The sequence below is a fragment of the Bactrocera tryoni genome, chromosome 1 (genome assembly GCF_016617805.1).
Source record: "Bactrocera tryoni isolate S06 chromosome 1, CSIRO_BtryS06_freeze2, whole genome shotgun sequence".
NCBI classification, from domain to species: domain Eukaryota; kingdom Metazoa; phylum Arthropoda; class Insecta; order Diptera; family Tephritidae; genus Bactrocera; species Bactrocera tryoni.
Genome location: NC_052499.1, coordinates 32,650,281 through 32,717,628, shown reverse-complemented (window position 1 = coordinate 32,717,628; position 67,348 = coordinate 32,650,281). Strand labels below are relative to the sequence as shown.

Here is a 67,348-nt window from a genome sequence, read left to right as displayed (position 1 = left end):
TATTAATATGTATGATTTACAATTCGTGTGTATCTGCTGCTACTAAGCAGCTAGCTATTAGGATATTCTCACAAATTTCAAAATAACGAAAAAGTAAAAAAAGGAAAACTAGGAAGCAAGAAAATACCAAAATGTTGATTTTAATAATCACATTATAATTTATCAATGGATTTACAATTCAAAACTATTAAAATAAGCAAAATACGCCATATATCGCATGTATACACATGTGTTGGAACAGCTGTTTCTTCATACGGCACGATAAATTTCACCATCAAACTATCCTTATATTAGGGACGGTATGTTATTCATTTTAGTCACAAAGACTATTAAGATATCTTAAATATTAACCGATTATGCGGTATAAAGCCAACCCGAAGTTCGAAATTCTTGATATTAGGAATATGGGTTTATGGAAAGTATTGACCTGATTTCATCCATTTTTAGCACAAGGTATGCCTATATCATAAATTTATTTTTTCCCTATATCAATACTAGACCTCAAATATTCACCGCTATTGTCGATAAAAAGCTAGGGCGTAAAAGACTTATTGTGGCAAGGAACAGCCATACAACTTTAATTTGGCACGAGTGGACGGACAGGCAGTCACTCGTCTCGCATTCCTGATAATTTATAATATATATGTATGATTTCATATCTATATCGATTAGTTTTAGGTGATACAAACAACCGTAGGTGAACACAACTATAATACTCTGTATCAACATGTTGCGAGAGTATAAAAATCAATAAACAGAATATCATAACTACAACGGTCATAATGACAGTGTCGGAGAAATTTAAGTAACTTGTTATTGAGAAAAATCTACGATGCTTCAAGGGCATAAAATCTCTGCATGTAGATATAAGTTCATCCAAATGGCATCGATGGCATTAATATTTCCATTTACAGTAAAAAAAATAAAAATTCTGACAGATGAGAATAACATTTTTCCATTTTCGTCGAGAATTCAAGTGATAGAATAAGCATAGAATAAAATTTTGACAACGCACGAATATATACATAAGTATGTACATATAGTCACCTGAAATGCAAAATAACGTAACAACATTTTCGGAAATTTACAGAGGAAGGAATGAAACACGTAATAAAATGAAACATAAGTGAAACAAAATTTAAATATTGGTTAAAACTGAGCGATTGTCAAATTGTGCGGGATCCTACGAGAACAAACCTTTTTTACGGGCAGGTGTTCATGCAATATCGAATGTATGCTGGTGGGAGAAATGCATAGGCATTCCTCTATCTGAAGGTATGTTACATGACGGTCTTGCATTATCAGTTCACGTACGGCATCGATGTTTTCTGGCACAACGGCTGTTTTTGGACGACCTTCACGGAATTCGTCTTTGAGCGAGCGTCGGCCACGATTGAATTCGTTGTACCAGTTTTTCACAGATTCTGCAATGCTGTGCTTTCATGGCCTTGCATATTTCGTTGCAGGGTTTTTGCAATTTGTTTCAATGTGCAATCTTGCAAGAGCAAGAGAATCCCTCTATAAATTCACCCAGAACTTTTGCCGTGCATCAGACATTTGTTTTGACATACGTTCGTACGTTCACATCAAAACAAAACAAAACGAAGTATAACGAAGCAAAATGTTGAACAATTATTATTTTTCTGCTTTGCCATCCAATAATCGTCATTTTCGTTAACGATTATTAATTAGCTTATCAATTTAGCTTATCCAGACAAATTGTGTCTATTTGCTTTTGCAGGTTGTATTATGTCTATAATAAAGCCAGAAAAAGTTTCCGTTAAATAGGAGTATTTTAATATTCCTGTAATAAAGCAAATTCTCATAAAAATTAAAATGCAAATTGCGAAATTTCAAGCATAATAAAGAAAGACGTATGTGAACAGACCTTTATGTATTTTCATTTAAACAGCTGATACATTGCTGTGCCCTCAATATTACAAGTAAAAAGCAATTAAGAAAAGGTTCTGTGCGAACCAAAGTGAAGAAGATGAGTGAAATTGTAAACAAAATACTGTCTAAGCATTATCATTACTCATGGTTTACATGTGCAAACTTTTATCATTCATCTATAAAGAAAAGAAATAGAATACATGTAAGTATGTATTACCCTGGAAGATGCAGTGAATTGCGTTCTATGATATAAAATTATAAAGAATAAAGAAAGTATTGATATTGCAAACAAAGCAAGCTTTTGCACCTTCGCAGTACAAGCAAAAATCCGGTTATTAAGAACGGGTTGCGTTGCAAAAGTGCAAAATTAATCATCAGCGCTGCCATACCTGCAAAACACTGAGTTAAATAAATTGCAACATTCACAACGGTGAGCTTGCACTAATTAACTGAATGTAGGCGGCAATATTGTAGCACTTTTAATTACTACTGAATTCGTGCAAAAATTTGCGTTATTACTGTCAGAAATTATTTAATAAAATATATGAAGAGGAAATTACAACAAAAAAAGAATTAAAAGATGGACACAAAGCTTGAAATAAGTAAAATTATTATTACCATATGGCAGAGCATGGAAATTTGGAGTGCATTTACATTTAAACTTTTATCACGTAATTAATTAAACCAATCTAGAAAGTTGAGTTTAGAAACCAACAACGGAGCATACTCGCGATACATTCCAGAAATTACGCCGATCGATGCAACTTGGGATTTTAATAAAATGGAAGGGAAGCGTTGAAACACATGAAATGCAAAGAGGCGAATCAATGGTTAAGTCTCCTGAAGCTGGAATCACTAAGTGAGGAACTGGTTGTTGGTAAATAAAGAGTCTTAGACTTACTTAAGAAGTTGAAAAGAAAACTTATAATGAAATTAATGATACTTTCAGAGCGTATACAGAGAAAATAATATGTCCCAACTATGAGCGTTTGCAAAGATATTTGGTGTGGAAACAAGCGCAAGTTGTGGAGATTCTCGACTCGAACGACTCATTTGCCGATTGTTGAGCATTGATGAATTTGAGGAAAATAATGACATGGCGCAGTGGATGTAAAGGTATACGCTGATTACAATGTGCATTTGAAAACCTTCGTCCAGATGGAAACTGAAAGCATGAATTTTTGGAAAACAGAATACTTAGCAGAAGCGGATATTACTCAAATGCGCGTCAACCACTTCTACACCAGCACCTCTTACGATGTATTATATGAACAAGTTAATTGCCAGACGAAACGGCAGCTGCGGAGGAAACTTCGCCCAACGCCAGCATTGATGCTGCGAGCAACGAACAAAACGATTGCAAAGCGGGTAAAAAGAATCGCTGCGACATTTCCTCCACTCTCCGCCTTAAGTCAAGCAAGTCAGGAAAGCCGCAATGAAATGCCAACGGCTACGATTGAAATTTGAAGAATATAAATCGTGCAGGAATTTCAATTTGTCAAACAGAAAATTGAAGCCAGAAAATGGAGTTGAAAAAGCAAGAACTCGAATTAAGAAAAATGGAAATAGAGAGGCAATGAAAAGCTAAAAACCTCATGGAGATATGAGAAAAACGAACGAATCGCTAAATATGAATTGAATTTGCAAAATATAATGGACTGTAATGTGTAGTCTGCGCTCAGATTAGTGGTCGCGAACATTTTCTGGGTTGAAAATTTTTATATTCCGTCTAATTTATGTTGCTTTTGAAAGTTTGTTGTATAACCTAATTTTTTGGTGTTTTGTTCTTAGAGTTACAATAAAGAAGGACACGCCAAAATTATAAATGTAAAATATGTACATATATATATTTTTTATTCTTAATTATATGCTTGTGATAACATTTTTTTCAGACCGGTGTTATTTAGACTTAAAACTTATTTTAATTGGAATTTTCGGAATTCATAAACAAAAATTTAATTAAATGCGTTAGCCAATAAACAACATAAATATTTTCTATTGCAAAAAGTCTCAAATATCTTTGAGAATTATTTAAATCTAGTGTTATTAAAAGAATGTGTTGTGTAGAGGAGAATATTCGAACGAAATGCATTTCAGCAATACATGTATTCAGTTATACGGAGTAATGAAGTAGAATATGGAAACCAAAGCAATTGCTACTAAGCGCCAGGGCAATCATCAGATTTTGCATAATTTAATACATAATATAATATATTAAACGATTATTGAATAATTTAGAAACCATAAGTCTCTATTCCCATTCGTGGCATTGTTTACAACACTGGAGATTTTGTAAAAAAATCTAGCATTAAATTTATTTTCAGCTTATCAGAAAAACTTTTTACGGAGGATTTTAAATTTTCTTCTGAGGTCAAGCGATTGCTTTATTACAATATACATATTTGCATTATTATTATTAGTTTATGAATATACATACATACATATATTTGTAACATTTTCTGCATGTACATTTTTACCACAGTACGTAAAACTCTACAAACTCTACAACTAAGCAAATTGTAAATAAAACGCAAAATATTTAATTTTTTATTATTATTTATCAATATTTTTATTATTATTTATCAATATTTTTATTATTATTTATCAATATTTTATTATTATTTATCAATATTTTTATTATTATTTATCAATATTTTTATTATTATTTATCAATATTTTTATTATTATTTATCAATATTTTTATTATTATTTATCAATATTTATTTTGTCGCCTTCAAACTAGTCCCCTCCAGACGTAAACACTTTTCACAAAAACTTTTTGGGATGGCCTTCAGCGAATATTGTTTTATTTTTTCGATCGACTGTAAACATTCCTATGATTGTTGACTTGTTTGCATATCAAGCTAATAAACCCATTTCTCATCGGCAGTTATAATGCTCTCCATGAGTATGGGATCGGAATTCGCAAGGTCAAGCATTTCCAAAGGGACCTGTTTACGGTACTCTTAAAAAAAAATCCAGCTTTATCGGCACCAGTCGAGTAAGAACGCATGCACAAAATAACCACCAAAATTATTCGATTGGACTCGCAAAAGATGTCGAGCTCTCTTGCCATCTGCATCAGTTGAAGAGGTCGAAGGTCGTCCAGAAGGCTTTGTACCACTCGTAGAATTGGGTTTTTGACACAACTGAATAGCCGTAAGCCTTTTCCAACATTCTCAACGATTAATTTAGTAAGAAATATAAAATTTGAGGCAAATTCTTTTTACGATATTTTTATGCATTGTAAAAATCGCAACACATAACTGAAGTTTACCGATTTAAACAAATAAACTGGTTGACAGATCTCATTTTTGGCTTAGTGGTTAAGGTCATCGCACTAAGCTCCCACGCCACTGTTGACAGTCATAAATTCGAACATGGACGATGACAACAACTGATGAGTTGACGTTGCGAGTTTTCGAAAGAAAAGTTCTGCGAAAGATTTATGGTCCTTTACGCGTTGGCCACGCGGAATATCGCATTCGATGGAACGATGAGGTGTATGAGTTTGACGACAACATTGACATAGTTCAGCAAATTAAAAGACAGCGGCTGCGGTGGCTAGGTCATGTCGTACAAGGGGACGAAAATACTCAAGCTCTGAAAGTATTAGACGTAATAACCGCCGGGAGAAGCAGAGGAAGAGGAAGACCTCCACTCCTTTGGAAAAAACAGGTGGAGAAAGACCTGGCGCCATATTGCGAAAAGAAGAAACGACTGACGCGTTATTGTTAACTCGGCTATGATCGCAAACTTTCTGGGGACGAATACTTTCCGTACTTCTTGGAATAGTGTAAAACGAAAACATCGATCAATGTTGGAAACTAAACAAATTGTGGTTACTTCTTTAATAAGCCATTAGAAGCATTAAATTCGACATAAAATATGGTACGGTAGAGCTTTACTAGGAAGTTTTGTCAAATTTTACGATAGGCGTGGCACCTAAAATCTCGCAAACCTGCCAACCTATCGGACCTTATAGCCTGATTAATTTTCCTTTCTCCAGTAGTGAGGACGAGGCTTTGCTACTACGAACCTTCACACACCATCCGAGTCTATCAGATCGCCAGCATTGTTTCCGTGAAGTACACAGCATTTAACTAGTATCATAAATTCCCACATAGCTCGTGGTCTCAATCCAACACAATCCTAGGAGAAGCCTTGTCAAAAGTTTTTGACTCAGTTAATCACAAGCTACTCTAAGGCATTGAACAATATACACTTCCTCGAGGCTTGAAGAAATGGATCATGAATAATCTATTTTGAATTCAAAATTCTAAGCTGAGATAGTATACTCTACACGCTACTGTTTAACTTTTACATCTCGAAATTACCTCCTCTAGAGATAAAGAGCAGGAATAACACACGTAAGTCGCTAGCAGGCACTACCTTGGTGAAGTACTAGGAAACATTGCTGGCAACTCGACCAACCATTCATAACTAATGCAACACCAATATAGTCGCCTGGATGCAGTAAGACGCAGTTGAAGAAGACATAGACCTGCCAGAACACTATTCTTCGGAGCATCTGAACGGTGAGGCCTTTATGCTCCTGGTTAAGTTGTACAACACATTTGCACGTCTCACAGAACCAACTATGACCGCTTTCCTTATTCGTCGCCGTCCGTTCGTTTCCACCTCTTGAAAACAATTCGTTTTCTGGACCTTACGTTTAGTGACTTGAGTTTAATTTAGCGCTGTCCCCCAATCAGGCTCTAGATTTTCACTGCAACAACAATAGCTTCTCAACATACTGTTTCTGTAATAATGGTTTTCTGTCACCTAGAAAAGGGGTGCTACGGAGAGTCTACCAATACAGTTTTAATAGAGAGACATATTTTTTGCGAAACGATTAACTATCATAACTTTTTATTATATTATTCTGTTGTCAATATGTTTGTGAAGTGCACTAGATTGGATACATTCCTCTAGCATAGAGAGGTTTGGGTTTCGTTCATCCTGAAATCCGGCAAGAGATCGCATATATCGGCCGAGGATTATAGACCCATTAGTCTCTCCTATTTCCTATGGAAAAGTTAAAAGAGAGTCTGATTGATCTGTCCTTATGTAAGAGGAAGAATTTGAAAAAAATCGACTTTGAAGTGCATAGCATGAATATTACAAAGACATGTCAGTGACCTCTTGCATACGCTTGTCACTTGGTACGATAGGACCATAATGAACAAAGAGTTTGCAGTGGGGACCTTCCTCGATGTCGAGGGGACATTCAAAAACGTATTAAGCATTCATGAGAGCTTTGAATAAATTTGGTCTTGAATAGAACTTTAAGCATCTCATCTTCAAATTTATATGCGATAGAACGATCGCGGCGCAATGGGGTAGTACGCGAACCACGTAAAATGTAGGGTGTCCATGAGAAGTTCTCTTGCAACTTTTCTGGATCATGGTTCGTCAAAGATTTTCTGGAAAGACTTGAGGAAGTCGGTCGCTGGGTGATTGCCTACCTGGACGGCGTAAATCTTATTTTTGAAGAAAAATTTCTCAATACCGTGTACTAGCTAACAAAGGGCTGCCTTATCATCGTGAGAAACTGGGCTGCTGAAAATGGCCTCTCCATTAACCTTAGCAAGAACGAACTGGTTTTATTCTCTAGGAAGTACAAAAACCAAGGTTCTCATTTACGATGGGAGATGGGTGAAACGTGTGTACGGCCTACTGGCAGTGTTCAGCACCTAGAACTAATCCTAGATAGGAAGGTCTAGTGGAAATCCAACATCGAGAAAATAACCATAATATACTCATAAAGGGCTATACATAATAGTCTTAAGTGTGAACCCTGCTTTGTTGAGGGGTCATCAACCTAACCTAGTCGGTATGTTGTAAGATTGAGAGTAAGGACGAATTTCCTTTACTGCTGAGGACAAGGTCTTCTATGTTTTCAACTGTTGGGAGAGTTTTTTGTTTAAAACTTTATACATACTTAGACACAGCTGTTGGTCTCAATGTTTTTTTAACACATTCACAGTACAAGTTTCAAATTGATAAACAATTACATAATTATTTTCCACAAATATTTATTGATTATACAAATATTAGAAAACTACTGTTACAGTTACGCTTGCTCTTAACATTATAGGAAATCTAAAGAGTACATACTAAAATATATAAATACCGAAGCCTTTATGATAGCCGTGACTGTAATCAGCTGACAGCACATACATATAAGTCGACTGCACGTGTAAAGCGAGTGTGTGTGTTTGCTTATGCCGAAATGGCGAACCACCGAACTGTTTTGATGCGCTTTCGTTTTTGTTTACATTTCCAGATTCGGTGAGCGGGCAGAATGCGAGTAGAAACTGCTTTTACGTTTTTGTTTTGAGTATTCCTTCTAAACACGAGCACACACACTTATATGTATAAATAAACGAACTTGTATGTATGCGCTCGCATATGCACACGAGTATGTAAGCATGGGGATGTGTTCAACTATTTTTCATTCATTTGGCCTCGACCGTGGCCACTTTCGTTATGTCGGCACTGTTGTTTACAGTCTGTGAGTTATCGCTGTTAATTGCTGACTTTTTTGGTGGTATGTAAAACCACAGTGCGCCAAAGAAAAATATAACAGACAGCGTTTTGCCAACCAGTGCTAGCAGCCACATATACCTAGAATGTATGAATATAATTATATTATTTTGTTTGTTTTTGGTTAAAATATAATTTTTACTCACTTGCTCATGTTGTAGTTGTCGTAGACCAAGCAAGCCCCCACACCGCTGCCATCTTCATCGCAAGTCTCCTGCCAAAGAATGCATGAATCATCAATGAGCTTGCCGAAAATCATTGGCGCTGGTATAGTGCCGAAAAGCCGCACTTTTATCCACTGTATACCGAGTGCAAACGAACGCTGATCGTCGCGCACACACCTGAAGTTGTGATTAGAATATCATACATATGTGTATAGTAAAGGTGCAGTGAGAATTAAAAAAGATAAATATTAAACAAAAATAATAATAAAAAAATTGAACGCATTTTTGAAAATAAAACAAATTAGCAAGCAACTAAGGAAGCGCTAGGTGCGTGTGTAACCGTACATTTTATACTCTCGCAAGGAAATATGTATGTACATATGTGTTCAAAATTGAACATGTTCGTTGCTGCCAAGGGACGGACAACAACATTATATTTAAAAACGTTTATATATTATTAAATCTTACTATTGATACAGTCCACTATTATTAGATATCTATGTTCAAATATATTGAACATACATGCACATAAACATAAACACATACTAAAAATGCATTGTCATGCAAACCAATAGCAATCAACAGACAATAACACAAACATTACAAAGGATAAGATGTTTACATATGATAACCCATGGGTTCTTAGAATACATTGTAGCAACTGTCGGTAAATGTACTCACATTAAAACAAATCCAAGGTCACACAACATGTGCACTTGAAAACAATACCATACCATGTAGCATGAACAATATGCTACATATAGTACATATGAACATACACACATACACATATATTAAGATAGTTCTTAAAATTGTATAAGTTACGCAATCACTTTCGTGAGAGCGAAAAAAAAAATACAATTTTAGTTTTAGGCGGACAGCGATTCCGCGTTTATTGAGTTTAAATTAACAACTGCCCAACTCATCTAGTTTACAAGTACTTATATTTATATTAAAGCTAGGGCTATGCACTTAATTATTTGCATCACCAGTTTATTGTACTGAGCAGCAGACTGCTGCAATAGCAATATTGTTTCAGTTTGCGCTTTGCGCAAGCTATTCTTTGGAAAGTTAATATTTCTGCAATAATGCAATATTATTGATTTCCGTTGCATAAAAATTGGCACAACCAATATTGCAATTAATTCCGGGAATTTGAATGTTAACTATTCTTAAGACACGTGCCGGAAGTTGGCTGTGGGGTTACTAACATCTTTGGTGTTAACTCTTCCTCTTAAATCGATTGTCCCCAATCGGTGTTTTTGTAAAATATTCTAAGATATTGCGACTTGTAAAAATGGACCGTTTTTAAATTTGAAACGTCTTCAGTTTTTCCTTGCGATACTGGTGATACATATAGCTTGTGCTTGTGCTTAATTATGAATACCAAAATGAATACCACTAGTACTATAATAAATACTAGTGCGACATCAGTGCTTAGACTAATTATATGCGTTTTATAGTTTTCATTCACTAAGAGTTTAATGTGATCATCTTGATTTAATTGTTTTAAGTACAAAGATTTCAACTTTAGATTTGGAAAAGATGTATTTTGGTATTTAATTTTTGTTATCATATTTGGCAAAATAAATTGATCGAATGCTTTCATTTTACATTAGAAAAGGTTTTATTCATTACTCTAATTTCACAGTTCTCAAATTTAATAAGAAAATTTCCTTTAATTTTTATTTTCATTTTATTACAATTGTGTACAATTTCAGAATAGAAATTCTTAAATATTAGTATACCAGGTAAAATTTCGTTTACAACGGTTTCTTCAAAGGTTTGCATATCGCAGTATGCTTCTTCGAAGTTTAGTATATTCTTTAAATAATCATCTACAATTTTTTTCAAATTTTGTTTCAGATTTTCCTTTACATTTACATTAAAAATATTGTTCATATTATCCACTAGTATTTCATAATTTTTCAATATGATTGTTTTATTTTTGGCATTAGGGATAGGCTCGAACAGGATTTTGGATAGGATATCTCGTGAATAGTTAGGAATTTGTCCAACGACCTTAGTCGTATAAGTAAGTTTCTCGTCGGGCTCGGAGAAGAGCTTGGGATGTGTATTCACGATTTTTCTCATAACATCTCTCTGTTTAGGAGACAAATTTTCTTCTTTTATGTTAATAACGTTGACACTTTGCGAAGGAAGCTGTTTAAGGCTAACAGTAAAACCGTTTCTTAATACCATATAATTTTTGTCGGTGTGTATTATTGCTTTTAGTGCTCTAAGCGTATCGTTCCCTAAAATACCATCAAATGTTTTCAATGAAGGCATTAGATAAAATCTTATTTTATCCTCGATTTTGAAAAGTTTCATGTATGTATGTATGCTCGCTGATTTTTATATCACCAATAATAGATCTAGCATAGAAGGGACTCTCGTTTTCTATGCGTTTTTTTACTAATTCGGGCTTAACATAATTTTTAGAAGATCCTGTATCGACTAAAAACTTCAGAATGTTACCGCTCTCCGTCTTCACTTCGAAATAAGGGAGCGAAGAGCTACTCATGCTAAAAATGGATGTCACTTGGTTCCCCGTATTGAACACTTCCATCTTCGCTTTGCTCGACCGCCGTTGTATCTATGTGGAAAGTCCTCTGATTTTTGTTTGGCTGATAATTAGTGACCGATGGCGGTCTCTTGCCTTGGAGTTGGTTCCGATGTGACCTATTCATATAATTAATTCTACGCGAGTGTATACTCTGGTCAACTTCCATAGGCTCTAGCCTTGGTTGAGGCTTAGGTGGCCTGGGGGAGCGTTTATATTTGGGATTTGTACAGGCGGTTGTTGCCTGTCCAATTGGTATATTTGTGGCATATGTGCCAATTGAGGGTAAAACTCTTGCCTTTGAGCTTGTATTGGGTACCTTCTTGAAAAGGTTTGATTATTTTGGTACGTTCTTTTTAAGGTATGCGCATGAGTCGTGCGGAAATTTTGGTTGTCCAACTTAAGACATAGGTGAAGGGCCTGGGGCAGGTCAACAGGTTCCCTTATTCCTAGCAGCCTTGGGAGGTCGCCATTCAGCCCTCTTATGAAGGTATCTAATGCTCTGTCCCTGTAGGGATTGTGTCATCATCCGCAAGGATTCATTACTCATTTCGAGACAACCTACTTTATCTAAAATTAAGGACAGATGTTTGTAAACTAGCTGGTAAAATTCTGCGACTGTATTTCGTCCCTGTATAAGAGTGGTCATTTGGTATTCTAGTGTGTACAGGTCGCGTTTGTCGGCGTAATGCATGGAAAGACATTTTGTTATAGCAGACCAGTCGAGAGGCGTGTTATAAGATTCTAGCGCCATGTCTGCGTTGCCCACTATTTTATTCCTAACCACGCTAAGAATACCGTAATACTTTGGGGTTCCTCTTAGGGGTTCGTATATTTTTAGGATCCGATCTACGCTTTTCCTCCATGAATTAAATTCGCCTGCGTGACCGGAAAATTCTTTCAAACATTTAACGACGTCGGGTATCCTATCTAAGTCTATTAAATTTGTCCTGTGGGTTTCTTCTATAGTTTGGTCAGTTGCTAAAGACAAACTAGCATTTGGGTTAAGAGCTGACTGTACTATTTGTGGTCCTTGTTGCCTAAAAATGTCTGTTGCTATGTTTCCTATGAGAGTCGTTAAGTCGTCAATGCTCAATTGAGCGTTTCGCGCCGCCTGAGGAGTAGGTGTTGCATTATTTTGGAGAATTGAGGGGCGAACAAGATTGTCTGGATTTGCCATCTTATAATTGTTAATATAATATTGTTACTTTTAAAATTTTTCTTACTTTAATATTGATCCTGCTTCCTGGATGCTGATGTTCTTCTCAGGGCTGGTGTCCTCTTGAGATGTTGATTGATGCAATTCTTGGTATAGATATAACGGTTGTAGTCGCTGGGGATAGTACAATTGTTGGCTATAGGTGATTTTAGTACTTTTTATTGTACTAATTTTTTCTCACTGTTTCCCTTAGGAGTCCGAAGCTACTAAGGGGCCTTCACAACTGCGGTTTTTTGCTTCTTCAGTTTTGGGTAATTTGCTGCAGGGTGGCACTAGCACACTGTCACTAGTTTATCACTTAAAGGTCACAGCACAAAGTTAACGTTTTTACTGTATTTCACTTGATTTTACCACAGATTTTGCCACTCGCGCACTACCGGTACTTTTAGGTATACGACGTTCTATGCTTTACGCGTTACAAAAAATTTTTTTTTTTTTTTGATTTCACGCTTTACGCGGTATATTATACAAAACTTTGCGTTTTGTATTTAGCTCGGGCGCCAGTTACGCAATCACTTTCGTGAGAGCGAAAAAAAATACAATTTTAGTTTTTAGGCGGACAGCGATTCCGCGTTTATTGAGTTTAAATTAACAACTGCCCAACTCATCTAGTTTACAAGTACTTATATTTATATTAAAGCTAGGGCTATGCACTTAATTATTTGCATCACCAGTTTATTGTACTGAGCAGACTGCTGCAATAGCAATATTGTTTCAGATTGCGCTTTGCGCAAGCTATTCTTTGGAAAGTTAATATTTCTGCAATAATGCAATATTATTGATTTCCGTTGCATAAAAATTGGCACAACCAATATTGCAATTAATTCCGGGAATTTGAATGTTAACTATTCTTAAGACACGTGCCGGAAGTTGGCTGTGGGGTTACTAACATCTTTGGTGTTAACTCATATATACTATGTATGTATGCATTTTCAAAGTGTTTAATTTAGTGTTTTGTATAATTTATTAAATACCCAAGTTAATATTTTTCAGCAGTGGCATCATTGGCAAATGTTATGAAAAATGCGAGTTTTGACAGCTCTCTCTCGAACCAAAGAGTCTCGTATCAAGTTATCTATGCTTATTGTCATTTTGCTACCGAACAGACAACATTGTTGTTGTTAGATTTCGCACTTTCGCCTTCACGTATGTGGGTATGAGTGTAACGAAAGCAAATGACAGAAACATTTGTAATTATTCATTGTCTTACATATATGCTCTTTTCTGTAGAAGCGCTGCTTATATTAGCTTAATGTAAAAATTGAAGAACTTTAAACGCAAATATATCAAAAGTGGTTCAATGAATTTAAAATCTGTAAAATTTGTGCAAAGTTTCAGATCGCACACTTTAATTTGATGTATTATTTGTCTCTGTACGTTTTGTAAATCTCTGGAAATAAGCGCCTTGTCTTAGAATAATAGATATATAGATAATATTGTATTTAGTTTTTCTTTCAGGAACCTAACAATAAAAGATAAGATTACAGAAAAGAATTTCTAGATGAAAGCAGTTAACTTTTTGGATAAATCCGAAAGCAATCCAAAAGAGGATGAAGCGAGCATTTATGGAGAAGCATGGGCTGTAACATATCGGAAATTAAATAAGGAGCAGCAAGTGTTGCTAAAAAATTGATTGATGAAACTTTATTTCATGGCCAAATGGGAAACCTCAGCATAACATCTGTTATAAATATTGAAAATCATCGGCCACATTTTTCGCATCGGAACAACTGATCATCGTCTATGTACTTCGCAATATTCATCACATTCAGCTGTACCAGTACAAATAATTTCGAATGAAGTTATTTCTGCTTCATCAAGTCGGTAATTCCAACATCTATTCGATAGCCCAGAGTTCCAAGATTTTAACGAATAATATACTTTCACAACTATAGTATTAAATTCAAAACATAGTACAACAAGGCTTCTGTAAATACAAATGTGTACCTGAACTAACACCACATTTTGACCTCAGTTTTGAATTTTTGCTTGTTTATTTCATATTAATGTATTTTATCTTTTATGTTATGTTATATTTTTTACAAAGTGTCCTTAGAGAATTGACTCCAAGTTTATGTATGTGTATATGTATTACTTACTTGAATAAATGACTTTAATTGAGCAACTATAGATTCACAGGCTGAAATGTTTGTTAAAAATTTCAAATCTTCGTAGGTTTGTCCAGAAGCAAGGAACAATGTTGCAGATAACCTCTCATTTGGCGTAATTGCATCGCGCATTATAGCATTTTTCTTCTGTATTTCAGGGGTTATTCTGCTCAGAAGCATTCCATAAGTAGTTGCATCCATGCAAAAAAAGGCCACAATTCCGATTTCTTTACCGCGATTTGAAGGTACCGTTGGAAAGAGGAAGTCCCCCTGATTAAAAAATACATATATAGAGTTATAGGTACCGCAAACGCTTAGATTACGACACATTCGACCTTAAAGTTCAAAAATTCCCAAAATTCGAACATTTCAACAAGCTATTTTACCACATTAAACACACTTTACTCACAATTTTCACTTCAAATTAATTAAATTAAACTATAAGCTTTTAAATAAATCCACATTTTACTCTTTTAACAGTTTTTTTACCGAAGAAATCTTTATTTTAAAAATTACATTTTACGCTCGTAGTGAACATCATGTGTGTGCTAAAAATTACAACGAAATGGAGCGCTGCCATGTGATAATAAGGAAATTTGCTGAAATTCCTTTTTTCCCACAAATTCCTCTATCCATTCATATGGAAATGTTCTTTATTTAATTTAATAAACAAATAAGTAATATTATACATATATCATAGTAATATTTTATAATAATATTATATAATAATATTATATAATAATATTATATATATTGTCACCTAATATACAAAGCAACGTATTATCAAAAACAAGAAAAAACGTTAACTTCGGTTGCACCGAAGCTAAATACCCTTCACAGGTGCATTTCCGTTTGTAACTATGTGTTCCGTTTGTATGGAAGCTATATGCTATAGTTAACCGATCTGAACAATTTCTGCGGAGATTACATTGTTGCCTTAGAAAATAATATATACAAAATTTCGTAAATATATCTTGTCAAATGTGAAAGTTGTCCATTCAAGAACTTGATTCCGATCGTTCAGTTTGTATGGCAGCTATATGCTATAGTTAACCGATCTCAACAATTTCTTCGGAGATTACATTGTTGTTTTAGAAAATAATATATACCAAATTTCGTGAATATATCTTGTCAAAAATGAAAGTTTTCCATACATGCATTTGATTCCGATCGTTCAGTTTGTATGGCAGCTATATGTTATAGTGGTCCGATATCGGCCGTTCCGACAAATGAGCAGCTTCTTGAAGAGAAAATGACGTTTGCAAAATTTCAAAACGATATCTTAAAAATTGAGGGACTAGTTCGTATATATACAGACAAACAGACGGACAGACAGACGGACATGGCTAAATCGACTCAGCTCGACATACTGATCATTTATATATATACTTTATAGGGTCTCCGGCGATTCCTTCTGGGTGTTACAAACTTCGTGACAAACTTAATCTACCCTGTTCAGGGTATAATAAATGGAAAGCGCTGACAGATATAATAACCGAAATTTAACCATTTTATAACGAAAACTCAAATTTTGTCTCAATATCAGTGCAAGATAACCAAAAACTGTAACCACTTTATGACGAAACTCAATATATTTTTTATTTTAACGCAGAAAGGAGTACCATACGAAAGTACTTCAGTCACCCCGGGTATTCGCACGACCAGGGTTATTTTTTTAAAGCGCAGCCGAAGGCCGCAAACGAGAGTACTTCAGTCACATAAATCACATATTACACATATACATACATATGTAGAAAGTTTTAGTTAATATAGAAAAAAGAATCAGGGGAAAAACAAACAAAGAGAAATTGTTAAAAATCCTACATATTTACTGTTTAAGATGTGGCAAGGCTCGTTTTCCTCATAATTGTAAACAATCTAACCTTTTCAACGATGAGTGTGCTAAGTGATTTTTAAATTAATAAATTTAGGTAAAACATAGCAAAATAAAAGTGAAATGTGAACTTATTTCAATGTTTAGAGTGTATATTTAAATATACAGAGTGAAACTCGTGAAAAAATTTAGTGAAACATAGAGAAATACCATGTGTTATTAGTGCAAATTTTTGAACTTTTAATAGTGAATATTTTAAAAAATAAAAGTTACTTTTATATTAGTTTTGGATATTTCTTCTCTGGAGAAGCTCCCCTATCCGCACATACCCAATTTATACGGAAATTCGGTTTTTTTACCCCTCCGCGAAAGTAATCGGAATCGTGCCGAAAAAGGTTTGTCAAATCTTTTGCACTACTAATTTCCATATCTTTTAACAAATGTATATGAGAGCGATTATTCCTTTTAATCAACCAATCCGCTACCCAAATCCTTTTTTTTATACTTTTCTTTTTTTTATTTTTTTTATACACATATAAATTCTAATGGAAGGCATACACGAACCAATTACTGTACCAATTTCATCGAATTGAACGACTGATTGTTGTATGAGTTGTACCAACTGATTGGATGAAAATCAAAATTTTTTGATATTTTGTTAAGTTGGTTGTGTTAGTTGGATCGTGTTTGGGTTGGTCGTGCGATTTCAAACGATTTCGCCATTTTACTTCGGCTGTAGAAGAGAGCGCTTCATATATAATAAGTAAAGCAACAACTTCCGAACTCATGTTTAAGCAACGAAGTGAATATTCAAAATGAAGTTGGCCTCAAAATTGTATTAAAAGTTGTGTCGTATGTAGCGACAAGGGCAATTTCTAGACCAACTCAATCAACCAACTAATTGTTGTGTGTATGCCTTCCATAACAACTGTTTCGTTGGCGTTCAAACCTACATATATTCGTACTACTTACACATGTGCTAATGTACCGCAGCACATCTAAAATGTGCAGAAAGAGCAAAATATATGTACTTGCGGCGGGTCCGTTAATATTAACATACAAGAATCCTTGGATGTTTGGAGACTCTCTGAGAGACACTTCTTATTTGTGCTTTTCGCTGTTTTGAGAACACAGCGTTCCAGCATCCCAGCTTTGCAATTCATCCACGTTTGTTACAGCGTGTCTGAAATCGTACGCTTCAGTCACTAATCGTAGTTGGTAGTTATTACATTTATGATGAGGGTTCCTTACAATATTTGAAATAAAATTTCCATTTACGTCACACGATTGTTTGTTACGGTATCCCCTTTGCGTTAACTCCAGAGTCATTAACCAAAGTGTTTTATAAAAGAAAACTTAGTGGCGATTGGTGTGAAGACTGTCCACCGGTTATTTTGTGTAATTTGACAACTAAAATGAAATTTAAAAACATGAGTATGTGTATTATACGTGCGAATGTATGTTATCGTGCTAAGTGCCGAAAATATTTTAGTGCAAATACGAATAAAATGCAAACCAACTAAAAAATACCCAAAAATGTGTATTAATTAACCAATTCATGCATTACGTTTAATACAGGCAGTGTGGATAGTTGAATTGGATTAATGAGCAATCTGGTCCTAATTGTGATAAAAATTAAATAAAAGTACATAAAATAATATTAACAAAATGTTATGTATAATCTGGAATTATTATCCAAAATGTAAACAGTAAAGTGTTTGGGGAATTATGAAACCTAAGTTCTGAATCTCTTTGAGTGTTTGTAAGCAACATCTATTTAACTTAGTAATAAGTCTTTTAAATACGACATACACCCAGACATACAAACATAAGCTTATGTTGTACATATGTAAAAAAAGGTCATATGTTATATGTGCCATATGAAGACGGATGAGTTATTTATGATTACTATTAAGGAATTTGGTCTATGTGAATTCGATAAAAAAAATCAATATAATACAACCCCTTTTAGACATCATACTTCCAAATGAATACGTTTTCGTCTTAACTAAATAAATTTACAAATTTAATATTACATGAAGTGAAGTGAAGTGATTTATATGAACATACATGGCTACATACATAAGTATTATGGTTCCATTCTCAGGATAATTTTTGTGCACTCAATAATATTTATTGTATTAGGAAGGTTTTCCAAATTTTTTTAACTTTGTTTTAGTTTTGAAGTATGAGTCAGATATTGGAATGCTGAAACACTAAAATTGTATATTTTCTTGAATGGGAATGAAGAGCTACCCAATCTAATTGAATCTTCGATTACAAAATGACGGAAAGAATTAATTAATTGAGAATGGATAAAATAAAATATCCCATGATTGGATATGAACATATGTACATACATATGTAATTATGATATGTGTAGTGTTGGCATACATATTTATATATGTATGTATGTACTTTGTACTTCGATTCCGTTAAGTATGCATACGAGCGTCATTGAAGATGAAATCGTAAAACATTTATTGATAACTGAATTTAAAATAAAAGCGTCAGTACAATTTCCTAATTTTTTTAATTTTATATGTAATTTATGCATTTTCGTAAAATTAGTTATAGTGTGGATTTCTCAATAAATAATATAGCTACGTAAAGAGTGCTTTACTTTTCGTTGATTTATGGTGGAAACAAATAAGAACAAGTAAGGAAGGGCAAAGTTCGGGTGTCACCGAACATTTTATACTCTCGCATGATAAAGTGATAATCGAGATTTCATTATTCGTCATTTACATATTTTTCAAATACCGTATTTGTGTAAAGTTTTATTCCGCTATCATCATTGGTTCCTAATGTACATACATATATGTATGTTATACAGAGAAGGCATCAGATGGAATTCAAAATAGCGTTATATTGGAAGAAGGCGTGGTTGTGAACCGATTTTACCCATATTTCTTACATGTCATCAGAGTGTTAAGAAAATATTATATACCGAATTTCATTGAAATCGGTATAGTAGTTCCTGAGATATGGTTTTTGGTCCATAAGTGGGCGACACCATGCCCATTTTCAATTAAAAAAACAAAGCCTGGGTGCAGCTTCCTTCTGCCATTTCTTCCGTAAAATTTAGTGTTTCTGATGTTTTTTGTTAGTCGGTTAACGCGCGTGGTTATTACTCGATTTCTTCCATTTTTGAGCTGTATATGGAAATGCCTGAAAGAGACGACTCTATAGAGTTTGGTTGAGATAGCTATAGTAGTTTCCGAGATATGTACAAAAAACTTAGTAGGAGGCGGGGCCACGCCCACTTTTCCAAAAAAATTACGTCCAAATATGCCTCTCCCTAATGCGATCCTTTGTGCCAAATTTCAATTTAATATCGTCATTTATGGCTTAGTTATGACACTTTATAGGTGGGCGTGGCAGTGGGCCGATTTTGCCCATCTTCGAACTTAACCTTCTTATGGAGCCAAGAAACACGTGTACCAAGTTTCATCATGATATCTCAATTTTTACTCAAGTTACAGCTTGCACGGACGGACCGACGGACAGACAGACATTCGGATTTCAACTCTACTCGTCACCCTGATCACTTTGGTATATATAACCCTATATCTGACACTTTTAGTTTTAGGACTTACAAACAACCGTTATGTGAACAAAACTATAATACTCTCCTTAGCAACTTTGTTGCGAGAGTATAAAAATAGATTGTATGTGGTATTAAATGCACCAAAGAGTTCGATATACGTGGTAAAAGTCAACCAGGCAATCGAGAATCATTTTACGAGTTTGGGATATGAGGTTTATACCAAGATCTAGATCAATTGCTTCATATTCAGCGCTAAGTCACATTATATTTAAGAAAACTTTTCCACTTTATTTATACATTTTGTTCAACATAATCAGTTTAAAGCCAGGTGAAAAATCTGAATTCACTATATCGGTAATATTGGGGGTAGGGGAAGGTATGTATGGATTGTGTTATTCAAGTAGACTCAAGAACATATTTTCGCACAAATTTATGAAGATGAAATGTACATATTCCGACCGACATATTCGAAATAAAGTTTGATAAAATAACGAAATATCCACACATTTTCGTAATTAAACTATGGTATATCCAATATTTTAATCTCACTTGATTGTTTTACATATTGATCGATTTGAAGAGAGATGACACACTTTAATGACACTATTTCTGCAATGTTTTATTTCGATAACATGATTAGCACTTGAGTTATATTATGTAAAGTGAAAGATTCAGATGAAATTTAAAATTTTAATAAATGGAAAGTAGGTTTAGTTTTAGTCAGGTTCCGCCCATTTTCACATCTTTTTGGTTGATATAGCTGTAGTGGTTTGAGAGTTAAGTTTGTATAGTAATAGTATAGCTTTTTAAAATTTTTCAAACTTCAAATGCCCTTCCTACTGTTCGAAACGTGGCAATGATCCCATCCCACTCATCTACAACACCAATCTTCTAAAAATACCAGGGAATACGTATAACGAGTTTTATCAAGATATCTTCATTTTAGTCTCTTTCACAGGTGGACCGACAGAAATTCATACGGAATTCAACTTGTCTCGTCATTCTTATCATTTATATACATATTTATGTAACTATATAGCTGTGTATCGATAAGATAGGTGTTACAAACAATCGTTAGGTATATGAAACTATGTTACTCTGGAGAAACATGTTGCTAGAAAATAAGAAACCGAAAACGCTTAGTGATCAATGTGAAGTTAACCCGAAATTATGAAATTAAATGATATCCGACTGATAGTTAAGGAACTGTACATATGTAGGTGTGTGTGTAATAACTATATAAATAGTGACAGAATAAATAGAGAGGAAAAAAGCAATATTTTAGTGCTGTTACCGCTAATTTCTTGTGTCGAGAAACCCTACTAGAATAAACGAAGCAGCCAAGTTCATAGTGTGCAACAAAATGGTGTTGCTGAGTAATCCACATTTGTTACCGATTTCCCACTTAAAATGGATGGTTATTTACCCTATGGTACTACTACTGTTACAGCCTATTCGTGACGTTGTTGGTGGAGAAAAATTAGGTAAGTTCACGCTTATGAATAAATTGATATTTTAATTCGCAATATATCTCTCTTACGCTTCGCTTGGTGATCTGTCCATACGTACACACAATAAAGAAGTGAAATATTAACGCCCCTTTTCTATTACTATTTTCAACTCAGCTGCATTTTAGTTTACGTTTTGAAATTCGGTATTATCGACATCAAATCAAATTAGGTTGATATCAAAAAAATACAAATACATAATGAAAGCTTATTCTCCTGTGTGCCTATGCAATAATTTTTGTGAAAATGGTTTGTAAACATACATTTGGTTTGTATAAGTATATAGTATATAATATAGGAAAATTTCGAAGGCTGACTTAATTCAAGCACTTTGTCCTTCAAAAACTCGTTTTTACTTAGGATTCTGTGCATAGAAAACTAAAATGTGCGAAATTATCATTAATTATTTATTTGTATTTATTTATTTTGAAACTTTCGAATTAATCAATGATATCGTAAATAATTTAAAAATAAGATTAAAATGTTTAATTACACTCTGTTTTGAAGCATCTCAATACAGACTAACTTGAGCTAGAATTGATGTAATCCTGAGTTGGTTTATTCTTGACTTTTATTAGTGTTTCTGTAGTTTTTAAATGGATAAAAAATGTAAATAATAATATAATGTATCAAATTTTGCTGAGTAAATAGGGAATAATAACCCTGTGTAAGAATTTAATTGTAAAATTTTCTTCATTTTTATTTTTAAGAAAAACATATGAAAATATTTATCTACCTTAAATTATTTAATATCTACTTTAATCTGTTTTGATTTAACTTCTTAAATTGATAAAAATACAACACAGAAAAGTAATGTAAATATACAAAAGTTTTTGAAATAAATTACAATTTTGAAACAAATCCTTTGAGAAATTATCTACAATGTTTAAATGCGAAGTGCTGCTTTTTTTACCCAAGCCTTTGTTGGTCTAATCAGAATCCTCTCTTTGTGTGAACATCGAAAGTGTTGGAATAAGCTTGTGAAATGAAAATCCATGAATTGGGAAGAGGATTTAATAGTTATAGATAATTGCTATATTTGACGGAAACCCTAAGTAAGAGTATTGGCAGCCAAATATGGTATACATATTTCACATTAGTACATATTTTATTAATATTACATTATAGTATTTAGTTTTTTTTCTCGAAGGGCACCCTTCTCATGTCTGGTTTAAGAATGTAACTAAATTCAATAACTAATTTTATTCATTTAATAATGCTTTATTTGCACCCAAGTGCATTATTTACACCGGTCTTTTATTGTAAACGCCGGTTCATTGGTGTATTTAAGTGATACATTATTCGTAAACTTTAAATTTTCCAATTTCACATTGGTTTCAAAGGAAAAGTTCCGAATGAAACCTGCCAATAGTACTTTAATCGCCATAAGAGCATATTTCCATCCTGTGAGAAAAATAATATAATAATTATAAATAAACGTTTATATTTGTAGGTACAGGCATTTAATTTATAATGTGGTTAAAATGCTTACCTATACAATCTCGTACCCCTTTCGAAAAAGGTATGTATGCATGCGAATGCTTTTCTTGCAAATTCTCTCGCAAAAAATTCTCTGGGTTGAACTTATCAGCATTTGCACCCCAGATATCAGTTCTCCGATGTAAATCGAAAATAGAAACTAAAATTTCGATTCCTTTTGGAATCACCAAACCGTTACTCAGTGTAGTATCTTGTATGACTTGACGACCAATCATGGGTATGGAAGGCATTAAGCGTAAAGTCTCATTTACGACCATATCCAAATATGGTAGATTTGTAATATTTTCACAGTCCACGAAAAAATGTTTGTCGGGGAACATATTTTCGATTTCCTCGAATAATCTTTCTTGTACAGCAGGATGCATAGCTAACATCAAAAGTGCTGACAATAGTCCATTGGCGGTCGTTTCGAAAGCCTATAAGATGGTTAATAAAGAGTATAAATGACGGAAATACAAAGGCCAGTTACTTATAGATTACCTAAAAGAAACATAGAAATCATAAATCAATACTCTAGTTATTTATTACTATAAACATTTTATTTGAACATTAAAACTACGAATTTTATTGGTAAAACTTTTATCTAATAACATTCTAATTTTATTGGAATAGAGTTTTCAAGTTTATGACATTTTTTTCTGCAGCCTCTACAATTTACTACATTTCAGCAACAGGATAAATTGAAAAGTTTTTATTTTAAATAGTTTAGCAAAAAGATAGTTTACTAAAAGGAGTGTAAAACATTACTAAACAGAATTTAGCGGCATAGAGTCCGTGTTTTAAAGTACATATGTACATATAAGTATATTCAATTATTAGGCAATCCAATATAATTGTTTGCTTAATTTCGTTATAACTACATATATCAGCGCCCCTGCGGTGTGGATTTGTGAAATGAATGAAAGGTGGATATATCATTATACACTTGAGTCCAATCGAGAGTCCGCTGAAAGTGTTGCTGAAAACCGTTCAATACAACAGTTGACCGGCAAGGTTATATCAGTTTTTTTGGGATTTAAATAATATTATTTTCATCGACTATCTCAAACATATTAAAACAATCAGTAAGCAATACTACGATATTAAAATAAGGCAACGACTTTTCTTCCTATGTGATTGTAGATTCTATAATTTATATTATAAATAATTGAAAAAATTAAAAGCATTTTTTTACATACCGCAGATACAATTGTGTTCGTTTCACCAATGAGATCTTGATGCGAAAATTTTCCTTCTCGATATAAATTTATAGCGCGGTCAATGAAAATGTTTGGTTTCTTCTCATTAAATGTCTTATTTCCATGTGAATAACTGTTAACAGTATTATTTGAGGATATATTGACATCAAGTCGAATATTTTCCGTACTTGGCGTTTGTGAGAGTTTTCCATATAAAAGCTTAATATTCAGAATAATTGTTGATGTTCATTGTTTTATATCTAATACTAATTACCCCTTTAATAAACTTGTACACAAATTCCTTCGATGCTTTCGTAAACCAGGCGTACAAACGATCCAGTTTCACATATGCTAAGAAGCATTCAATTGGCAGTTTTTCCATGCTTCTAAAACTTTTTATAACAGTATTAAACTACTTTATTTATTATTTTGTACTAACATGATATATGACTTCACTAATTCCTCTGATACCTGATCGCCTTTTTGCATCTCATTCCCCATAGTGGTTTCTGCATTAAAGTCGATTAATACAAGCTAAAGATACTTATGTAAGTACATATATTAAATGTTCTCACCAACAGTTATACTTAGAGTGATCCTTTGCAACACTTCACTAATAAAGACATGCTCATTCCTTGTAAAGTTTCTGAATTTTAGAACAGCCCCATCTTTAGCTTTATTAAATACGGGCAAAAATGAGGTCAGTACTTTCTGATGGAAGCTTGGATTTATCATACGGCGATTTTTATGCCATTGATCCGCTATGCCATTTAATTGAAATCAAATAATTACAATTTTTAAATTTCGGTTAATTAGTTATTATGAAATAGATGTTTGCAATAAAGCCGACATTATGCAACAAATAATAATCGACTTAAAAAATATTATTTCTAAAGAAGTGCTTCATGCAGTTCAAGGTTTCAGTCAAATGCATGGGTTTAAAGATAATAAATTAAGCAGAGTATTTTGGAAAATTTTAAAACTTAGCTAACCGCCTTAAAAAATATTATTTCTAAAGCAGTGCTTCAATTCAGTCAAATGTATGAGTTTAAACATAACATGCAAGGAAGGGCTAAGTTCGGGTGTAACCGAACATTTCATACTCTTGTAACTTGCCGGGATCAAAACCTAAGAAAATGGTACCTTCAGATATATGAGGTCTATGCTAGAATATACATAAGTAGCCTACTTTAAGCGCACAATTCGGGCAAAGTCTTATCTCAATACATTCTTTGATGATTGGTTTGCATACTGGAAAGTAAAAAGAATCAAATGGAATTATAATTGTGTTAAATAGGATGTAGGCGCGGTTGTACTCCGATTTCGCTCGTTTTCGTACTGGAATATACTAATGTAAAAATGATATTATATACCCAATTTCGTCGATCGGTCTGGTAGGTCCTGGAATTGGGTTCCTTTAAAACCCTCTCATACCATCACACGGGTAAAAATTTACTCTGTAGTATTTAGTTATTGATTTATCGCGCTTTTAGTAGTTTTTAACAGTACCCTTATATGGGGAGTGGGATGATAATTATCCGATTTCATCCATTTTTACATTGTCGGTAGAAGGTTTTATAAAATTTGCTCTAGCCGAATTTGGATATTGCAGCTTTAGTGGTTAAAGGTACTTTAAACATATTTGAGGGCGCCCAATTTTTCAAAATTTTTATTGCACAGATGCCCCTTGCTAGTCTGCTCCCCTGTGCCAAATTTCAGTATCATATCGTAATTTAGTACTCAGTTGTAGCACTTTAAGCGTTTTGTTTTTGAGCATCTACGAACTGCCACAGACGGATGGACGAACCGACAACCCTATATAAAAATCGATTATGTTTTGTATCACCTAAACCTTTAGGTGAACAAAACTATTATGTTCCGGAGTCTTTCAACTATGCTTCCTAGTAATTGTGAAATACATGTAATTACTAAAAACACGTAATACTAGTAGAACGAAACACATTTTTAAATACTCACCAACCTTACAAGTGTTCAAATATAATAAATTAAATTTGTACCTGGACTTGCAATAAGACCTCCTTTGAATGCGTCATAGAGTGGCTGGTATAGTGGCTGGGCTTTATTAACCAAATCCTTTGCAGATAGCACATCTTTTATGAAAGGTGGATCAGCTGTTATAATAACTGGATACATGCCTATCCATGTACAAACAGTGTATGCCTTACAATCTTTGAATATTTTGCCAAACTCTTGAATAAGATCTGTAATTAAAATACGAATTAATAGAAATTAATAATTAATTTTGCTTATAATTTTTTATACACACAGCCGTACACTCAATCAATATACTCATATGTATGTACTGTTTTTATACTCTCGCAACAAAGTTGCTAAGGAGAGTATTATAGTTTTGTTCACATAACGGTTGTTTGTAAGTCCTAAAACTAAAAGAGTCAGATATAGGGTTATATATACCAATGTGATCAGGGTGACGAGTAGAGTAGAAATCCGGAAGTCTGTCTGTCCGTCTGTGGCACAAAGGATCGCATTAGGGAGGGGCATATTTGGACGTAATTTTTTTGGAAAAGGGGGTGTGGCCCCGCCCCCTACTAAGTTTTTTGTACATATCTCGGAAACTACTATAGCTATGTCAACCAAATTATATTGAGTCGTTTCCTTCAGGCATTTCCATATACAGTTCAAAAATGGTAGAAATCGGATAATAACCTCGCCCACTTCCCATACAAAGGTTATGTTGAAAATCACTAAAAGTGCGTTAACCGACTAACAAAAAACGTCAGAAACACTAAATTTTACGAAAAAAATGGCAGAAGGAAGCTGCACTCAGTCTTTTTTTAAAAATTGAAAAAGGGCGTGGTGTCGCCCACTTATGGACCAAAAACCATATCTCGGGAACTACTATACCGATTTCAATGAAATTCGGTATGTAATATTTTCTTAACACCCTGATGACATGTACAATATATGGGTGAAATCGGTTCACAACCACGCCTTCTTCCAATATAACGCTATTTTGAATTCCATCTGATGCCCTCTCTGTATAATATATACTACATTAGGAACCAATGATGATAGCGGAATAAAAATTTACACAAATACGGTATTTGAAAAATATGTAAATGACTGTTAATGAAATCTCGATTATCATTTTATCGTGCGAGAGTATAAAATAAGTTTACTAATAATAAACTTAGCCCTTCCTTACTTGTTTACGTTGCTTTTAGCCGCATATTTCTAGGTTTTTTTAGCACACTCTCCCATGTGCACTAAAATGAACAGAAAATTAAAGAAAACTTAAAAATATCGAGAAGGAATTGAACTATAGGTATACAGCAATATTTATTAGATAACGTTCAAGGAAAACAAATGAATGATTAGAAAAAAGACATAAAAGAAGCATAAGGCATTGCCTGATTTTAGAGCCACTGAATCGCAGATCTTGACTTTTGGCAGGGATCATTGTCCTGTTGAAAAACTGCGGAGGTGTATACAGATAACGGTAAGCCCTCCAAAAAAGATACGAGATTTTCAAGAAAGTTCTGGTATGCTACAGAATATATTTTGCCTGTGTTGGATCAACACCATGCTTCGTAAAGAACCCCCACTACAGCTTCTCGCCGGTACTGAAATTATTGTTTTATTGTATTTAATTTTTTACCTATCGGTCAATTGTGATATAACTTAATAAAGATAGTTCACCATATTTCGCTTAAAGCAAAATATATACAATAATATCATTGAATAAAAATGGAGATTAAAAAGAAGTCTAAAATCTTTAAAACAAATGAATTGTCTCATTAACAGTAATTATCTTTCATGTATTATTTTGAGCAAATTCCAGAATTTAGTGAGTTTTATAAAAAAGAGTACTTTTAAAATTTGCTTTTTACTTTTTAAAAGGGTTTGGCTTTTGTTACACCTCCTTTTATCTTATTTTACCTTGTGGTTAAAAATGTTACGACCTACTGGTGTGTTCAAAAAATAACATTTTCGTTTTCCAAAGTTTGAGTAGCTTTTGTTTGGAAAAGTTGTTGTAATAATAGAAAATGTATTGTTTTGTATTGAATGAAATTTTTTGTTGCCGTTAAATGTTTTCTTGATATGTTCGCTTTTATTGATGTTTGAACATTCTTTATCGGATTGGCGTATGGGGACAGTTTTCGGTGATTTAATCGCGGGAAAGAAAAACGTTATTTTTTTAATGAACTGTATATGTGTAATGTGTACATATGATATATGCATATCACTAGAATTGAATGCATGAGTTTAGTAATTAGATATGTATATTCGTCAAAAGACTCTTATATAAATAATTGGTTCTTGAAATAACCACAGATTTAAACACTAAATTATTATTCATTCAAGCGATCGAAGTCACATTCGAATTTGGAAGAATCCCGACAATTGTTGTTTTGATATTATTTAACTAAAACATATTCAAAACGAGAATTTCGGCGTTCTCGTTAAATATAAGTGTCAACTATTCAATTCACTATTTATTTATGCGTACTATGTTGGCTTTTAATGCGAAGTAATATTCCAAAAATGGGCCATCCAAATAATCCTGGGAAGCGTAATGCGAATAGGTACAGATTTTTTCTCATCCACAACCAGTAAAACCATAATGCTAACATTAAACTTAGAATTATTAGTTTAATAAAATCTCGTTTATCGGCGAGTTCCATGGTCTTTTACTTGGTAATATTGTGTATTTACTGATAGTAGAAGTATTGTCTAGTTTATTAAATACCACTTTTTGGAGATGCAATTTTGAGATTTTTGCATTTACAGCGCTTTAATGTTTTAATTAACCTCTATGTATACTCATATAGCCTGTAGGAAATTCAACTACGTTTCAAATTGAGTTGTGAATATAAAGATAGGTGAAACAATTTGTAAATTATTATATTGTTGTATATAAACTGGAATATATGCATATACATACATAAATTATATAATAATTTGTTTAATGGGTTTTAAATAAACACAAGCAATTTTTTAATTAAGCTGACATTTAGTTTTTCGGCAGAGGATTTAACCATTATTTAGATATAATCCACACAATAAGGCGACCTCAGTACCTCACTCCCAGTGGCGTAGCTACCTAGGGTCTAGGCTAGGGTCCCTCAAATCGTTGTATACATTATGATAATTCATTTGAGAGAAATTCAAAATGTATGCCCAGTGAATTCCTCTAATTCTTTCTGTTGACAGTGTTGTCAATTTAATGGATAGTGATATGTGCGTTTTATTATTCGCCGATGTGCGTTTTTTGTGAATTCGGGTTAAGATATTTTTCGAGAACGGTTAATGCTGTATCAGGAGTAAGTAAACTGATGTCAATAATAATGGTCAATATAGTAGTTCAATTTTATTTGATTTTAACACTCATATTGATGACCGTTTAGTCAATAAATTGTGTCAAATCTATAAATATCGTGAAAAAATGCAAGTCACCTGCAATAGGTACAAAAATTCAGGTCTACAATAAAACTTCGTTGTTTTGATATTTTCAAAGCATTATTAGAAATAGTTCTAAAGAGTCCCAATAAAGGTGAGCGTTGTGAAGCAGAGAGTTTTAAAACAAAAATTCTAAATCGAGTTCGTGTTGCTTCGCGCTTTCATGCACAGTGTATTGAACAGCATTAATTATGCAGCCAAAACTCTACAAAACTGCGACCTTAAATTTGGGCGAGGTCTTACTCGACCCCGACTTTTATCGCTAATAGCACTTAAAAACAAAACCGCATCAAGCCTAGGTTTAAACGAAGTCATTGATACTTTTGCGAAAACTAACCTGCTATTCTGTACTGCGTTACAGTCTCAAGTCTCTAAATTTGAGATTTTAAGTTAGAGACAATTTTTGTGACTTAAGACGATTTCGCTATTCTGCAAGTGACAGTCACAAAATCTATTACATTTCATTATTCACAGATGTTTTTACACTTGAATAAAAATAAATATGTCGATAACAAATATTAAATTTTCAATAACATAGTGAAAAAACATAATTACCGATAAAATTTAAAATATATGTACATATGTTGACTTTGTTTCATAATATTTACGAAATTTATGTAAAATTGATTTATTTGTAACCATTTCGTGTTTGTGTTGCTTACAAAATATAAAAAAAGACAATCGATTAATATCTATCATGATCTCTATGATGGCAAACAAGAGTCCTTTTTTTTAGTTTTGTGACCTGCTAACTATCAGGTCTCAAATTTGAGTAAATATTTTGAAACTAACGCTAGAGACTGTTTAGTGAATAGTAACTCGTCACAAATTGAGACTTTACCTCAAAATGTCTCAAATAGTGACTAGAGACTGCTTACAGAATTCCACTATAAAGCTAGGAAATAATTGTAAATATAATGGTTATTTAGCCAGTTGGTAGGCCCGACCTTTATATAATAAACCATTGAATCTTCTCTATTTCGTTTTATTAGCCAAACTTACACCAAATATTTAATTACAAATTTATGTTGTTACTTTTTCTTACCTGCCACGCAGTGCACTAAAAAAGTTTAAGTAGCTTAGCATTTTTAAAATATTTGTATAGTTCATACTTTTATTTGATAAAACCTAATCAATTTACATAGCAGTGGGGTCCCATTTTTTAATTTGCCCCAGGGCCCTTGGTTACGTACTACTCCACTGCTCATTCCACATATTTTTCATATGCACCTATGTATATGAAATCCGCTTATAATATCTCATAAACATTTCCTGCAGGGTAGATATGTAAATAACAGGCACATATGGGGTCTAAAACTAAGAGTAATGACCTTTCCGAGACAATTAAATTAGTTACATCTAAATAAAAATTATTTGCATTTAATGCGTGCAAGTATTTGTATATGTCTTTGAGTTGTGTTAGCATGAACCTTTGTCCACTTTTTACAATTGCTCTGAAATTAAATAATGCATAAGCACACCCAAAGATTAACATATTTAACTTTATTATTTGATTATATATGAAACATAGATGAATCTAATTTTACACTAACATAAATTTATTTTTTCTACAGAAAAAATTTCCTTCGAAAATATTTTTAATATTGATGTTACTTCGTAAAGTCTTCTAAATTCGAGTAAAAATTTTTTTCTGCACTCTGATTCTATGACAGTAGCGGACTATATGAATCGATCCATTAACTGCTTCTCACAAGCAATTTCTCCTAGCAATTTCCAGAAGCAAGTGACCGAAAACTAAGCTCAAAAATCCATGGTATATTATTTTATTTAATACGTGAATGTGTTGTCAAATAAACAATTTTTGACGATTTTTTGTTGATACCTCCACTGATGTATATTTTACGTAAATTTTTTATTATTACCATAGTACCCTTCTCCGATTTTGGGGACATGAAAGTATATTTTTATAATTTCGCTGTTAACACTATTTCCTATTATCAATAGTTAGCTGATAAACATGAAAGAACAGATATTTAACCAAAGTTTAAGTCTTTTTACAGGAGCGAAATTCAACCGAAACATAATGAAAACTGAACACGTATTCAATCATTCTACTGAGAGAAAAGGCCTTTTGCTATTTTACTAAAACAAACTAAACAATTTATTACAGCAAATTGCCTACAATAATTTTTGGAAGTGTATTGAATTGCAACCAATACTCATTGTCATGTGTACTTATAATGGTTAAACGCTAAATAACATAAAACAGTTTATACATAGATGTACACAAATTTATGAAAATGCGAGAGTTATATACTTATGTACATATATACGCATGTTTTGTTTATTTCAAACATACATACATATGTAAGCACTTATCTGACTATTTAAATTTCGGACTCGATCAAAGTCATTACAACTGAACAAAAAATATAAAAATGCTGTTTTTTGACCCCCAAGAATAAAATGTGTTTTAATAAGAAATAAGAAGATATGAAAACTGCTGAAAAAATTTTAACTTCGGCATTAATATTGTTTTATTTTTGTCAAAAAATTTATTATTAATTTAAATTAAAATTCACATATAGCCGTTTTGTTTTGGAGCCCCCTTATCAGTAAGCAGGTACAATCCAAATAATAGTTTTCTTTTATTGCTTTTTCACCTGTATTCTGTTTTTATTTGATTTTGTCGCACTAAGGCGCTGTCAATTCGAGAATATGTCGACAATGTAAAAATGAATGAATGTGTTATAAAAAAAATTATTATTTCAATTATCATCAATATTTGAAACTTAACCAAAAATAAATAATAATATAATACAAAATTACAATGTTCCGTTTATATTGGATTGAAAAAATTTTTGTTCATAAGGTGATACACACTAAAGATATTATTCGTGCCAAGTTTAATCCCGTTATATTAATTGCTTCTTGATTTGTTTACTGGAAATCAATCAAGTGGAATTTAAAATTGCGCTATATGGGAAGAAAACGCAATTATTGTGTATGAGAGGAATACCACGTACCAAATTTTGTCGAAATCGGTCAGCCGTGTGTCGAGATATGGGAATTCAACAAAAAGTGGGCTGTGCCAAGCCCATCGTCCAATATTTACCCCGGCGCATTCTGTTATTGATTTATCGCGCTTTTTGTAGTTTTGAACAGTACCGTTATATGAGGAGTGAGCGGGGTTTTCATCTGATTTCATCCATTTTCACACTGTTTGTAGGAGTTCTTATAATATTCGTGCTGGGCGAATTTGGTAGTTGTAGCTTTAGTGGCTTAGGAGATAAATACATTAAACTTATTATGGGGCGGCGCCACGCCCACTTATTCAAAATTTTTTGTCCACAGGTGCCTCTTGCTGCTGCGATCTCCTGTGCCAAACTAGAGTTTTATTTCTTTCTTTAGTGATTAGTTATGGGCGTGTTAATGGCCCGATTACGCCCATCTATGAACTCGTACTTTTTATATCCTGAACAGGGTATATTAAGTTTGTCACGAAGTTTGTAACACCCAGAAGGAATCGTCGGAGACCCTATAAAGCATATACATATATAAATGATCAGTATATCGAGCTGAGTCGATTTAGCCATGTCCGTCTGTCTGTCTGTATATATACGAACTAGTCCGTCAGTTTTTAAGATATCGTTTTGAAATTTTGCAAACGTCATTTTCTCTTCAAGAAGCTGCTCATTTGTCGGAACGGCCGATATCGGACCACTATGACATATATCATGATCAAATGAGCAGCTTCTTGAAGAGAAAATGACGTTTGCAAAATTTCAAAACGATATCTTAAAAACTGACGGACTAGTTCGTATATATACAGACAGGCAGACGGACATGGCTAAATCGACTCAGCTCGATATACTGATCATTTATATATGTATATGCTTTATAGGGTCTCCGACGATTCCTTCTGGGTGTTACAAACTTCGTAAAAATCTTAATATACCTTGTTCAGGGTATAATAAACTGTATCCAAATGTGACAGCGTAAAAGAACATAGTTCGCTTTAAAGGTTGTATACTGATTGTAGCGAATCTCCAACTTTTCGACACCTTTTTTTTATACATTTTGAGCGTTCTTTTGAAATCTAAGATCTGGAAATAGTCGCCGGGAGCTAAATCTGGGTAATTTGGTCGACGCGGAAGCAGTTGGAAGCCCATGCACGGATGCCAGTGTTTTCACTGACTTGTGACACAGTGCATTGTCTTGTGAAAAGTTTTTTCTCTTACAATGCGGTCGTTTTCAGCGACTTCGTCCATCAAAGAGTCCAAAACCGCTTTATAATAGTGGCTGTTGATGGGACTTCCTTTTTAATGGTAAAATATTTCTGAATGTATAAAAGTTTAGTTGATATCTTTAGAGTGGCTGCTATCTCGAACAACTTCATTTTACGGCCATTCTTAACTTTTTTATTTGCAATAAAGAGCAAACCGTAAGCTAGGGCAAGTTGGTGAAAACCACTGGGAAAATACTCCATGTTCCAATATGAAAGATATTTAAAAATATAAATCGGCAAACCATTTTTTTCATCTTTTTTAATGGCGTAGACACCGCTTACACGGTTATAGCCGAGTTAACAACAGCGCGCCAATCGTTTCTTCTTTTAGCAATTTGGCACCAATTTGAGATACCAAGTGCAGCCAGATCCTTTTCCTCCTGATCTTTCCAACGGAGTGGAATTCTTCCTCTTCCTCTGCTTCCTCCGGCGGATACTGCATCGAATACTTTCAGAGCTGGAGCATAGTTTGCTAAAACAATGTCAATGTCGTCGTATATCTCATACAGCTCACCGTTCCATCTAATGCGATATTCGCCATTGCCAATCCGCAAAGGACCACAAAACTTCCGCAGAACCTTTTACTCGAAAATTCGAAAAACGGTTGTCATCGTCCATGCCTCTGCACCATAGCAGGACGGGAATTATGAGTGACTTATAGAGTTTGGTTTTTGTTTGTCGAGAGAAGACTTTATTTCTAAATTGCCTACTAAGTTCGAGGTAGCACCTGTTGGCAAGAGTTATTCTGCGTTGGATTTCCAGGCTGACATTGTTGGTGGTGTTTATACTGGTTCCAAGATAGACGAAATTATCTACGACTTCAAAGTTATGACTGTCAACAGCGACGTGAGAGCCAAGTCGCGAGTGCGACGACTGTTTGTTTGATGGCAGGAGATATTTCGCCTTGCCCTCGTTCACTGCTAGACCCATTTGCTTTGCATTCTTATCCAGTCTGGAGAAAGCTAAACTAATGGCGCGGTTGTTGAATTCAATGATATCAATATCATCTGCATACGCCAGCAGCTGTACACTCTTATAAAAAACTGTACATGCTTGATTAAGTTTTGCAGTTCGAATTATTTTCTCCAACAGTGAATTGAAGAAGTCGCACGATAGGGAGTTGCCTTGTCTGAAACCTCATTCGGTACTGAACGGCTAGGAGAGGTTCGTTTCTGATTCTGACGGAGCTTTTGGTATTGCTCAACGTTAGTTTACAAAGCCGTATTAGTTTTGCGGGGATACCAAATTCGGATCCTTAATGCGTTTGCCATGGTCGTCATCAAAAGGGTTTCTCTTTCGAGACTGTTGTTTTGTTCTCATTTTACGTGGTGGGCCCCAAACTCAGCACATAGCCCTTAAGAGGAATGGGTTGCCTTCCCAATTCAGCTCGCCTTAAACGGATGTTCTTTGGCTACCCAGAGGATATTTGGTCTACCGAAAGTCGTGAGCTGCTTAAGCCATATGTAAAAGAATCGTTTCTGGCCACTTCCAAGTGAATGGTTTTCATAGAATTTTCCTCACTTGCGTGAACTTCTACACCCGCCTCCATTTTCCGAAAACATACGGAAGAAGCTATGTAAATACCTAGAATTCTGTAAACAAATTAAACGTTTGTTTAACATACAAACATATGAAACCAGGAAGATAGCAACAAGATACAGCAGATGACGTAATGAATTCAAAAATGAAAAAACTAACATAGAAAAACTCATTACGAGGCATCTCGACAGGTAATTTAAGATTGCTAAAAATCTGCATTGATAGCAATATTGTCAATGGAGATTGCTCATTGCTAATGTTTAACAATTGATGTCTAAATATAGTTCATGTTATCCATTGCTCTCAACGAACAACCATTTAGATGATTAGATGCAAACGCGAAGTTTCGGTCGCGATGCCATCATTTTCTTCTGCTGCGTAAACTGAAATTTAGCGAAGTAATATTCAAAATATAAATTTAAAAAAACTTGTACAAATATAGATGACTAAGATTTTAATAATAGTTGCTAGTATAATATGATAAACACGGATGATAGAGAACAAAATCGAATCGACGATAAATTATCAGAATCAACTAGACAGCGTTTTCGTAACAATCTTTTGCCAAATTGTGCAGAAGGCACCGTGGTAGTAAGAGTGCTGCTGTGTTAAGAATAAATGAGACATACATAAGTAAGAAGTTGTTAATTCGATAATGTGTAGTAAGGCGTTAAAGTTTTGTGATTATAATTAAAGATAAGTGTACAGTTTTTAAATAGAGATTTTTATTTAATAATCAAGCCCATGGGTGACTTACAAAGTGGACGATTCATCGAGAAATCCGTTACAATATGTAAATATAATACTTAATTATTGAATTGGTAAATAAACATTATGTAACAATTATTTAAGTCTTGAAATATGAAATCTTATTTTACCAAAAAATATATTTGTAGAAAAAAGTAGATTTCCACTTTCATTCTCCAGATACATTGTCATCCTCATAAAATTTTTAAACGGTTCAAGACCTCAAATATACACTATATTAGCTCGATCCATCCGAACACAAAAGAACATTGCCAACATTAATGACAATGTATTTGACAGATTGTTAGAAATCAACATTGCCATTGTAGAGATGCGCATTCTTACAGCCCCATTCTCATGCACTCACAAAAATCTCCACCCTCACTGTTGTAAGGCTTTCCGTATGCTGAGGTGATTTCAAAAGCTCTAAAGTTCACAATTACCTCACAAATTTATAATTGTCTATTTCAATAAATATGTAACCTTAGATGTTTGTACATTTTACTTCCTCCTAAGTATGAATAAAAAGACAAATACATATTTATGTTTAAATAATTTAGACAAAATTTCATTTGTAAATATGTATGTATTTTAATACATAATACATACATACGCATAATACATGTGCGGATAAAAAGATCTTTATGTTGAAATAATACCCTGTAATGCTGCAGCTGCTGCTGAGTTGTTCTTTCGCATTTTGAAATCCTAAAAAGAAATGAAATTATAATATATGCACCAAATTTAATAAATAAAATTAATAAATTACTCACTTTTCTTGGTTGTCCACTTCTTTATTTTGTCCTGTTTGTTTTTTTAAAATAACTGGTTCACAGCAAAGTGCTTTTCACCTCATGTGGTGAGCTTTTCTCAGAATAGGGCTGTTAAATTCATTACATCACGATATATACACTAGTATGCACTCATAATTGTATACTTATAACATTTTCCTCTAAGAAACTTTTAAACTTAATAAGCTTTTCATTTTTTCCACTATATAGAGAACATATGTACATATAATCAAGAGCTTTTTTGGGACAAAATCGCACTCATTTTTCTCTTCAGACCACTACATCGTTATAAGTTTTCTTGGTAAATATTTTATTATTGCCGTTGTATTATGGCAAATAAATCAAGTTCCCACTATAATATTTGCTACTTTTAACATCAGATAAAACATGTGAGTTGAAATGTTCCGGATTTCAAGAAAAGTATGGTGGTTTAGTGCTACGCTTATTTAAACTTTACTTTTTTAGCACCGAAGTGCCCCTCAAATGTTTTTAAAGAAAATAAATATTATAAACTCTGAATGAGGGACACAGAACTAGCAACATCAATGGTAAGTTTTCTACTAAGACTTACAAACAATAAAGAAAGAATAAAGTTTGCCAAAAATATTTAAAATGATTTCTTTATACCACCGCCATGTACATACATACATATGTATTATAGCCCATAGTATTAGCTATTAATATGTATGTACATAGTATGTATATACCAAATTTTTGGATTTAATTTAATCATTTACTTCAGTTCATGATCTTACATTTATACCTTATATTTATGAAGAAGAATTTAAGAAATATGTTGTTTATATGTACATAAGTATAATTAATATATTATACTATATTATTTTCTCGGAACTCCTATAAACTCTGTTATCAAAGAGCGAAAAATATTGAATAATTATGTTAAAGAAGATCTTAGATAAAAGTTAATACAATTTATAGAATTTCAGCATTCCAAACTTAATTGTTACTACAGCAAAGATTCTGAAGGAGATATTACATGATTCAAATAAAAATAATACAAGATTTTAACATATTTTATTTTTACATACATACATACATACATATCTACATAGATAGACACTTATGTACATGTGTATTTCAAAAATAGTTGAGGATATTTACCCCATATGTCCTAGATATATACATGTGTGCATATATATGTATGTATTTCCTGTTTATAATGTCGCTGAATTGTTTGCTAAACTGTGTGTTTGTGCGTGCCATGTACAAGAATGTCAATATACACATTCACACATGCGCCCATGTATGCAAACATAAGTATGTATGTACATAAGTATGTATGGATGAATGTCCGGTAGTTTGATCTAATATGTAGTGGACATTTTTGCTGAACTTATACATACATACATATATGCATATACAAGTACCTGTGAATATATGTATGTGTATGTGTTTCATCAGGTATGTTATATAAATGCTGTATATACATATGAATATACAATTCTCATGTAACAATAATATTTCTGAAGATGTGTAAGATCCATTGTTAGTTTTCATATGTATAAATACTCCAGCATACTCACATCAGGCCTATACTAATGGATAGATGTTCCTAGGAGTACATTTTCATACGTATGTATGTATGTATACAATTTGGGTATAAGAGTTTCATTACAACTCAACTAATGTTCCGAACACATAGAGAACGACAGACATCAAGCGACATCTGTCAAATATTAAAATACACACGTTCTTATGGACCCAGTTATGTAGTGCAGTTTTAATTATTTGACAGATGTTACTTGATGTCTGTCGCTCTCTATGTGTTCAGAGCATAATATTTAGTGGTTGGATATCTAAGAGAATTGCAATTTTAACAAATTCTCTGTGTGTACATATCGCCTGTTCTTGAGGGTTATTTTCTCTCATAAAATAATGTTCTCTCCTAAATTTAGTCACGTGAAAGGACTCCAATTATTTGAAGAGAAAATGTTTCATTTGTAGGAAATTTCTCTAGATATCAAAGTACTTTCGGTCGGCATTTAAATCGTTGGCACACGATGCATCAGTCGAAAATCGGGGCATTTAGAAAGTGGTTGTGTGTTGCGCGGTTCTGTAAGAAATTTTGGGCAGTGATAGAAAAATATATCCAAGTGCTTATTTTATATCGCACCGTCAGCGAGACAACTAGTACATCTTCGGCTGCCAAGCTTAATGAGCAATTATGTGTGTGATAATGTGATGTTGGCTATTGTACCTATTCGTGACCGCATACGCACCCAAAAACTCTGCGTTTAAAATTGTTTCGAACCACTAGTGTGTGCTAATGGATAAATGCCTGCACTTTGGAATACCGCAGCACATCCCACCGACACAACTCATATCAAACCACAACACGTCCACTTAGTCGTATTTATAGCTTTTTATTTATGCATCAAGCATATATTGCTTGTCGCCAAGAAGCACCCTGAAACTCCTCACGTTTAAGAAGTTGCCGCCAAGGCGTAATATGAAGTTGTTGTCTACATAAATATATACATACATACGTATGTGCAAAGTGCATCTATGCTAGTGAATTTTTCTATCGGTTTGAACAATATAACAGTTGTCGGTTATACTCGATTACTGTATTTATATAATACATAGATACTTAGTGTTTATTCGGTGTTTATAAAACACGCGCCCATCTAATTAATTGCAAAGACAAAACGAAGTGTCCTACATATATACATACATATATTGGGTATTCGAAAAAGTCTTTTCATATTTCTAATCAAACTTCAACTTATTTTTTTATATTTATACTAATAAAGAAATAAACAAATATGTACCATTTTAGTCGACCACTATTTGCTATTTCTCGGCTAGAGACATTATTCCATAAGTGTGAAGCTTTCTTCAGTTTAAATCGAAATTTCGAAATTTCCAGAACGGAAGCGAGCGAACCGTAAACTTCACATACATACATATATCATTGGTGGGCTTGCGTGGCATTCTTCCTTTTTTATAGAAAAATTTCAAAATGTAGCGAATTGTTTCGTTATTTTCACTAATTTTTGAACAACTGTAACTTTTTTCAACTTCCCCGAAATTATTATTTTTTGTTTAAATGAAGTTTAAAATCTCACCTTTCCAACATACTATGGTATGACTCAATGTGATTGGTAGCACTGAAGAGATATATATGTATATACATCTCAGACGATATAAACTATTTTATTAATGCTATACAATAATAAGATTATTGAAAAAATATATGCGCAGCTATCTACAGATAATCTATCTTCACCTTAATCCAGTTTTTAGGGAAGAGGTGTTAAAATGTTGTACACCTTTTTTTAAAACATTTTTTTAAATGTTACTAGATATTTCGAAGGAGATGTAATGTGCATATGTACATAGGTTCCCCTGGGTCTGAGAATAAGTATAAATGCATTAATATACAGTTAATGCAGGCAGGATTTTAACAAATAAGTGTATAAATGTGATTTGAAAATCGTGTATATTGAAATAAAAAGACTAAAAGAAATCCGAATGAGCTGTGTTCCTATTAATTTTGGATATAACTATGTACTTACCATAATATCCTGAGAATAATTGAAAGAGAGGTCACGACAGATCTTTCCCTCTACATTTTCGAGTATACATAGTACATGAGATAGAAAAATAACTATATGGGATCGTAACGTCATTAACGAAAGAAAACTTTATTTACAATTCCTACGAAAGTTTGAAAGTTTTTCTTCAATCTTGGTAAAATGTATTGGGATTATTAATTCTCTGTGAATATATGCATAGCATAAGTAGTATGAAGGCTACTTTATATAATAAATTTGAACAAACATACATACTGTATATATATCTGTTTTTAAGTAGTGTGCCCGCAGTGTATATTCAAGAGATAATATGCACTTGACTTATATAAGAATCCAAAATAATTCAAAGTTTAGTGTTACCAATAACCTTTTCAAGTGATAGCATGGATCGTACTCACTCGCGAGTATAATGAATTATTCAAAAGCAAAGGTTTTGGTTCTTTTATCGCTCTGTGTAATTAACGCGACACAGGCAGATATCATATTAAGAGTAGATCCCTTGGGTAAGTAGCCTTTTACTTACATTATAGATATGTATGTAAAGTACGTTTTTATTTTTGCTTTCATGTATATATCTATACATATGCATATATGTATATATGGTTGTGTTTTTAAGGTAACATAAAAAATTGATATCGAAATTATGAGTTAAAAAAAAACATGTTTTTACAGAGAAAAATATTTTTGTAAGGCAAAGTTTTCAGTCTAATTTTAAAAAGAGTCGGTGGCATTCCAATAACTCCTGAAAAAATCTGTTTTCATTGAAAATACCCTTCCCTTTTTATTTAAAAGCATATACCCAGATTTGACACATAATATTCCTTATACTCATACTTATGTTAAAGCTTGAAAATGGGCGACTAAAACCCCTCCTACTTTCCATATGCCGCTCAATTTTAAGTTTCATCAGGTTCTTTCACTTAATAATTTTTTCAATAATGATACAGATAAAAAATTTGTGAGGTATTCCTAAAAGCTGGTTATATCGGTCAATATATGTTTATGTCCGCGACCGTATAAACATATGTACGAGTATGTATTTCGTTGTACTATTGACTTTATGCCGAATATATCAGTAAATTTTCTTGAGCAATATTTAGTTTAATACCAAAGGCAAATGAAATCAGTCCAGACCTTCCTATAACCGAAATATGTTTAATTTTTCGTACAACAATTTAATAAGACACCAAACATATGTACATACTTATGTAGTGTTATTGAACATTGTCTTTTATGCGCGCATTCTCGCTTATTCTGTTTTGGTACTTTTTTCAGCTCTGATATTCTTATACTGTCAAACAGAATACATAAGCACAATCAGCCTAGGCGAATGTCACATAGAAGAATGACAATATGCAAGACCATACTTCGAAGGTTACCGCTGCTTTGGCTCATTTCAACCTGTATTTACTTTTGTTAGCTAGATGTAAGCACCAGAGAGCTGCAACTAGTATAATTAAATCAGAACAAACAGTCGTGCCAAAAACACAATCAAATCAATTCAGTTTTCATAGTCAACATTGTTGATCAATTCGAGTACCGACCAGCGTCAACTGATTTGATGCAACATGAACAATCCGTTCTTCGGCAATCACGATCGAGTAAACGATATGACTGACTTCGGTTGAAATCGTATCATGTCAGTTCATAGCGTTGCGACGATTGCTCGAATCGAATTAATGTGTAACTGCGAGGAAGCTACGAGTACAGCATCAAATGAAATCTGTCAGCATATGGTCTTTTTTTATACATACATGTGTACATACATATGTATTTAAAATAAAACAGAAGTTCACCGAGTAAATATGTAAGTGTAGAGGGGATGGTAAACAACCCGAACATTTCAATCATTGAAGTATGAGTGTGAATCATTTACGGGTATTTTCTGCAGATGCGAACGTTCAAAAGCAAATCATGTATGAGCTGAGCGCTAGTGACTCAAAGTTGTTTTCTATCGCTGGTTTGAAAACAAACGGTTCGATTCGTGTATATGAAACAACAAAATCAAGTAACACAAAAAAAAGAACCAATGCGAGATCACTTGTGACCAAAAATTTAGGGGTTTCTTTTAGCATGTACAATGTGTATGCGGTGGTCGCTCACAAGAGTAAAAAGTTTACCATCTCAAAAGCTGAAACTTACTTTTTGGTATCGCATAGAAACAACGCTCAAACGAAACAAGTAAAAAAACACCGCATAATTTTTTGATATGCATGTGCATTGTAATTGTAGTTGCGGTGCACCAATGCAGATCTGTGATATGTACATATGTAGTATGTTTATGTCTCAAGTATATATTTGTTTTTTTTTTTGTTTAAGCTGACTATCCTAAGCAAAATTAGGTCACAAGCAGCATCAAATGGAATCAAGAATATTTTAGAAAAAATAATTATAAATACATATGTACATATGAAAGTTGTTCTTCTTCTTTATTGGCGTAGACACCGCTTATTCGGTTATAGACGTAATTTGGCGCCGATTCGAGATAACAAGTGTAGCCATGTCCTTCTCCACCTGATCTTTCTCTCGAAAACTCGTCGACTCATTAGATGTTGTCATCGTCCATGCCTCTGTCCCATATAGCAGAACGGGAATAATGAGTAACTTATAGAGTTTGGTCTTTTTTCGTCTAGATAGGATTTTACTTCTCGATTGCCTACTCAGTCCGAAGTAGCTTACCTGTTGGCAAGAGTTATTCTGCGTTGGATTTCGAGGGTGACAATGTTATTGGCGTTAATACTGTTTCTAAGATAGACGAAATTATCTACGATTTCAAAGTTATGACTGTCAACAGTGACGTAGAAGCCAAGTCACGAGTGCGACAACTGTTTGTTTGATGATATTTCGTCTTGCCCTCGTTGTAAGTGTTAGTTAATTTAAAAAAGTTTTGGGACAATTTCTTTGTAGCCAGAAGATGAGGTAGGAAATGTAGCAACTTACGAAAGAGTATGTCGTCACCTGAAATGCAAAATAACGTATCATCAACAAATTCGAAATTGAATGTCTTATAGATTACGCTTCACTACTTCAAATTACTTACATAATATTAGATATGTTCAACATTTTCTGGTTCTCCGATCAAATACAAACTAGTTTTAACCAATATTAAAATTTTGTTTCACTCATGTTCCATTTTATTACGTGTTTCATTCATGCCACTGTAAATTTCCGAAAATGTTGTTACGTTATTTTGCATTTCAGGTGACGATGTGAATAAATAATGAAAGGGATATGTAGATTATTAGTTGCACCTTGAAAAGCATCTGTCTTTTCATGTGTATGCTGAATTTGTATTCTGTTATATTCTACAAGGGTAAAACCTATAAACATAAACGGCAAATATACTGCTCGAGGTGTATTTTGAATAGAATTGATGTGAGGGCTACTACGCGAAACTTTTTTCATTTCGAAATATATCATACTGCAGTACACTTATTTTATATTTCTGTCATTCGCGTTCATTACATCGACTTTTAATTTGCTGAAAAATTAAAGTGTGGATGAAAATAGTATAACAAAGTTTGGTAAACTTTTTAATAAAATCGGCCCGAGTTAACAGTTCTACCTATATAAAGAAAATGCTTATATTCTATCCGAGTAGAATATTTAACTCGTGGTGAAAAAGTATTTAAATAGAATAAAATCGAGTAGATACAGGGTTTGTCCGGAAAGTAATAGGACTGATTTTCTTCCACCGCGTCTGCACTTCGGAACTTGCGCGGACCGACTCGATTCGGTAGAGGGCGTTGTTTCCGAGCACCTGGAGAGTGAGGACAAACATTTTCGCGCGACGTGTTTTTGTGAGTGGTGCAAGCCGAAAATGCAGCGTTCGTTAGATCAGAGGTACGCGATTAAATGTGAAATGTGTCTATGTGAAACTCAGTAAATCTGCGACAGAGAAGTTTGATATGATAAAGCAGGCTTACCAAGATGTTGCTTTGGCAAGAAGTGGTGTGTTTCGGTGGCACCAGGCCTTTTTGGAGGGCCGGGAAGAGGCCGCTGATGAATGAGCAAATCCAAAGTGAAAACGATGCTCATTGCCTTTTTTGACATCAAAGGCATCGTCCACCATGAATTTTTTCCTCTTGGACAAACCGTGAATGCCAAGTTTTACGTAGAAGTCGTCAAGAGACACAAACGAATGGTCAATCGCGTCCGACAAGACATCGCAGCCGATTGGAAGTTGCACCACGATAACGCTCCGGCTCACACCGCCTTTCTTGTGAACAGCTACCTAACCAAGGCCGGCATCCCAACGTCCGCAGCCGCCCTAGAGCCCAGATGTGAAATGTTTTGCAACGGCATGTATGCTAAGCATCCTAACGCTAGTGAATTTCATACAATTTTACCTGTGTTTGTCAATTTTCTTTTATTTAATTCCAACAATTATAACAGCAATAGTAATTTAAACATATACAATGTATAACGAAAATATCGTTAATCATCTTCATCTGTTTCATTTAAATCTCCACTTGAATATATTTGTTAAGACTAAGGTATTCATACTGTAACCCTTTTTCAATTATTTTCCTTGATTACAAAGTGACTTTAAATCTTGATATTTTTAATTCTCTCAAAGATAAATGCAAAGTGGTTTAGTCTAATTCAATAGTGAACCATTACTTCCTTCATCTAGATAACTGTATTTAAAAAAATAATATTTTTAATATATTTAAAAAAGTAATATTTTTATACTCTCGCAACAAAGTTGCTAAGGAGAGTATTATAGTTTTGTTCACATAACGGATGTTTGTAAGTCCTAAAACTAAAAGAGTCAGATATAGGGCCGTCCGTCCGTGCAAGCTGTAGCTTGAGTAAAAATTGAGATATCATGATGAAACTTGGTACACGTATTTCCTGGCACCATAAGAAGGTTAAGTTCGAAGATGGGCAAAATAGGTCCACTGCCACGCTCACAAAATGGCGAAAACCGAAAACATATAAAGTGTCATAACTCAGCCATAAATAAAGATATTAAAGTGAAATTTGGCACAAAGGATCGCATTAAGGAGGGGCATATTTGGACGTATTTTTTTTAGAAAAGTGGGCGTGGCCCCGCCCCCTACTAAGTTTTTTGTACATATCTCGGAAACTGCTATAGTTATGTCAACCAAAGTGGTTGCCATATCTTGTTCCATTTTCATAAGCACTTAAATTATAATATGCATATTTCTTCTTCTTCTTAATTGGCGTAGACACCGCTTACGCGATTATTGCCGAGATAACAACAGCGCGCCAGTCGTTTCTTCTTTTCCCTACGTGGCGCCAATGGGATATTCCAAGTGAAGCTAGGTCCTTCTCCACTTGGTCCTTCCAACGGAGTGGAGGTCTTCCTCTTCCTCTGCTTCCCCCGGCGGATACTGCATCGAATACTTTCAGAGCTGGAGTGTTTTCGTCCATCCGGACAACATGACCTAGCCAGCGTAGCCGCTGTCTTTTAATTCGCTGAACTACTTACATATGTCGATGTCGTCGTATATCTCGTACAGCTCATCGTTCCATCGAATGCGGTATTCGCCGTGGCTAACGCGCAAAGGACCATAAATCTTTCGCAAAACTTATCTCTCGAAATTCGCAACGTCGACTCATCCGTTGTTGACATCGTCTAAGACTCTGCACTTGGACGTATTAGTTTTGCGGGGATACTAAATTCAGACATCGCGGCATAAAGGCAGCTCCTTTTCGTGCTGTCGAAAGCAGCTTTGAAATCGACGAAGAGGTGGTGTGTGTCGATTCTTCTTTCACGGGTCTTTTACAAATTTTGGCGCATGGCGAATATCTGGTCGGTTGTTGATTTTCCTGGTCTAAAGCCACACTGATAAGGTCCAATCAGTTTGTTGACGGTGGGCTTTAATCTTTCACACAATACGCTCGGTAGAACCTTATATGCGATGTTGAGGAGGCTAATCCCACGGTAGTTGGAGCAGATTGTGGGGTCTCCTTTTTTATGGATTGGGCATAGCACACTTAAATTCCAATCGTTGGGCATGCTTTCGTCCGACCATATTTTACAAAGAAGCTGATGCATGCTCCTTATCAGTTCTTCGCCGCCGTGTTTGAATAGCTCGGCCGGCAATCCGTCGGCCCCTGAAGCTTTGTTGTTCTTTAGGCGGGCAATTTCTATTCGAACTTTTTCATGGTCCGGTAATGGAACGTCTGTTCCATCGTCATCAATTGGGGAATTGGGTTCTCCTTCTCCTGGTGATGTGCGTTCACTGCCATTCAGCAGGATGTAGAAGTGTTCCCTCCATAATTTAAGTATGCTCTGGGCATCAGTGACTAGATCACCTTTGGGGGTTCTATAAGAGTATGCTTCTGTAAACCGCCGCATTTTTTCGTAGAATTTTCGAGCATTACCCCTGTCGGCCCACTTATCAAGCTCTTTGTACTCACGCATTTCGGCCTCTTTCTTCTTCTGTCTACAAATGCGTCTCGCTTCCCTCTTCAACTCTCGGTATCTATCCCATCCCGCACGTGTAGTGATCGATCGTAACGTTGCGAGGTAGGCAGCCTGTTTTCTCTCCGCTGCGACGCGGCACTCCTCGTCGTATCAGCTGTTCTTTTGCACTTTCCGAAAACCAATGGTTTCGGATGCAGCTGTACGTAAGGAGTTTGAAATGACGTCCCACAGTTCCCTTATACCGAGTTGTTGACGAGTGCTCTCAGAGAGCATCAGTGCAAGCCGAGTAGCAAATCGTTCGGCTGTCTGTTGTGATTGCAGCTTCTCGACGTCGAACCTTCCTTGTGTTTGTTGGCGTGCGTTTTTTGCTGCACAGAGGCGGGTGCGAATCTTAGCTGCAACTGTCCGAGTCGATGTTAGGACCTCGCAGCGTACGCACGTCTAGAACACTGGAGACGTGTCTTCCGTCTATCACAACACGATCGATCTGGTTGGTTGCTTTTCGATCCGGAGACAGCCAGCTAGCTTGATGTATCTTCTTGTGCTGGAATCTAATACCACAGATAACCATATTTCGGGCCCCGGCGAAGTCGATCAGCCTCAACCCATTTGAGGATGTATCGTTGTGGAGGTTGAATTTACCGACCGTATTGCCAAATATACCTTCTTTGCCCACCCCGGCGTTAAAGTCGCCAAGCACGATTTTGACATCCTGGCGGGGCAGCCTTCATAAGTGCGCTCCAAGCACTCATAAAGGCATCTTTGGTCTCATCGTCCTTCTCTTCCGTCGGGGCGTGGGCGCAAATCAGCGATATGTTGAAGAACCTCGCTTTGATGCGGATTGTGGCTAGACGTTCATTCACCGCAGTGAATGATAGTTTCTCTCCCACCACGAATCCTACACCAAACTTGCGCTCCTTTATATGGCCACTGTAGTAAATGTCACAAGGACCTACTCGTCTCTGTCCTTGTCCCGTCCATCGCTTTTCTTGGACGGCGGTGATGTCAGCCTTTGTTTTTACGAGGACATCAACCAGCTGGGCAGCGGCACCTTCCCAATTAAAGGACCGGACATTCCAGGTGCATGCCCTCAATTCATAGTCCTTATTTCGTTTGGCATGGTCGTCATCAAAAGGGGGGTCTCTCATCCGAGGCTGTTGTTGGTTTTTCATTGGAGTGTTTTTTTTACGTGGCGGGTCCCAAACCCAGCGCACAACCCTATGCAGGGGATGTTTCGCCTTTTCACTTTAGCTCGCCTTCAAACGGATGTTCTTAGGCTACCCAGAGGAGACTTGGTCAAAGACCGGAAGTAGTGAGCTGCTTGAGCCATGTGTATATATATGCATATTTACTAGAATAAAATAACGTAATATTTTAGCTGTTTAAAAATCGAAGCTGTCATATAAAAATAATAATTTTATTTTCCTCTTTTGGTTTTTTTAAAATATATATTTTTTAATTGATCCTTATCTTTCAGATGGGTCTGCAATTTTTTAGAACTATCACAGTCTTTACTTTGGTGATTTTTTTTAGATAAATGGAATTTAATGTGAAAATGATTTTTTAAAATTGTTTTAAATACGTTTAAAGACTCTGAAGAATTTAGCTGTTGTTATTCATGTAAATACTTATTGTAAAAAGCACTTACATATGTACATGTATAATGTTGATACATTACAAAATCTTTAAGCAAATAGAGTCTATTATTCTCACCAGGCTTCTTATCTTTTGTATAGATTTATTTATTTTTTGTAAAAGAAATTGCTGTCCAACTTTTTAATTAACTTTTCCATAATTTATAAAATACATATTCGTATGTCAGCCGTCGGTGATAATTTCGACTTTATGTCTTTTAATGTTCTTCTTGACAATGCATAATTACAAACAAGATATTTGTTATGGCTCGTTCATGCCCTGAAAAGCTCGTGGATGGCCATCCGATCTTCTTCGGTTGCCGCGTTTTTTACTACGAAAGGGATTGGGTTGGACAAATTTAGCTGAATGAGAGTTGTAGTCTTCTTGCTTTTGGTTTGTTTTTGTAACCCTGATTTCCAATGCAAATTTCCTCTTCAACTGACCTGTCATCTGTCATCCTCTAATTATGGTAGAAGTGACATTCTGATAAACTTAAATTTAAAACTATATGAACGTAAAACCACAAGAACAGTTTTAACATAAATCCATAACACAACACAATAATATTAAACAACACAAAACAAAACACAAATACAACACTGGAAATTCTTTCACTTACTTTATTTTAATATGTATAATATTATTTAAATAAATAAAGTTTACTTCCACTTATGTTAAATTGAAATAGCCAGTTGAAATACGAAAAATTTCAGTGAAATAAAAACGGAACTTTGAAAACAGCACTGGTGTATTTTTTACTTCGGACCTTGCTCTTCAAAATGCTCCAGAGAGAATAATCCATTGGATTCGCATCTGGTGAATTCGAGAGCCATTGTGTGGTCGCAATGAAGTTCGGAACGTTGTTTTTCAGCCATTCTTGGTTTACTCGAGCTTTGTGAGACGGTGCTGAGTCTTGCTGAAACGTCCATGGTTTGCTACCGAAATGTTTGTTTGCCCACGGCTTTAGAGCCGTGAAAACACAATGTTCGGAATTTGACCCCTTTCGGCCAAGCGAAGCAACTGCTTCGCTTTCTCACTTCTTACTTGTTGCTGCTTCGGTGTGAGATCATGGGCCTTTTCGAACTTGTAAGGCTTGACCTTGAGCTCATTTATCAATATGCGTCGGATGCTGCGGTCGGATATTTTTAGTTCTTTAGCCATTTGATTGGCACTTCGTCGTGGATTTCACTCAAGTCGCTTCTTCACTTTCCGAACCATCTCAAGTGACGTTGCAGCCTTTTGATGACCACCTTCATGGCGTTTTGCGACGCTACCAGTATCATTGTAACGAGTGATGATGCGATAAACAAAAACTTTATTCACATTAAGGTGTTTGAGCTCACGAACAATTGCTGGCTGTGATTTTCCAGCTAAATATAAAGCAATCACACTATTACGTTTGAATTCCATCGCTGATCACTTTTTTTGCGTTCACTTTTGGCAAAACGCTTTGTACACTTGTGAACAATACTCCAAACTGTCATTCAGCAAATTTATAAACAGCTGATTCAGAAGTGGGTTACACTTCGAATGCCGGACCCTGTAGTTTGGTTTGTCATTTCATAATCAACCGACTTACTCCGGCACAATTTTTGCAAATCGTTAAAATTTATTTCCAAAATAATAGTTCGGTTCGCGAAACGCAGAGTCGGTAATACGAATAACCATGTATTGGTTTCGCACCACGCTTTTCCCAGTGGATAAGGCGCGTCCTCAGAGACGTCGTACAGAGCACACTGGAGACGATTTGTTGCTGTGAAGCAGAGTATCGAAGAAACCCCAAAGACTTCATCCACCATCGCGACTAACAATTACAAATCTAACTCGTGCAAAAATTTCCGAACGTCCATCAAGCTGGTCGCCACCGATAACGAATTTCACAAGAAAATTTTGTTCAGCGATGAACCTTACTCTTTTTTGAGTGGGTATGTTAATAAACACAAGTAAGGAAGGGCTAAGTTCGGGTGTCACCGAACATTTTATACTCTCGCATGATAAAGTGATAATAATTTACAAATTTTTTTATTTTGCTGTAAAATTAATTAGATTAGATCAATTTGTGTACTTTGAGCATTGAATTGTATTTTCATTTCCTAATGTACATATATATTATACAGAGAAGGCATCAGATGGAATTCAAAATAGCGTTATATTGGAAGAAGGCGTGGTTGCGATTTCACCCATATTTCGTACATGTCATCAGGGTGTTAAGAAAATATTATGTACCGAATTTCATTGAAATCGGTTGAGTAGTTCCTGAGATATGGTTTTTGGTCCATAAGTGGGCGGCGCCACGCCTATTTTCAATTAAAAAAAAGCCTGGGTGCAGCTTCCTTCTGACATTTCTTCCGTAAAATTTAGTGTTTCTGACGTTTTTTGTTAGTCGGTTAACGCACTTTTAGTGATTTTCAACATAACCTTTGTATGGGAGGTGGCCGTGGTTATTATCCGATTTCTGGTTGACATAGCTATAGTAGTTTCTGAGATATGTATAAAAAACTTAGTAAATATGCCCCTCCCTAATGCGATCCTTTGTGCCAAATTTCACTTTAATATCTTTATTTATGGCTTAGTTATGACACTTTATAGGTTTTCGGTTTCCGCCATTTTGTGGGCGTGGCAGTGGGCCGATTTTGCCCGTCTTCGAACTTAACCTTCTTATGGTGCCAAGAAATACGTGTACCAAGTTTCATCGTGATATCTCAGTTTTTACTCAAGTTACAGCTTGCACAGACAGACGGACGGACGGACAAACAGACATCCGGATTTCAACTCTACTCGTCACCCTGATCACTTTGGTATATATAACCCTATATCTGACTCTTTTAGTTTTAGGACTTACAAACAACCGTTATGTGAACAAAACTATAATATTCTCCTTAGCAACTTTGTTGCGAGAGTATAAAAATTGTCGCATATGGAGTGATGACAACATAAGGGCAAAGAAAATAACTTCTTCATATTTCTTCAAAAATGAAGGCAGTCATAATGTTGCAGGCAATAGTGAACGATATATGTAGATCCATCATTGATGAATTTCTAGTGCCTTGGAGGATGTTGATGTCGGTGACCTTTGTTTTCGACAGGCCCGCCTTACATGCTGTCAGCCAATGACACAATCAATTCATGGAAACCTTTCCATGAGCGCATTATCTCTCGTCGTGAACCTGTGGTGTGACCTCCAAGATCATGGATTTCAATATCCCTGGACTATATTCTGTAGGGTTTTGCGAAGTCGCTTCTCCTCGCAGATAAGCGCGAGACGATTGAAGAGGCATTTTATTTTATAAATAAATAAAAATAACAATAAATATTTACAAAATTTAATACACTTTAATAATCGCCAATTCTTATGAATAATTTAGGATTCACAGGATAAACAGGTAACGATCGAAAAACTAGTCATAATTTTGGTTTTTATTGAAATGGGACTTCTCAAGAAAAGATGTTTTTGGTGGAAAATTTTACACTTCAAAGTGGCTTACAAAAACAAAATTATTATTAAAAATCGTCCTTCCTTCGATCATTACCTGACAAATATATGTATCTATGAAGCTCGTGTGAAGTCGATCGACCTACTCTTTTCGGAAAAGTTTTCCTTACCAACTAAAACTGTCTTTTAAAAAATGCGTTTCAAGTTTTGAGAGCCGATTAGACTTAATGAAAAATCTGTTCCGCCCTTATAGCAAGGGCCTAATATTTTAACGAAATGTTAGTTAAATTACATGTGGTACTGATATTAAGTGAGTCTATGACCAATAATAGAAGTAATAAAGTACCAAATATGATTGAAATATGTTTACTTTTACGGCGAATAATGCATTTTGAGCCCATTAGCAAAATTTGTATTTGCTCGCAACATGTTGCTACAGAGTATAATAGGTTTCACTCAAAATCGGAGCATAAAATTATTTTGACATTACTATCGATCAGCAACCACCAGCAACCGGCAATTCCATCTGATTCTTTCAATTTCAAGTACACAAATCAAGCTACAATGAACATATCGGGATAAAACTTTATTCAAATAATAGGGCCCATACACGACACACATGTGCGTTCGATCTATGTGAATTCGTTTCACCCATACACGACACACAAACCCATTTTGCGTTCGTTCTTCACACAGTGAACATGTGCGACAGGCAAGCGGAACATTTCTTCGAATTTATTTCTAATGTAGCACTTTTATCGATTTCTTTGTATTTCGTTAATAAGTTATTCCAACTTTTATTTTTCTCAATTTTATTTTTATATTTATCACTTTTCGTTTGCCAAATTGCCAATTAATTTTTTATAAGATCAATAAATTCTGATACGAAATCTTTATTAAGGGGGGAGCCTGATTTAGAAGCTTCAAACAATGGATTTTTTTTGCTTAAATCTCTTTAAAAATTATCTAACAATATTTCCCCAAAGTTATAGATTGGAATTCGAAATATTGTCGAAGCTGGAAGGGAAATAGTGACTGAGCGTCTAACAGATACATGTATGAGCGCTTGGGCAAAAAGCGAAAACTTTGAAGCGCGATTTCTCGGTTTTTCATTTTTACGATTATTCTTAATTGGCGGGCAGGATAGAAAAAAAAAACTAAACGTCGTATGCAATTAGGGCAACGTTTATTATCATTGGCTTAAATTTATATTCTATTTAAACTAAAAAAACTGAGAAAAGTCAAGTTTGAACATATTTTTAAACAACATAAAGTACAATTTTTTTGATCAAAAACCACTGTTTATTCAATTTAAAAAAAAAATTTAAAATTTTACACTTTTATTGGAATTTACTTAGTTTAACCAGAAGATAAATTATTAAAAAATATGAATCTCTTTGAATTGTTTGTTTCCGATAGAAATTGCGACCTGCATCCTGCCCGCCGTCCGAAAAATGCACATGTGAGATGCATCGGAAAATTGCTTCTCAAAGGCAGAATATCAAAGATTTCGTATTCAAAAAATTTGTGAAAGATGTTCTAATATATAACTATAAAGCCTAGAAATTTCGCTTGAATCAATTATTTCTTTCCCTCCCAAAAAAATCCTCAAAAAAATCGATTTTTTGAAGCCTCGACAGCAGGCTCTTCCCTTAACACTTGCCATTGTCCGCGATCTTCACTGTTCAGCGACACGAGAGATTTTGTGCGCACACAACGCCATACACGACACACATGTGCGCGCACCGATCGTAAAAAATCAAACATTTTCGCGAACATGGATTGGTACGCGCACAAGCCCATACACGAGTAAACCGCATGCGCACACATACCGATCGAACGCACTTGTGTGTCGTGTACGGGCACTTTAAGGCACTATTCTGTCTATAACTTTTCAAGCCCCCAGATACCGGGTCCCCTGTACCCACGGCTAACTTTTTGCCTAAAATATTGGCCAATCTGTAAAATAATGTATGAAATTCGAAGAGAATAATTTCATTATAATTTAAGCCTGCCTGTCCAAATTGGGTTGAATCGGAATAAACTTCCCTTACACCCCATACCGACTCGAAAGATTTTCGAGCTTGAAGTTGACTTTATCGTTCAATATGTGAGTTATCTTATTCAGGCAGAATCTCTTTCTAAACAGTGTACCTTTGTAAATAAATAGATAAAACCAGGTGAAAACTTGCCTTAGCTCATATATAACTAATATAAAGATTTCAAACATCCGGTTGACTTTACACCTTATAAATTGGTTAATTAATTGAGGTTTATTAATGAACATCAAAGAGAATCTATTTATTGGTAATCATTTATCGTAACGCCAAAAAATGGTCAAATCGGGTCAACACTACTCCAGCTCCCATATATCTAATAAAGGAATTTTAAGTTTCCTTTTTTCTTGGATTTACTCATAATGTATTGTATTTAATTCCTCTTGATTCTTTCACTTTACAGACCAAAAGTTGTTCAAATCCAACCAAAAATTTTCAAGCCCCTATGTACCGAATATGTGGACCCAAGTGCCTATAGTTGACTTTTGACCGAAAATATCGTTCAATGTGTAAGATATGCAATTGAAATTTGAACAGAATCCTTTCCTGACAAGAGTATTTCTTTGCATCAAAAATTGGTTGAATCAGGTCAATACTTCCCTGAGTCCTCATATACCTAACATAAAGATTTCCGAACATCCAGGTGACATTATGCGCATAATTGGCTCATATTTGAGTTATCTCAATGAAATTATCAATGAAATAATTGAATTAGTATAAAATGTTCCCTTACACACGGACTTATCACCTTCTCACTTGTTGTTTGTCTGATTCATGGCCTTAAATTGTTTAACTCAACTAAACACACAAATGATATTTTAAATATTTTATAATCGGTATATATATTTTTTTTTTCGGACTGTATTAATTTGTTTTGGAATTTCTAATTTTAAATTTATATTTTTCTGAATATTTGGATTTCACCCAGGAACTTCTAGATGAAAAGTAGTACTTTTCTTTACAAGTAAAATTTTTCCACTCTAGATATAAATTTGCTATGTGCATACTATAAAACTGATTAATATGGTATACATATGTTTTTCACTCCATTTATAATGACCCAACATGTGTTTATTTATAAGTATTTTATCTTTCACACATAAAAAGTGATCTCTATTTTTTTTTTTCAAATTTGAATGTAACATCTCCCCGTGTCTCCCCTGAACAATACTGGATTTCGATGGATGGATTGGCTGCAATATTCAATTCACATATCTTATAATCACCGAGTAGCCCTCTTATCAGCAACCCTGCGCACTTATCAAAAAGCTGCTTGTGACAGCGATCAAGTCATTATCGCTTGTCCACGCGGCACAAGCATCTCAATCGAGTTCGCACAATACAACAATTTCGAAAACAAAGGTAGGTGCCGCACTATTTTTAATAATTGTACGAGTATGTGTATTTGTGTATTCATTAATTTATAACTTTGAAAAGAAGTTCTAAAGTCCAGATAGTTCTAGTTAAAGATAACTTTTGCCATGGTTGCCCAAAAAGAATGACTCATTCTTTTTTCTTTCCTCCCATCTCTGGCAGACAAGATAGGTTTTCAGTTGTTGAACAGTGACTAAAGATCATTCAAGTGAAAATTGCGTACTCCAATTAATTGGCTCTCTGTTTTAAATGTTGCTATTCGTTGTGTTAAATTTATGAGGTTTTCGCTTTCTACTCCACTGATAGATTAAATTAAATAGTTTTTTCCCCCATTGAACCCTTATTAATTTTCTTACTCTCGCAATATGTTGTTAATAGTTGTTTATATCACCTAAAACTAATCTAGTTAGATATAGGGTTATGTATACATATGTATATGGTATAAGTTATCAGGTGCCATCGCCTAATAGATTTAATGTACATATCTCCCAAACTACTTAAACTAAATCAACCAAACTTTGGATCGCAGGGGAAAGTAGCACATATTTATAGCATATATTTTTAAAAGGTGGGCGTGGTCACGCCCTTTATAGGTTTAACGTGGATATACCACAGTCCACTTAAGCATTACGAACCATATTTTCTAAAAAAAAGAAGGCAATAATAGCGCGCCCACTAATAAGTTTATTACATATGTATCTCCCAAACTATCTTGTATTTCAAACCAAATATGCTCAGGAAAATTCGTTTAATACTAACAGTGTGAAAATAGGTTAAATTAGATTATAACCACGCCCACTCCTCATATAACGTTTATCTTGAAAACTACTGTTATGTTGAAAAAAATTATACAAATTGGACAATAGGCATTGCACCGGCTACCTTTAATTGCTACCATATACATATGTATCTACTACATAATACCACTAGACTAAATTCGGTATATAACATCGTCCTAATAACAGCATTATGTTGTATACGATATAAAAGTTTGCATAAATAGTGACTCAAATCTGAAAGCTTTATACAACCTACATCGTCTTAAAAATGACATATGTATACTTTTTTAGCACCCTAGAACACAGATTTCTAGTGGGCGGTGATTACAATGCAAAATATATGTACTAGGGCTATGCCGACATATTGACCGAGGGATCGTAACGAAATACCAGGTTTAATTGATTTTGCTGTAATCAAAAATATAGATATATCACTTATAAGTGGTGACACATGTAATGACTTATGCTGTATAAATAAATATATGCGAACAAACCTAGGTTGTATCACCAAAGTGGGTCTAACATCGCATAAAAAAATATTTCAATAGCCACATTAATATTGATTACAGAGTAAACTTGGGATATTGATCAAAACAGAAGCGAAAAAGTGGTCAGTACATGATAATAGTACTCCAAATATGATAGATAAACCTAAGGACCTAACATAATCTTCTAACAAATCAACAAACTTCCTACCTTGTTTTTCCAAAATTTTTGGAAAGTAAATAAATTTAAAATAAAAAAATATTACCTTTTGGTTTTTATAAAACACTGGAGTTTTCTTTAAAAAATATTACCAACGATATGATACATAATGCGGTAATAAAGACAATTGAAATGTATGGTATTCAACTATGGGCCATGACCTGTGCATGTTTTAATATATTATGGAGGTTCCAGTGGAAAATTCCTTGAACAATAACGGCTTCACCATGGTACATTCGTAAGGAAAATATTCACAAATACCTTGGGATTCCTATGGTTAAAATATAAGAAGGCGGCAACAGAAAGAGATAAGAACTTAAACTCCGGGATCATTCAAATTTATTAGCTATTACTACAGCCTTCCAAAGAGCAACGTACTTGTGCTACCAAAATGAGCTCAACCAAACCTTGAGCTGGCGTAGTTTTTATTTCTTAATTGAATTTTAATAAGCAGATAAAAAGTAAAGGAATTTAAAAAAAGTCGGTTGACCGTATGCTATGTAAATCACTCAATATGTGAGTTATTTTAATGAAACCCAGAAAGCACCGGTAACAAGGTATATTAAGTTTTTAACATCCAAATAGAAACAAAGGAGACTATGTAAATTATATACATATGTATATATACATACATATATAATCAGTGCGATGAGCTGAGTCGATTTAGCCATGTCCGTCTGTCGTTCTGTCTCTATATATGCAAACTAGTCCCTCAATTTTTGAGATATCGATCTAAAATTTTACACACGTTCCTTTCTCACCAAGAAACCGCTTATGTGTCGGAACTGCCGAAATTGGATAACTAAATAATTTAACTGCCATACAAACTGACCTATCAAACTCAAGCCAATTTATGGAGATCGTTTTTAATTTGACAAATTATTTTCTCGAAATTTAGCACAAATTATTATCCAAGGCTTATCTACATATAGCCACAACAACTGACACTTTGCCTTATATTAAAAACCTGTTTATTTGTTATTTATTTCCGAATAATTTTTTCCTGCTCCTCATAGTATTTCCCCAAATTTTGATCCTTGAACATTTCGAGAGTTTAAATTATGGTTATACCCACACTTACCACTTCGTTACATGTTCTATAAATTATTGGTGTTTATACAACTGTATATTACCATCCCATTTATCGTGTTAATGGAGAATTTTTGGCTTATTTGACGAGTCGTTTAGATGAAGCCGGAATTTTCCATAAAATTCTAATTTTAATTGCTTCCTTTTATAGATGGATTCAGCATCGATGACTTATGTCCGCTAAATAATTCCGCGAAAAAGGTGCAATCTAAGGCCAAACACCTTCTACGTGGTTCCACATTCGGAACTCCCGGATCAAAGATTCCAACCATCCAACACCTTTATGGCCAGACTACGGAACTTCCAAGCTCAAGCCTGCTACCAGATACACTCATGACAGAAGAAACTGAAGATGCCGGTGTGCGTAAGGAAAATGCCTCGAATGTTTATATAAAAGAAAATGACTCTTCCGAAAATTGCATGTGGCCAAACGCACTTCAGGTAATTATTCGTCAAGCAACATTTACACAATTTGTACTATAAATATGAGTGCTTTAATTATCGCCGCCAAATCCATTTAATAACAAACGGTAATTTACTGTTTGACCACGTCCTGGTAGTCCTTGAAATTAATTTCTTGTGAGTCCCAAAAAATACTGAATAATATCTTCGAAAACTACTGTTGTGTTTTCGACTTTCACCGGGCAACAATCAATCAACGCACATCTAGGTCAACCGACTTTCACCAATCGTCGTAGAAACTTCTTCTTTTCGCGTTTATTCAGTGCCACATTGTCCTTTGAAAGTCAAATACTTTTTTTTTTTAATGGATGTTAAAATAATTTTGTGATGTTTTCTGGTGTTGCTGTATATTGCCCTTCTTCTTCTTTACTGGCGTAGACACCGCTTACGCGATTATAGGCGAGTTAACAACAGCGCGCCAGTCGTTTCTTCTTTTCGCTACGTGGCGCCACTTACTTTGCATAAAAAAATGATGTTTTAACACGAATACATTGTAAACAAAAAAAAACAGTGGTAACATCGCTTTGAGACTAATGTGAGACCAGCATTCTAGTTAAGGTTAGTACTTTATAACAAGGACAGAAATTTTTATATTCGAAGCACAATCCTCCAAAGGTCAAAAGTTCTTCAGCTCAATACTTATAATATGTTAGTAAGTGTTTATGTACCAAGTGAGTAGGTTGCCTTTTAAATTTCGGGATGGCAACCCTAGTGTTGCGATCTAGCAACTCACAACTCTATCGTGAAGTTTGACATTTTTGATGTTCTATGTACGCAGAAATGTTTAAGAAAATACGATAGCGATGCTTAAAAGGACGTCTATGACATCGTGTAAGGTGATGAATCGTGGACTTACGCGTATGAGTCCAACCAAAAGATGTTCGCGAGAAGCAATTTCAAGGAAATACTTTCCAGTTTTATATAAAAACCGAACATGTCGCAACCATACCACTAGAATAACGGAGAATGTTTTTGTTTTTTGTTTTCTAATGCCGATATACATATAAAAAGCAACCCTCGTATACGTGAAATTTAGCATAGATGTCACTAACAGTACCAACTTACAGAAAAAAAATACCGATTCGAAAAACACGCGAAGTATAAATTAAAAATACACCTTTCAGTTTGCTCACAGTAGTATATTATATTTGTCACGAAACTTGTAACATCCAGAAAGAAACTTCGAACACCCAATAAAGTGTTTATGTACATATATGTGTATACATACATATACATGATCAGCGTGACGAGCTGAGCCGATTTAGCCATGTCCGTCCCTAATTTTTTTTAAATATCGCTCTACTTTTTTACGGAAGCACAGATATCGGACCACTTTGGGATATAGCTACCATACAAACTGATCGATCGAAATCAAGTTCTTGTTTGGTTAATTTTATTTTTTTTTTATTTGCCAGGGTACCTTTACGAAAGTTGTTATGGATTGTCCAAAGCAATGCTACAATCTCCGAAGAAATTGTTTAGATCGAAAGACTATAGCTAATATCCGCCATACAAACTCAGCTAAATTAATCAGTAGTGAATCGGAACTTCTGTTTTTGACGAGCAAGGGTATACTAAAGTACATACACATATAGACTTTCTGAAGAAATTGTTTAAATTTGATCACTACTTATACAGTATTTAACTGTCATTAAAACTGACCGATCAAAATCAAAAATATTCTTATACCTTTTTTCTGCACTTGTGAAAGGCATTAGATTCGGTGCAACTGATGTTAACGTTTTTTTTTTCTTGTTGAAATATTAATTGGCAGATAATGCAAAATATAGACAACATTGATACGTAAATTAGTTCATATTTAATTTTTTAGTATTCGCTGCTGCAGACAGTCGTTGAGGCTTGCCAAAAAAAGAAGCACTGCAAATTTAACGGTGCCCCACATTTCTATAGACTGAGCACAGGCGTTGATGTTAATAACTATAACAACACGGTTAACACCGTAAATGTGGATCCTTGTCACAAACGACGTAAAATTGTGGAGGTGGCTTATAAATGTCGTCCATGTAAGTTTTTCCTGCAATTCGCCATATATATGTATGTATATATTGAAAGTTTTAGATTGAGATGACAAATAATATACCTTTGTTTGTTTTTCCTTTCTATTGTGTAGATGAATTTCGTAGTAAAGTGGCCTGTCACAATGATATGGCTCAGTTGGAGTGCAATCCTTATTCACGAATCGCGGTCTATAGCGCGAGTTTCGGACGCACCGAATATGAAAGCATTCAGTGTCCACAACCCCAAGGAGTACGAGAAGAAAGTAAGTTCAAAATATATATTACGATAGCTTTAATAAACTGTAAAAAATCAAGTGAATAAAGTACATAAAGAATTTTTTTTTTACCGAAGTAGAAAAGTGTGTCTGTACTATTAAAATATATGCAGATTACTATATAATATATGCAGAGTCTTAAGTTTCAAAGAACTCTTATTAGAGCGATTTAATAATTTTATATTTAAAGTATTTTGAAATATATGAATGAAATCAGACCGGACAACTATAGCATATACAAGTAGCTGCCATACAAAATAACCGATGAAAATTACGATTAATATTTTTGCATACCCTTTTGCGCTGTAAAAAATGTACAAACTTTTATATAAAATATAACCTACGTAGAAAATACTGCTCCATTGCCAGTTATAAATAACTTATCTTACAAAAAATGTTGTTGTCGATAACAGTGCAGTTTTCCGACTTTAAAAAGTACCTACTTCTTTGCTCAACAAAATTCTTTTGATGAGGTGAAGAATAATCAAAAGTGTATTCAACACGTAAAAAACAATTTTGAAAATGATAATTTCTGCCATATGTTTTCAAAGACAAACGAATGTCACGGTTTCTATTCTTGAAATTTCCGTAAATTATATAATATGGTATATGACTACAATTATTTTGAGTGCGACTGTATTTTTTATTTAAAATTTCAGCCTGCCAAGCATCTTATGCCACCGAAACAGTTATGCAGATTTGTCATGGGCGCCGCCGTTGTAACTTAGCTGCAGATGCGAACACATTTGGGTCACCGTGCCAACCGATGTCGAAAATGTATCTGAAAGTAGTTTATACTTGTGGTAAGTAAAATACAAGGTGCGTTCCAAAGTTAACAGGACTTAAAAAAAAACAGAACAAATGGTTTTTTCGGCAAAATCAATTTTAATTCAATTTATTCAAACAGTCTCCTTCTGCTTCAATACAGCTTTTTGCACGGCCCAAAAGCATGTTGAACGAGTGTTTTAGCTCGTTGGCATGTATGGACGCCAGTATGCCGTTGCAAGGCTTTTGAATGGCCTCTACGTCTGCATAACGCTTTCCTTTCATTTGCAAATGCATTTTTCCGAAAAGGAAGAAGTTGCACGGTGCCATATCAGGTGAATACGGGGAGTGGTTAAAAATGATTTTTGGTCAAATAATCGGTCACAAGCGTCGATCGATGATGTCAGATTTTGAGCAATTTTTGGACGTCAGTCAATTTGTGCGGAGCAAACCGTGCACACAGCTTTCGTAAGACCAAATGTTCGGTCAAAATGCGTAAATCGATGTTTTGGAGATGTTAAATTCCATTTCCATGAGTTTCAACGCTGATTTCGACTGGTTTTTGATGAATTCACGCACAGTTTCGATGGAATTTCCGGTGATCACGGATTTTGATTGGCCCACATGTTGATCGTCATTTATGTCCTCACGACCACTTTGAAAACGTTGAAACCACTCGAGCACTCTGCTACGGGATAGGCCATCAGCGCCATAAACTTGTTTCATCAATTGAAACGTTTCTGTAAAAGTTTTACCAATTTTAAAAGAAAATTTAAAGTTGGCTGTTTGTTCAACGCTCATTTTCGCACCGATAACACAAACACACTGAGACTTAAAAGGCAATAACTTCAATTTCAATCAATGAAATATCATGAAATTCTCACTGGACAATCGATAAAAATAGTAGATTCTAAGGCACTAGTCGACATATAGATAGCGCCAGGGGGCGCTAGATTAAAAAAATCCGGTTTACTTTGGAAAGCACCTGATGTGTACTTAATTATAAAGTCGTTAATGCCGATTAAATACTAACTATGTGTGTAATACACAATTTTTTAAGTTATTAACTTTGCTATAATATTTACATAACATATTACCATATACATACATATACTAAATAACTTATTATATACAAACCATATTTTGACAGATAAGTTTATAAATTTTCAAATTTGGATTTAACATGAGAGTTTTCAGAAATGTACCGATAGACATACATACATACACTCGCTAGAAAAGGCTACGTACACGGTAATATCTTATTTTCTATATATTACTAAATTTTAGAGAACAACCACATTAAGTGCTTTATTACTAGCCTGTTGCATAATCCCATAGCATTTAAAGCAATGAAAATGACACCCTATTTTTATAGAAAAATTTACAAAAAATAGACATTTGGCAGCGTAGAAAAAGTCTGCGTACAAGTAGTAAAATGGGAATTCCCCACGTATTTACCACATGTAAAAGTGCCGGAAAGTTATCTCTCTTATTCACATCCTTTGATAATCTGGGTAATTGGGGACATCATTCTGAGTAGTTCTTACGAATTACTTTTGCAGCGCAAGCAAAATTTCCAATGAGTGAAATTAGACATTATGCGGACAGAAATTGCATATGTTTCCACGTTTGGCTTTTAGTAAAACTTTAAAATTTTTCCAATGTTTTCGGTAAGGAGCCGTGGAGAGATGTAAGGAGGGTGGTGATATGCGTGAAAAGGATGCGTAATACCCTAATCATGAATTGAAAACGAATTTATTATTACTAATAACCCGATTATTATCAAAATATTATATATGCAATTATCTTAAAAATACGAGCACATTCAATAATTGCATGAATAAGGTCATAATGTGGTCGTAATTGAATGCATTAAAATTTGCTAAGATATGAGGGCAACAAAAAATGTGGTTGTGGAGCTGTGTAATAAATAAAGTGTTTGTTATTTTTTGGTACAGTTCCAAAGCAAGTTTTAAAAGACCGATACGAATCGGAAGTTGAAGGAGATGAGACTGAAGAATTCGATGGAGATAACGAAGTGTATGACGATGAATTGAACTATAAAGAATCTGAAGCAATTCCGAAGGTGTATAGCAACAGTACTGTTACTGCTGCTAGGTCAAATGGTACAAATGCTTCAGCAACTCCCGCCACTTCGAACTTTAGTAATGGCAATATCTCATTTCATCTTGAAATTCCAGACAGCTCCCGTATCAATCCGATTATGACACATAGTGCCGACTTAAGTCTGGAAGGTAATTATTTAATATACATATACAGTGTGTACATTTGCTATACATGTATGTGTATGTAAATATGCGAATACGTTTTTACTATGTATATATATTAAAGGCAAACGATTTGTCTTTATTTCTCCGCATATAGATAATCAGGAGCGACTGTATTTATATCTTCTAATCGCCGGTTTAATCGGTGTAATTATATGCATAATTATTGTGTCTGTTCATGTTTGGATGCATAAAAGTCAAGCTCTCAGTTCGGAGACTCAGATGGCATCCGTAGATGGTTCAGGTAACCCGCGTGCTGATACTACCATTCCCAATGGTTTCAATGACACTATATCGGAGATTGACGCCGAGATCGATATGCCAACTACAATTTCTGTACCGAGTGTTTCGAAAAATGAGGTGAGTATTTTTGAGTATGGTCACAAATGAGTCTGTATTCAGAGACGTAGAGAGAAAAACGGGGCCTGGATATGATTTTATTGAATTGTTGGAAAAATAACCAAAACATCGTTACGGAGCACCAGGCCACCCTGAGAATACCGGCCCCGGAAGGAATTTTCCCATATCTCCTCCCCTCTCTCCTTCACTGCCTGTATTGAAGTATAATAATAACATCACTTTCATTCCAACTCATTATTCTAATAAAAATCTTACTTGAACGTGATATTCTTTATGTTATTGTTCAGAATTATATTTCCTATGGATCCAATGGTGGTTTATACAATGGCCTTGGATCATCCAGTAGATTGCAGAATTCATCGACTTCTGTATTACAAGATGGAGCAAGTATTCCTCCCACGGGTATCATCGGCACATCTGCCCCCTCAACAATAATCACGAATCCTGGCGTATGCGGAGTAAGACAATCTCCCGATATCATCGGTATTACATCAAAATCTCACTTAGCGGTGCCTCCTAGTGGCGCCATTGGCTATCAAACGGGTGTTGGTGGCATATTGGCACCAACAATTGTAATTGGTAGCAATGGGAGTAGTATCAGTAATTCCCTTAATTGTGGTAAGTTTTATTATGTGTACTTACTCCTAATATACTGTAAATAATTATATGAATCTAGTTATTTAAAGCCCCTACATATTGTAATAAAATCTTTAGTCTATTTAAAAATATCCTATCTAATCTTGTAGTTGTTCTCTTTAGTAACATTCTGAATTTGAAATGGGGTTCTGTTATTGTTAGACGTATCTATTTTTGAGTATTTTTCTATTTACAATTTTTGCCCAATGCACTTGAAATGAAATGATTTATATTTCCTTTTCTTTTGTCGTGGGAAAGTGTCGGAATTGGACCACTGCCACGCCCACAAAACGCCATCAACCGAAAACCTATAAAGTGCCATAACTAAACACTAAGTTAAGATATATAACTCTAATTTCGCACAGGGCATCGCGTAGCAATGGCTACCTGTGGGCAAAAGGTTTTGAAAATGCTTTCCTTACAATTCTGGGCATCAAATTGGGTTGAATCGGGTCAATACTTACCTGAGCCCCCATATACCTAATAAAGATTTTCGAACTTCCAGGTGACTTTGTGCTGGATATATCGGTCAATATTTGAGTTATCTCAATGAAAATTGCTGAACATGTTTTACTCAGTATATAGATACTAATGGGGGAAAACTTGACCTAACCCTCATTTAACTGCTACCAGGATTTTCGAACATACGGCTGACTTTGCTCCGTTGATCATTGGATGTGAGCTACCTTAATGAAACCCAGGGAATATTTTTTAATATGTGGCATGATAATAGTTAATATGTTGATAAAATTGGGTCATACTATCCTAACTTCCCATATATGATTTAATTTTTTCAACAAATTTTATACCGAATGTGTCCGTTAGTGTATGAGTTATATAGAGTTTATGTATGTATATATAACATTGCTTAGATTCTCGATCCCTTTCTTACTTGTTTTTATGAATTTAATATTTAACAAATTTTCCATAGGTCCAATGACCTCAATTGGACAGTACACAACTGCACCCACGATACGTGCGAGCTACATCATCAATGCTGAGGGAATGTTAAAGCGACCTCCGAATCTCCAAACGCCCCCTATGACAGGTTCAACAACCAACAGTCAGTATTCGACAACGTCCACACTACGTCGAATCAAGACCACTGATCCTTCCGCAATGCAACAACAATTATCTTACGATGGCACAGCTCCACGTACATTATCGACTGGTGTTCCAGTGAACTCCCAATTCTATTATGGATGACAAAATTCAGAGGAATGTGATGGAATGAAAGCTATTTTATTCGATACCACTCAACATAAAGCTGAGGCAATCGCCACACTTACTGCCCATCTCTCATACAACGCATCAAAAGAGCAACAACATCAAACAATTGAGAGTCATAATATAAATGACAATCCTAACTCAAACTACAAGGCCACAACCGTGATGAAGAGTCAGAACACTGCATCATCAGACCCCAAAGCTCAGAAAGCTGTCAATAACACGGAGTCGGAGAGATCTTTTTGTTTTTGAACGTAGTTCATTTGACAGAAGACACCGAAGTGTACCATGTAAATTTAGAAACAATTTGTATATTAATATATTGTATATACATATGTATTTGTATCACCCACAGTCATAAATGTGATGATGTATATGTATACATACATCAAAATGTATAATGTGTGCATTCTTATAATTGTGTAGTCATAGATTTGTAAGATGTGGATTTCTAAAAAATCATCTAGCGATATTTCAGTTGTTAAGTACAATTTTAAACCCATTCATTACTTCAAAAAAATGCCTACATACATACTTACATATATACGCCTAAGGAAATTGTGCAAAAATGGACTTAATGATTCATATTTCCTTAAACAATTCTCATCAGCAATGTTGATGATTGAATGATGATAATGTGAATTAGTATTTGGCTGTACAAAAGTAATATTAAAAATGACTTTTCCAAAAAAAATTTTTTTTTGAAAATTTAAAAGTTTTTAAGAATATACATATTTAATGTATTATACATATTTAAATATTCATAGTTATATTTAGTTTGAAAATATTAGAAAGGTGAAAGCATTGACCTAAGATTATTTACTTTATATGACCGCTTCATTTTCTTTTTTCAGCCAAAATCTACTCAATTGATAATGGAAGCAATTTTGACGATTGTTGATATGGCAAGCAATTTACATACTTGATATTTTTAAGTAGGCTAATGGTTGTGATAAACGTGATCTATACACGGAAAATTAGTGAATTTAAATTGCTTACAGTTACACTTGATACAGTTTTCGAATAAAATTTTTTATTGTACCAAGCATTGACTAGCTTAATTTCAAGAATTGTAAGTTGCCTAAACTAGCATAACTAATTCTTCTAAGATTTTTTTGTAGAATCCGAATAGGAAAATTTTCTTTTATCACATTAGTTAAAAAACTGAAAAAATCTTGCTATCGAGTTCAAGTTTTGTGACTATTCGCTTTTGATATTGAGAAATAGATAGTGGGCATTGCTTAAAGTTTCACATCTTTGTTGACATGACATTAAATAAAAGTCGCACGCATCGGGGAAGAGTATAATTAACAACATTTGAACACTTGTTGCTTCTGATCTTTGAAGTAGTCAAATTATAGGTCCAATAAAAATAAATCTATTATTTTTGCATAAAATTGAAGATTTTATTTAGCATCGTTAGAATGTTCCGAAATTAGGGCAATTATGCAACG

The 67,348-nt window shown here is 34.4% G+C and overlaps 3 protein-coding genes and 1 pseudogene across 11 annotated transcripts; 2 read left to right on the top strand and 2 right to left on the bottom strand.

The window, feature by feature from the left end:
• Positions 1 to 782: 782 nt before the first annotated feature.
• LOC120766682 lies at positions 783 to 3,800 on the top strand (annotated as a pseudogene).
• Positions 3,801 to 6,469: 2,669 nt separating this feature from the next.
• LOC120781275 (solute carrier organic anion transporter family member 4A1-like) lies at positions 6,470 to 9,336 on the bottom strand. Its single transcript, XM_040113471.1, has 3 exons — positions 9,288 to 9,336; positions 8,589 to 8,783; positions 6,470 to 8,523 (listed from the first exon to the last, which is right to left on the bottom strand). The coding sequence occupies exons 1-3, from the start codon at positions 9,314 to 9,316 to the stop codon at positions 8,355 to 8,357; spliced, it is 393 nt and encodes a 130-aa protein (XP_039969405.1). The 5' UTR covers positions 9,317 to 9,336; the 3' UTR covers positions 6,470 to 8,354.
• An 8,224-nt stretch (positions 9,337 to 17,560) lies between these two features.
• On the top strand, positions 17,561 to 66,818 carry LOC120774627. 9 transcript variants are annotated; one of them, XM_040104398.1, is made up of 12 exons: positions 17,561 to 18,092; positions 20,827 to 21,364; positions 55,150 to 55,278; positions 58,015 to 58,304; positions 60,157 to 60,349; positions 60,457 to 60,606; positions 61,278 to 61,421; positions 63,342 to 63,509; positions 63,585 to 63,638; positions 63,769 to 64,031; positions 64,319 to 64,649; positions 65,599 to 66,818. In XM_040104398.1, the coding sequence occupies exons 2-12, from the start codon at positions 21,244 to 21,246 to the stop codon at positions 65,871 to 65,873; spliced, it is 2,118 nt and encodes a 705-aa protein (XP_039960332.1). In that variant the 5' UTR covers positions 17,561 to 18,092; positions 20,827 to 21,243; the 3' UTR covers positions 65,874 to 66,818. The 9 variants fall into 9 exon arrangements, with proteins under 9 accessions (XP_039960332.1, XP_039960301.1, XP_039960305.1 ...); XM_040104367.1 differs by having other exon boundaries at positions 17,561 to 17,764; positions 63,342 to 63,638; XM_040104371.1 differs by having other exon boundaries at positions 21,079 to 21,364; positions 63,342 to 63,638.
• Positions 22,629 to 28,733, bottom strand: LOC120774683 (probable cytochrome P450 313a4). Its single transcript, XM_040104416.1, has 8 exons — positions 28,559 to 28,733; positions 26,085 to 26,288; positions 24,642 to 24,827; positions 24,506 to 24,575; positions 24,341 to 24,452; positions 24,067 to 24,285; positions 22,881 to 23,304; positions 22,629 to 22,792 (listed from the first exon to the last, which is right to left on the bottom strand). Exons 1-8 carry the CDS (start codon positions 28,731 to 28,733, stop codon positions 22,629 to 22,631), a joined length of 1,554 nt encoding a protein of 517 aa, XP_039960350.1.
• Positions 66,819 to 67,348: the final 530 nt, after the last annotated feature.

What these genes read in the sequence shown, in the direction of transcription:
- LOC120774627 (XM_040104367.1), top strand. Translation starts at nt 21,244, where the DNA reads ATGGTGTTGCTGAGTAATCCACATTTGTTACCGATTTCCCACTTAAAA. An exon ending in TGTGGCCAAACGCACTTCAG is followed by an intron (nt 58,305 to 60,156) that starts GTAATTATTCGT and finishes TTAATTTTTTAG; the next exon opens with TATTCGCTGCTGCAGACAGT. An exon ending in CGAGTGTTTCGAAAAATGAG is followed by an intron (nt 64,032 to 64,318) that starts GTGAGTATTTTT and finishes GTTATTGTTCAG; the next exon opens with AATTATATTTCCTATGGATC.
- LOC120781275 (XM_040113471.1), bottom strand. Translation starts at nt 9,316, where the DNA reads ATGTTGTGTGACCTTGGATTTGTTTTAAT. An exon ending in GACCTTGGATTTGTTTTAAT is followed by an intron (nt 8,784 to 9,287) that starts GTGAGTACATTT and finishes TCACAACTTCAG; the next exon opens with GTGTGTGCGCGACGATCAGC. An exon ending in GACAACTACAACATGAGCAA is followed by an intron (nt 8,524 to 8,588) that starts GTGAGTAAAAAT and finishes CATACATTCTAG; the next exon opens with GTATATGTGGCTGCTAGCAC.
- LOC120774683 (XM_040104416.1), bottom strand. Translation starts at nt 28,733, where the DNA reads ATGGAACTCGCCGATAAACGAGATTTTATTAAACTAATAATTCTAAGT. An exon ending in TCGCATTAAAAGCCAACATA is followed by an intron (nt 26,289 to 28,558) that starts GTACGCATAAAT and finishes TTTTAATTACAG; the next exon opens with ATCTTATTCAAGAGTTTGGC. An exon ending in AGGTCTTATTGCAAGTCCAG is followed by an intron (nt 24,828 to 26,084) that starts GTACAAATTTAA and finishes TAAATGGCATAG; the next exon opens with CGGATCAATGGCATAAAAAT.